Genomic DNA, 72,089 nt, shown 5'->3' on the forward strand with positions numbered 1-72,089 from the left:
CTACACAGGCCACACATTCGGGATGGTATCTAGTATTGGACTAATGCTGGAGTCAACATTCCATGCATGCGTGCATGTTGTATTGTAGAACCACACCATTTGAGATATTGACCGACCATAAGGATGTTTCCTTGTAGCAAAGAAACATGGTACTAGTACTATCAGGCTATGTTTTGAGATAATCTCATTGCACTTTCTTCTCTCAACTCTCCACCCTAAACACTTTCCCTGACTTTCTACATTGGTCCTTCGAATTGCCCAAAATGTGTCTTCCACCTTTCGCTCCACCACACTTTTCCCATCTTGTTCAGCATGAACTTGTTGACCTTCTGAGTCGGTTTTTGTTCTTTCATGTTCATTGCCTATCAATATCCTTCGAGGCCATCCTCTACTTTGCCTAGGTTGGTTGACATGATCATATTCTAGCCTGTGGCTGATACTCTCATCAAGTCTACTTACCTTTGTTGGTTTTCTTCTCTTTTGGATAGTCTCCCGATCACCTTCAAGGTGTGTTCTCTCATTGTATAGAGGGGATCTAGCTATCTCATCCCTTATGATGTGTACCACCTCTGAAGGCTTGCGTGTCTTGCCCTCTCTCACTCTATTGCAGGGCTACTACGGATGGACCATGTTCTATGTGTCTTCCCTCATCATATGCATTTTGCTTTGCACTTTGGATAATTGCATTGCATAGATCACTAACTGTAGCATCATATAGACATATCTTTGTTTTGAACCCTTCTCCTGCTAGCCAACTGTGGTGTTTTGCTTCTGAGAGATTCACAATCGGTATTGGGGTTGCTCCAAGGCTTTGGATTGTCTACAAATGATATCAATACACAATTATATCTCAAGTGTCACTTTTATTACAAAATTAAACAAAATCCTATTCTACTTGCATCCCTTATCGCTCCTTCAAAATTTCCCCAATGTTGAATTCTTACTCCCCATCAGTTGAGCCAACTCTCCATGTAACGTAGCTCGGCTACTAGAACAGTTCCTCACCTCCAAAGTGCATGTATCTCTTTAAATAGTTGGTCTTCCTCCTCTCTTGTTTGACTCAGACACCATAGCTCACATAACTCCTTGTGCTCCAAAATTAATTTTTTAAAGTATATTCCCTTTAATTCTTTTAAAGAAAGTTTTTATGTATATTAAATTCAATACATTTTAAATTTTCTTCATTATATAATAAATATAATATTTTTAAAAGTAAGTTATTTAAATTTATTATTTATTTTAAATTATTTTTAAAACTATAATTTAAACTATTATTTATAAAGAAATTAAGATAAAGTATTTTTAAAGATATATTTATTATTTAAAAAATAAGTTTTTATGAATTTCTTTTAACTTTAAAAGTTTTATTTTTTATTTTTTAAATTTATTTTTTATTTTGACTGGGTCTCGAGGGAGGGCAAGGAGGGAGATGAGAGGGAGGGTGAGAGGTGGGGAGGAAGCCGAGGGTCAGGAGGGAGGGCAGCAGAGGGCGCAAGCCGGGTCGTGGGCCATGAGGGAGGCAAGATGGAGAGTGAGAGGCCAAGAGGGAGGGAGGGCATGGTAGGTGACTCGGAGGGGGTGCAAGGGGCTAGCCTCCCCACACACACACACACACACACACGCAAAAGCTAGGGGGTGGGGTGGGGGGTTACCCCTCTCCTCCCTTCCTCCTCCTCCTCAGCCTCCTCTCCCTCCCCACCCACCCACTCCCTCTCCCCCCACTTCCATTCGGTGACAAACTCGCCCCTCCTCTCAGTCCCCCCCCCGGGTCAATATGAGAGAGAGAGAGAGAGAGAGAGAGAGAGAGAGAGAGAGAGAGAGAGGGCGGACGGGGGTGGGGGGGGAAGGAGGTGATGGCAGAAGAGCATGGGGCAATAGGAGGGAGAGAGAGAAGTGGGAGAGGGGCATGGAGCAGTGGGAGGGAGGGAGGGGGTGGGATGACAAGAAGAGGGGGGGCACTGGGAGGAGAGAGGGACGAGGGAGGGGGTGGGGCAGCGGGAGGGTGGGAGTGGGGTAGTGGGAGGGCCAGAGGAGAGGGGGGTGGGGCGGCAATGGGAGGGAGGGAGGGAGGGAGGGAGGGAGTGGGGCAGTGGGAGGGCCAGAGGAGAAGGGGGTGGGGTGGCAATGGGAGGGAGGGAGAAGGAAGTGAGGGGGTGGGGCAGTGGGAGGGAGGGAGGGGGTGGGGGAGTGGGTGGGAGAGGGGAGAGGTGAAGAGAGGGGGGAAGGGAGGCCATTGGGAGAGGGGGAGAGGGGGGGAGGAGGTCGCGGGAGAGGAGAGAAGATATGGATGGGGAGAGGAGAGGAGGACGGGACGAGAGGAGAGGAGAGAGGGGAAGGAGAGGGTAGGAGGGAGTACCTAGGAGGAGGAGGAGCAACCCATGAGACAGAATTGATATTTGAGTAGGGATTTTATGAGAGGCAAGGAAATAATTAGATTTAGAGCAGATTTTAAGTATAAGTAGCATTACCTCCACTCCCTCTTTCATTCCACTCTTCATTCTTCAAACACCGTGGTTCTCTCCTCATCTCAACCTGTTGCACGAATTGGCAAAATTTTTTAAAATGTTGCAACAGGTGAATTACTTTCCAATCTATTGCGTATGCAACAACTTCAATTTATAAACCTTTCTAAAATTTCTTTGAATTCTGCCTCCCAACCTATTATGTATATACCAACTTCTAAGTTTTCAAGATTTCTCAAAAAACTCTCATGACCTATCAACCTATTACATATGCAACAACTTCTAAAAACTTGCTTTTCTATGTGCTTCTAAAAATTTTCAATATTTTCCAAACCTGTTACGTAGGTAATGACTTCAAATTGAAAATTTTGAAACTTTTTAATATTTTTCAAACCTATTACTTGGGTAACAACTTCAAATTGAGACTTTTCAAGATTTCTCAAACCTATTGTACATGTGACAAGTTGGTGGGACTCCCCAACTCGTTGTGTATGCAATAGGTTGGGGAGATATTTCTCTCAAACTCAACTCCTCCACAACATTAGCACATTACCTCTTTATTAATATGGAATATATATATATATAATAAATAATATAAAAATATATTAATTAACTATGTATATATATTAATACATTGTGTAACCTATAGATTATTTAAACATGATATATTTGTTTTTTTTTTAATTAAACGTTATTACTCTCATTTATATATTTAAATATATATGTGTATATATATATTCATTAAAAATATATATAGTATAACTTATAAAATTATATAAATAATATATATTAAAAACATCATTTTGAAAATTATAAATACGTATAACTTATAAAATTATATAAATAATATATATTAAAAAAATAATTTGTAAATATATATAACTAAAAATATATAATTATTATATTCATTAAAAGTATGTAAATATAATTACTTTAAAAATATTGATATAAATTTAAAAATATAATTATTCTATTAATTTAAGAATATATAAATGTTATAATTTTATAATTTATTGAATTATTCATATAAAATAAGAACCACAGCCCATGGATCTTTCATATTTGAACAATATGAAGTAAAAAATATGATTAGGAATAAGTAATATAAGTATTTAAGAGAATATAAATATAAGAGAATCATAAACTAAGGAAATTTATGTACAAAATCATAAACTATGGATTTGTAAGCTAGATATTTAAAAACATGCATCAGTGTGCTTTTAGCTTATGTGCCTATTTTCTATGAGTATGATACTTTGCAAAAGCCTTAAACTTTCTTAGTTTAAGACTTGTGAAAAGTATCATATCCATCGAATATCATTTGTGTAGTTTATGATGCATAATTCCTTGTTTCTTATAATGTATCATGCATGAGTGTTGAAAAATATATATGATCAGTGTATTTCTATCCTAGGTGCTTGACTCAAATGGGTATGATACTTTTTTAGGACTTAAACTAGGAAGTTTAAGGCTGCTTCAAAGTATCATACCCATCTGGTATCATTTGAATGGTTTGAAATAAATATGATTGAATCCTTGTATCTTACCATGCATCATCTTTGGGTGTACGCCTCGTTGTGCTTCTAGCATATATGCTTGCCTCCAATGGATATGATACTTTGTACAAAAACACTTTGTTTAAGGCATATGTCAAGTATAATTCCTTTCAGATATCATTTACATGGTTTGAAATGCATATTTCCTTGTTTCTTATCGTGCATCATGCATGAGTGTTCAAAAATATGCATCTACGTGCTTTTGGCCCACGTGCCTATTCGTGACTTTGCACAAGCCATAAACTTACTTAGTTTATAGCGTGTGCAAAGTATTGTACCCATTGGGTATAAATTGCATTGCTTTTAGAATGCATGTTTACGTATTTCTTACTAAACCCTAAACCCTAAGACCTAAATCCTAGACCCTAGACCCTACACTCTAAACTCATAACCTTATACACTAACCTATAAGCCCTACATCCTAAGCCTATAAGCCCAAAATCCTAAACCTTAGACCCTAGGCGCTAAACCCTAAATCCTAGACCTTAGACCCTAAACCATATAACTTAACCCCTAGGTTCTAGACTCTAAACTCTTAACCTTATACACTAACTTGTAAGCCCTAAACTCTAAACCCTAAACCCTAAACCCTAAACTTTAAATTCTAACCCTTGATTCTAGACCCTAAACCATAAATACTAAACCCTAGACCCTAGATTCTAAACTCTAAACTCTTAACCTTATACACTAACCTATAAGCCCTAAAGCCTAAACCCTAAAACCTAAATTCTAATCCCTGAACACTAAACCCTAGATTCTAGACTCTAAACTCACTATAGACTAACCTATAAGCCCTAAACCCTAGATCCTAAACCCTAAACCCTAAATCCTAAACCCTAGACCTTAGACCCTAGATCCTAGATTTTAGACTCTAAACTCTTAACCTTACACACTAACCTATAAACCCTAAACCCTAAATCATAAATCCTAAACCCTAGACTCTTGACCCTAGACCCTTGTCCCTACATCCTAAACCCTAGAACCTAGCTCTTAGACCCTAGAACTTAGATCCTACACCTTAGATACTAAACCTTGAACCCTATACGCTAAACCCTGAACCATATACCGTGGATCCTAAACCCTAGCTAAACTCTAAATTATAATAAAACATATTGATTTGCATAATAGGTTGGGTGTACCCCCAACCTGTTGCACGTGCAATAGGTTGGGGGTGCATAACATGCAACAAGTTGGGGGTGCACCCAATTTATTGCACAAATCAAGAAATTTTCTTCATTTGTGCAATAGTTTGTATGCACCCCCAACCTGTTGCACAAATCAAGATATATTACAAATTACTGATTGTAATTTCAAGTTTAAGATCTATGGGTTTAGGGTTTAGGGTTTAAGCTCTAGGATCTAAGATCTAGGTTTTAGGGTCTAGATGTAGCAGCAAGGGTCTAGGGTCAAGGGTCCGAAGTTTAGGGTCTAGGCTTTAGGGTTTAGACCTAGGATTTGGGTCTAAGGTTTAGGATCCATAGTATAATGTTTTATTTGCTTGATTTGTTATAAAAATGAAGTGTTCTAATGTTAATGATTACAAGTGTGAGATTTTGAGGATCTATAGTATAATGTTTTATTTGCTTGATTTGTTATAAAAATTAAGTGTTCTAATGTTAATGATTACAAGTGTGAGATTTTTGGTATAATGTCCTCTTTATGTATATTTATTCACAATTCCATCTTCATTTTGTAGCACATGAGAATTGTTTTTCCTTTATGTCAATTACTCAATATCCAAATGCCAATAATGCATATGTTGTTATTCATCATGCGATGTTAATCTATTTAGGTGATCCCTCCTTTCCCCAACAAAGTTACACAATAGATGTGTGGCTCATTTGTTTTTGAATTTGATGTTAGGCTTCTTTCAATTCCAAGCAAATCATCAATGGCGACCTCCTCACAACCACCATCTACACAAGTTGCATATTAGGCCCAAGACCAAGAATCTCGTGCCAAAGGGGCAATGAAGTTCTTGATGGAGGTGGCTGATGCTACCTTGACGGAGGATAGGAAGGTTGAGGCAACCACAAATGTACAAGCAAGCCGATCCTCAAGGGTGGAAGTGGGATTGGATTAGGTCCATTGTCATCGACTAGCGGGTAGCATCAGTGTGGGGCAATTATGTGGCAAACCACGGACGATGTCCCATAAAAGGTTGCACACAACATGCCATGCATGAGAATGCAAACTTTCTTTACAAGAGTGTGATCGCAAAAGCATTGCACAATGTACTTTGCATTCTTTTGCAAAGACATTGTATACAAGAGTCATGTTGGGCCACTCCATGGACTTTGCCAATTCACCTCAAACACATCAGTCTAGACCGGCAGTAGCTCCAGATATACTGGTAATTGCATTACCACCATTAGACCTTGGGAGTCCTTGTTCACGTGAAAAGAACTACTCGCGTCCATAATTTCATTTATCAAATTGTTTTTGTTTGCCATTCGAGTTTTGTAAGTATATAGAGCCATTGCTCATGCTTTTTTATGATTTGTATATTAGTCACTTATTAAGACATCTTCATGAACATGGGAGCATGACGAGCACAAGCACAACCTTCTCCTGGACCTCTTAAGGAAGACTTTAGGTTCCAAGAAGCGATGTATGAGCACCGACTTGTGGAGTTTCCAACAAGAGGTTGATAGCTTGAGACAAGGGGTATGCAAGATGTGAAGAACGTGCTCCAAGAACAGACATGTTTCACCACCGCCTACCACCAACAAGCCTTGGATGGGCAACAAGCTCTCTAGCATATCAACGTGGGTAGAGAAAACTAAGATATGGATCCAAATTTCTAATGGTCTTGCAGTGCCCAAGCCATCTACACTACCTATGTCCACCATTACATATGTGCACAATGGACCATTGTACCATGTATGCTAGGAACACTTTGATATATCCATTGGATATTATGCTTTGCCATGCCATCATCAATATCAATTAGTTTGCCTTGTAAACACCCTGAAGGTTAGAAGTGCATGTGCATCTTATAACACACCGGTGGCACGTGATATGACACCCTTGGCATAGGCGCAGCTTACTTTGCATAGCAAGGGTTGCAAAGAGCTAGATAGACATGTACTCAGGCAATCCACATTTTTTGGATATGTACTGAAGACTTGTGAGAGAATATTTTTTTGGAAATGTATAAAAGACTTGAAGTCTCTGAGCATCTAGTCCCTTAGAGGGTTTTTTCTCATTGCCCAATAAATATTTTGTCATACTTATGGCAAATCTCGTGAACACTTTATTACAAATGTTGCATCCCTGTTTAACACATTAACAAAATCCCGCGGCTTCGCAAGATTTTGCTAGCGTCCACAAATTGCAACTTAGGATTGCTGACAACCCACCCTATTCTTCATAAGGGCAGGAGATTCTTCACATGAGGTATGTTCTTCCAATCTATCTGCCATGATTGGTGTCCATGTAAGAGAAACAATTTGATGTCATTAATATTTGTTAGCATTTTCAAGGAGCTTTGCTTTCCTTATTAGTATCTATATCTAGCATGTGACATTTGGTGTTAAGCCAATTATATCTTTAGAGAGAGAAACCATCCGATTGTTTTGCCCCCTTTCGACATAAGTAGATGCCTTTTCTCATGTCCTACTCTTTCTCAAGTAAGCATCTATCTGCACTTTCATCATTTGTAACATCAAGCTTTGTTAACTAATGTCGATATTTCACGCATTATGAAGGTATATAGGTATACATACTATTTCTACATCTTTTTATAACAATCACATGTCAACTAGATTGGGCATTAATCTATACTCTTTTGAGTCTTTGACAACAATTATTTTCCCATCTTCATTGTGTTATGTTTTAATATCCACTTCTAAACTCCTAGCTAATTGTATTATGTTTTAATATCCAATTCTAAACTCTTAGGTAATCGAGATTCATGGCATGTATAATTTGCAAGTTGATTAAGGCTAGCATGAGTAAGCCACACAAACAGCTAGACTATAAACAAGCTTATCAAGGCCAGCATAGCAAGCGTCACAACCAATTCAAGTCATATATCATACAATATCATCTACATTACAAATATATTTATGTTTCAAGATTCTTATCTTCAGATATTAAAAAAGTAGATATTTTGTAGAGTGCAAACCAACTTATCAAAGCCAACATAGCGAGCCTCGTAATCAGTTCGCATCGAATATAATACAATATCTTTTCCATTAAAAATATATGTATATTATATTCATTGAATTATCTTCTTGCATATACTGGATTGATATAGTTTGTAATAAACATTAAAATATTTTTAAAATGGTACTATAGTAATGTATTAACATATAGTTTGTTAATTATCAAAAGATATAATCTTTCAAAATAACAACAATTTCCTTCTATCAAGCATCCACTCTCTAATCTACTAACCAAAATGAAGACCTTATACATCTACCAATTACTAAGAAAAGATGAAACACTATTTGCCTTCGTAATTACTACTATAAACTTATACAACATTTTCCATCTTAAAAGTTAATACAAACTTATTTTTTTCCTAACTAGAAACTTAAAACATTATGATAACATAATAAAAATCACTTGTATCCAGGCAAAAACGAGCTGCACATCCAACACAAAATACTTTTCACAAGGATACATTAGAACTCACATTTTTTTGTAAAGCCTCATTCAATCCTCTTGCCTTGGAGATCCTTGTTCTTTTGTCCTTTGTGTTTATGAGAATCAAGCAACCTCAACAGTCGCACAAGATTCTCAAAAATAATAAATAATAGTATGGTGGCAAAAGACATCTAAATATTTACCGCACAATAAAATAACAATACCAGATGGTGTTTAAATTACCATGCAGTATGTTTGGTACTAATACCGCATGGTTTGTTTCAACCGCACGATAACCGATCTTAGTTGGCTGGCGAGAAAAATATGCTACGTGGATGATTTAAAATGCCAAATTTTTTCTAAGAAAACGTTCAAAACGTTTTAAATCGCCGATCGAACGATTTAAAACAACCGCAAATCTTTGACTAGCTAGGTTAGAGTTACTATTCTGAATCCCACTTCAACAAGCCCATATCAAAACGCTCCCCTAAAGATATGATACTCATACGATTCAAAGCACAATCCCTACACACAGATATTTCATTTTAGATTGTCACCTATGTAGAGATGGTCAAAGAGACATACTATCATGATGGGACTCTCTCATAACTTCCAATGGATGGAAACCAGTATTCACAGGCTACTAGACGCTTCCATCCTCAAGGCATGTCCCTTCGCCATCTTCCCCCATACCATCACTCTCTTGATGTGCTGATCATACATTTGAAGCGAAGGGATGCCCATCGAGTAATTTTAAGATGGACATTCAACAAATTCCAATATCCCCGATGCAACCACATGCCACCAAGACAATATTGTATAGAGCATGTTTGACTCGTGCGGGCCTGCGTGTGTCTTTTTTTTTGGGGGGGGGGGGGGGGGGGGGGGGGGCTTAGGATGGAATATTCTTAGGAATTTTAGCTAAGATTCCTACCCCTTGGGACATACAGTGGTTGCCTAAAAAGCGATCAATATAGGGGTTTGGGAACTAGGTCATTCCCAGGGGACCTAGTTCCCAAACCACTACAATATATGTATTCTCTTTATAGAAATGGGGAAACATCCGTCGAAAAGGCCAATATTTGGCTGAAGATCTTGCTTGAAAGGGTGGACAGATATAAATTCCAAGAGGGGTCCCCCCAAAAAAAAACTGCTTTTCACAATTGATCGAGGGCAGTTTCATTACATGTGTCCATCCGAGCTGTGTGAGTTGAGGATTTGCACTTTTATGAGCGTCCACTCACTAGAAGCCCTTAATACTACGAGACACCTGGAAGATATCACTCCCTTTGAGCAGCGGCCACATTGAGCAGCAATGTCTCCCAATTTTTTTTCAGAGGTCAACGGCTCTCATGCATCATCACCTGACCAGCAGCAGACAATGGCAGCTCCTAGATTTCTTCTAGAGAGAAGACTGCTTCTCGAATGCCGTCGGACACCAGCCTAGTGCACCAGAGACCAAACTAGCACGAGGATCAAAACAAGACCATCGAGTGCCCTCCCATCTGCGGTACCCTCATTGCAAAATCATAACACTAAGCTGCCTCATGATCCCTACAACCATTAGCCCCTGGATTAGGACCCATGTGCCTTTAGCATTGACCTCTGAGTGATAGAACTTTGAATGGCGAGTAACACTCCCCTTCAGACTAGAGTAAAACCCAAACCATAGATCCTGAAAGGATTGACATATCAAGATAAGCACATACCTGGAATGTTGGATTACGACACTCTAAACAAAAACATCCTTGACGACCAGTATGTGGAACTTTACTATGTCCTTTTTCTTCTTCAAACTGTTGAAGTAATACTCGAGACTCCCAAAACCCTATGGCAACGAAAACAAGAAACAATAACAAAAACTCAAATTAAAGTGATGATTAAGTTGATATGACGTGAGCAATTACAAAAAATCACCACTCCCTAGATCTTATGTCTAATCAACCTAAACAACGTATTATTCATCTTCTGCCTTCTCTTATAACTGCAAAGACAGACAAAAAGGCTCACCAACTGAGCCAAACTTGTTAGGAACAGAATGTGACCAATAGTAAATGGGCAGATAACATAAAAATAATTTACAGCAAGCTGCTCACACGTTGACCTTCGGTGAAATTGGGAAGAAAGCATTGAAGGGAAGTCGCTTTCAAATTGACTAATACCTTCAGATATGAAAGTTGTGTAAACATCTCAAATAATCATGGAATGCACCAATAATCAAAGATCTCTAAACCCCCCAAAAGAAGGAACTGATAGAAATGGCATCAGCACCTTACAGGGAGAATTTGTGGAGACCTATATTCAGATCTGAAGAGATTGAGATTAATAGGGGTAAGGTATGATGCCAAGCAGCTTTGAAGACCCGCTTTTGATGTGCCTTGACACTTTGTGATGGTGCAATGCTATTGTATCGAATGTCAAAAATGTGAAATTTTGGATCAGCGGATCCAGACGCAATGTAAAATCCATCAGGGGACCAGCTCTGATCTATTAGTGCTGACTGAGATTCGCTGCTCTCTTGTCTCCAGCCAAATGCATGAAGCTCAGATGGGTGAAGACGAACGTCAAACAAGCGGACCTGTCGTCCTGGAGTCCTGAAAATTTCCCACCCCAAAAGATTGTAGTTATCCTCCAGACAATGTAGCCCAGAGATCTGAGCAATAATCTATTATCCATACATAAAATAGTAAATTACGCATAAGAAAGAAGATTCTACAGCAGGACCACCTTTCTCTCTGCATCGTAGCATAGTTTAAAAGTCAATATTTACCCTGTCTGAACCATATAAAGATTTAGGTCCATTGGATTTGGTAACATTCCTAAAGCTTTGGTGTCGAGCTGGTGACGGAAGTCTGTCCTGCCATATTCTGTATCGAATCCAATAACTCGCTTGTCTACTCCAACAGACAGCATTAGCGGCTTGTGCTGCAAACCAGCAACACCCATAACTGCAGAAGAATGCAGTACCTTGTGCAAAATGGAAGGTTTCCAATTACAAATTTCCTTCTTTTTCCACAAAACAACTGCATGATCACTACCTCCAGTTGCAAAGAAAGCGGTGTCATTCCAAGGCATGAATACAAGACTGTTTATAATCCCTTTTTCATGAGGCTTCTCCTCCAGGAAATGTGCTTTTGCCTGAAACAGTAAGTAATAGATCAAGGATCTAAAAAATCATGCCTTCCAGAAAATCTCAGTCCGGAAAAGCTAGCTGAGGAGGTGGACACACTTACCTTGGGTAAGGAGCTGATAATAGCTACTTGATTATCATTTCCATCAGCACTATAACACGCAAATAGAGACTCTCCAGATGGGTGCCAAGCAAGCTCTTCAGGCCACCTCCTTTGACCAGGTGACACACAACCTACTGAGCTAACTAACGACAAGCCATCCCTGCAGAGAAACCAAAATAATAACAATTAAAAAACATCATAATAGCTCTAATGTTATATTGACTCCCCTAGGAGATAACAAAAAATATAATCTATCATGAAAGCCCCAAATGATCATGTCACAAAGCCCTAGATACACTTCACCTTGGCATTTGACTACAAAACTTTTACAGACATTTGACACCTCTGACAATCTTTAAAACCTCATATGCACACATGTACATATGAGGTTATACTGACTCCCCTAGGAGATAGCAAAATATATTATCTAGCATGAAAGACCCCAAATGATCATGTCACAAAGCCCTAGATACACTTCACCTTGGTATTTGACTACAAAAATTTTACAGACATTTGGCACCTCTGAAAGTCTTTAAACCTTATATGCACGTGCATGCCTGCGTGCACATAGGTAGTGTTTATATGTGTGTGCACACACCTGTGGCGTATTCCTTTCCTAAAACCTTATAATTGGATGAATGGACGGTAAGGGATTTTCAATGGGACGATTTCCATGAGGCACAACCCTTCACAAGAGCTACAAACAAGAGCCCGACTCTTCCACAGAGCCATACTCTTATGAACAGGTCACTTCTATCCATTACTATTGTACCCTCTCATTAAGGATTGCACCCTTCACAAGAGGTACACACCTCTTTATGCACAGACCCTTTGGAGCACACTCCTTTGGTGGTTCTTCACTCTCTACATAAAAGAGGCCTCATTGTATAATTCATAATCTTCAGACATTCTATGCAATACAGATATTCCTATTCTCTTCTTTCATTGCAGTCCCTTTGTGCTCCTTAGCTCTCTAACGGTATTTGAGAGCTAATACTACGATTTTGTATGGTATCAGAGAAACTTGTTCCTGCCTGTAGTAAATGCCCCTCACCTTCTAGCCTCCACCTGATACCAACCCACTGCCGCACTCATTTGCGCATGGAAGAGATGGAAAGAGGAAGTTGAACATTTTCCACCCACTGGCCCATATGATTCCATTGTGGCCTCTAAAAACCCTCACATCACCAGATGACGTGAATGGGCACAACAATATTCGTGCCCCTTCAGGTGCTTGGGCTGTCCTAGACCATGGGACAGACCTTTTCGTCGAACAGACATTCCTTCATGAAGAGACACATCTCTTCAACCAAGGGACACCTCACACCCTTTCACCTAAGGGACACACTTTTCGTTAAAGGTTACACCCCTTCATTTTAGGGATTCATTCTATGAGAAGGGACACACCCCTTCATATCAAGGGTCACACCCGTTCACAAAAAGACACAACCCTACAAAGGGACACACCCCTTCCAATGGATGCAGCCTTTCACGTCATGCACACAAATTGGTCCTTACACATGCCCTTTCACAATAAGGCACACCCTTCCACGAAGTGACACACCCTTTCCGCAATGGGTCACATGACAAGCACCCACCTTGTATGAAGGGACATGTGGGCAGTCCAAAGGACACCACCCCTTCACCAAAGGGCATAAGACCCTTCACCAAAGGTCACCCCCTTCATCAGGGCACCCCTTGGGGGCAATATTGGCCTACCCCACCCACACATGGTCGTGCATGTGCAAGCCGCCCCCCCACCTTGCCATGCAACAGCAGCCTCTCCCCCCCTTCCTTGCCATACAGCAGTCCACCTTGCCTGCCATGACAGGACCACTGCCTAAGCTCTGATACCAATGTAAACTACTCGGTGCTTTCTATCAATTCAGACAACGGATTTTGCAGAGGCATTTGAATGAGATGATTGCGAGTTGCCAAACACATATACTTGAACTTAAGAGTTTGCAATTAAGCTGGAAATAAGACTTATACAGCTTAAACACAAAGTGACATCATTGGAAAATGCAATATGATTAAGGGGCCAAGACGGCCCCCCCCCCTTATCCAGGCTCACTTTATTCTTGAAAATGGAGATACAAGACCAAGGTGCAATGCACCTTCCAAACTGATGAACTCAGTGAAAACCTAGGACCTAGATACAAGACTCAAGAGCATATGTACAAGGAAGACAACAAAAAGGAGGACTCCAAGCTCAGGTTTCAACTCTTGGCTTGCCCAATCCACAAGGAAGAAGCCTGCAACAATCACCACTTACATCCATCATTAGAGACAAGCACTAGTTTCTAGAAAGATAGTAGAAACAACATGAAATAGTGCTGTAAATGAGATAAACTTGACAATACAGGCTCCCTTCGTGACTTGACCCTTTTGTAGATGAAGTCCTTGATGCCTCTGAAGCTACCTTGGGTGAGGAGAGTGTGGAAATGGGGCTGGAATGAGAACAGCTTAGAAAAATAGCGTGTAGGCTAGAGAGAGAAAGCTTTTATGGAGTGATAGCTGTAGAGAGAGAGTGCCAATGCTGATCCCAAGGGAGGAGATGTAAGAGAGGAGCTGCTGCTGTTCCAGAAGTGCACAGAAAGGCAGATTTCTGCAAGGGAAATGGGCTGGAACAGTAGAGAGAGAAATTCTGCAGTAGAGAGAGAAAGACTGCAGCAGGAGAGAGAAAGGGGCTGTGGCTGCTCCAGGCTAGGTGAAGGAGAGAGGATGCTGCTGCTGTTCCAGAAGAGCTGAGAGGGGGCAGATTTCTGGAGAGGAGGGGCTGGAACTGTAGAGAGAGAATGTGCTGTTGTAGAGAGAGAAAGTGCCGCTGAGGTGAGAGAATGGCCTGGGGAGAAGCTGGCTGCACCCAAGGAGCTGGAGAGGTTCTGCTGCATCATCCAAAAGGAGGGAGAAGAAAAGTGACGAAATTTTCATGTGTGGAATGAAGGGGAGAGGCCTTCTTTTATAGGCTCAGCCCCCCCCTTAGGCCTAGAGTGGAAGGTGGACACTTGTCCCAGATTTTTGGTGGGCTGCAGTCCCAAAGAGGACAGCCCACAACCTGCCCCAAATCTACCAGATTTGGGACCAAACACTTGGCCTGCATGCCCTGCCACTTGCCATGCATGCTGCCACATGTGTGGGACAGGTGGACTGACCTGCCAGCTCAGATTCCATGTGGCAGTCTGCCACGTGTCAGCTGCCACGTCACTCCCAAAACCCTAAAATTTCAAAGTTATGAGAATTTAATTCTGATAGTACCCACGGGTTCCTAACAGGTTAGACTATCTATTGACGTACTCTAAGGTCATAATTAAGCCATACTGAGCTTATTTGTTTGTCGTCTTATCTTGTATCTCCATTTACTCTTGGCCTGCTACCAAGCCCACACCCAAAGCTCAGGGAACATTCTCTTGAATGGTTCCTAGGTCGGTATGCAATCTGTGCATTTGATTGGTCCCATGTTTGGGTACTCAGGTGGGGTGTGGTTTCCAAATGTCCCTCTCAAAGAGAGGCCATCACTCTTGTGGGTCACTAATGCCCATAACCCCAAGCAAGGGGGTCCACCCTCAAATGCTAGACCTAGTCCCCATTGTCCGTAACTGAACAGTAGGAAAACATTTCATTTCTTAATAAGCATACTATTGAAAAACAAAAAGGAAATAGTACCAAGCAAGTGATAACCCACGTATAGAATTACCTTCATCTCTCCTTCAAGAATCTCTTGATAGGGAGTTTTCCTTCAGAAATGAAGGGAGAAACGAGTTCATCCAAGAGCAAGGTGCTGAGTTTACACCTTTAACTCAAAATCCCATACACATGGATTATAATCCGAGTGCAAAAGGGAGAGAGGAGTCTCCCGTTGATAAGCTGGTTTCTCAGTTAGCCATATGATTGAACAGTCCATTATGACAAAATTAGGGACTAAGAGAGTGCTGAATTTTGGGGATGACGATTTAAGTACCTAGGAGCAAAGCGGGAGGGGGGAGACAGCTGTGGAAAAAAAAAAAAGGGAGAGAGAGACACAGCTGGGCGGGGGGGGAAGTTTGGAGGGGGGGGGGGGGGGGACGGGGGCTGAGCGAGGGGGTGGTGAGGGTGGCGGAGGGGTAGCAGGGGGGCTGAGCGAGGGTGGCGGAGGGGTAGCGAGGGGGTAGTGGAGGGGGTAGCGAGGGGGTAGCGAAGGGGTAGCGGGGGGGTAGCAGACAGAGCGGAGGGGTAGCGGACAGAGTGGAGGGGGTAGCGAGGGGGTAGCCCGGGGGGGGGGGTAGCGAGGGGGTAAGCGGAGGGGGTAGCGGGGGGGTAGCAAACAAAGCGAAGGGGATAGCAGACAGGGCGGAGGAGGTAGCGAGGGGAGTAGCGGGGGGGTAGCTAGGGCGGCAGAGGGGTAGCCGGGGGGCTGAGCGAGGGTGGCAGACGACTGAGCGAAGGAGGCAGTGGATTGGTCCAAGGAGGAGTCACAGCCGCTGGCCGTCCTTCTCTTGGATTTTAAGAAGGCCTACGACAAGGTGGAGTGGTCTTTCCTGGAGGGCACTATGAGGAGATTGGGTTTCTCGGACAGATGGGTCAGAGGAGTTTCAGCGCTATATGCAGGGAGCTCTAGTCAGATGCTCATCAGAGGACACACAGGCGAGGCCTTTCCTCTCTCTTGCTCGGTCCGCCAGGGCTGCCCACTCGCTCCCTTCCTCTTCTTGTTTGTGGCGGAGGCTTTGGGCTACTGTTTGAGATCACACATGGCGGGTCTCACAGGGTTGAGGCTCCCAATCAGACAGGAGGAGGAGCTACTTGACTCAGAGTTTGCAGAGGACACGGCCTTGTATGTTGAGGGCACCACAGCGAGTCTGGAGAGAGTCAGAGGCACCCTCGCTATTTATTGTGAGGCCTCGGGAGCACGGATCAACTGGACGAAATCCATAGGCTTCTTCACAGGCTTTGAGGAGGAGATCCGTGAGTGGGGGAGTGACTTTGGCTTCAAATGGATACTGCGGGGCCAGACAACGAGATACCTTGGATGCTAGGTGGATATTGACAACACAGCAAAGCAGTAGATTGCCCCGGTCCTGAAGAGTGTTCGGCGCAAGCTTCTCTATTGGAGCACGGCCAAACTCTCCCTAGCAGGTCGCACCCTAGTAGCAAACCAGGTCCTTCTTGCCACGGCCTAGTATATCACCTCTTATTGGTGCTTTCACAGAGGATGCATTGGGCAGCTACGACGGTTAGTACAGAACTTCCTTTGGGTAGGCTCAGATGGCACGAGGAACACTAGGGCCCGAGTAGCTTGGCAGATGGTGACCATGCTGCTGCAGGCACTAGGAGGCTTGGGTATCATTGACCCAGAGATGCAAAGCAGGGCCCTCTGGGCAAGTTGGTGGGCTAGCAACGCCATCAGCAACAACGCCGGCTAGGCTCAGATCCGCCTTTTTTTTTTTCTTTTTCTTCATCTTTTCTGTCGAAATCTATCGCACAAGTGTACTTGCAGGTACATGTGCATATCTTGAGCTCATACCTGAGCATTGTGGGTCAGATGTATTGTCAGTGAGGTAGATCTGCAGATCTATGCCTCCTATGTGAGAGGAATTCTCACTTTTGAATTGCGGAATCAAGGGGCTTTTGTAGCCACAGCCAAGCATTGGCTTATACACGCACTTGTTTGCGTATATCCGCCTGATTGGAGTTGATTTGTGCAAGGATTTGATGCATTTTATGACTTACGGGACAGTGGCAGATGCATATGATACAGTGTGTACCACATTGTTACATTGAGCATTGAATGTGCAATTAAAATTGGGGCTTTTGACATTGTTATGCATATCAGTGTTGGGGGAAACACCTAGATGCTTTATGTGATCAGTGGAGCTTTGGGAAAGCGGTGTATGCACTAAAATCTTCAAAAATTGGCTTCCAGTCAAGGGGCTTTTGCCTCATTCAAGTTCTAAACTATGTAACACAGTTATAGAGGCAAGAGAAAGTCTAATTCTGACAGTTTTGGACAGTTTTACAGTCAATTTCTGTTGCTGTACTAAAAAGTACAGTCAGGTACTGTCCGGAGTCAACTTTTGGACTGTAAACAGTCACTTTACTGAAGTTTAAAGTGCATAAAATAGTGCTGTTTTCACTGTTACAGCAGGGACATACATTGTGTCAAATAAAGGTACTGCTGTACTGTACTACAGAGCATCAATTAATGCATTAAGTATTGCTGTTCTGGATCTGCAGCAGGCAGGAAACAGACAGTATTTACTGTTAAGTGGGAGAAAGTTGCAGGTCCTGTGTTCCATTGTAGGAATTAACTTTTGAGCACTACTACAAGTGCATCTGTGCACTTAGTTTGCAGGGAGTCAGGCACCCAAGTGTGGGTTATATTTCTTGCTGATTGTAATGGCTTCATCCTCGGAATCTTCTCTTCAAAAAGTTGCAGGGTGCTGCTAACTACCCAATGTGGAAAAAGATGGTCCTGAATGTGCTAATTCTCAGGCAGTTTCATGCTCCTATTATACACAAAGGTGTGAAGCCCACTGGCACAACTGATGATGCTTGGGCACTAGCTGATCTGTCAGCAAAGTCCATAATTGAATTGTCACTCCATGAGAGTGTTGTTTGGAATGTGGATGGTGAAAAAACAGCCTGGGGTGTGTGGAAAAAGCTACAGGACACATATGAGCAGCAAAGTGTAGCCACAAAGATATATTGGTTGCGCAAGTTCTTCAATCTGAAGATGAAGGAAGGGACCTCCATGGATGCACATCTCAATGAGTTTAATTCAATTGTCACTCAACTTGCAAATCAAAAGTATGTGGTGGATGAGGAAACCAAGGGTATGGCACTCTTGATCTCTCTTCCTGAAAGTTGGGATACATTCACCACAGCTGTAACAAATGCAAACACTTTCATAAGTTTTTCAGATATCACAGGGCTGATTTTGCAAGAAGAGCAGAAGCTGAAAGCTCAAGATGCAGTAAAGCCTAACAAAAGGGGAAAAGGAAGGAGCAAGTCCCGCTCCAACAAAGATGTTGAGTGCTACTACTGTGGCAAAAAGGGACATACCAAAAAGCAGTGCTTTAAACTGAAAAATGATAAGAGAGACAAAGCCAAAAACACTGATGCGTCAGATGCAAAAGCAATTGTACCAGTAAGCAATGGCAAGAGCAGTGTGAAGATTGAAGAGCTTCATTCTACACACGGTTATGACAGTGAGGGAGAGGTTCTATTTCTCTCTACTTTGGATGCTCATTCTCTCCATGCAGGAGATTTTGCAGACATGCACTCTTGGATCATTGACTCAGGTGCCTCATTCCATGTTACACCTTACAAAGAATTGTTTGTAAGGTATGCAGCAGGCAGTAATGGAGTCGTTTTTCTAGGGGATAATCATGCATGCAGTATTGTCGGTGTTGGAGATGTCAGGCTTGTATTTGCTGATGGTACTCAGCTTATGCTTCACAATGTCAGGCAAGTACCCGAAGTCAAGAAAAATCTGATTTCTACTGGCATGTTGGATGACGAAGGTTTTGTGACCAGCTTTGGTCATGGTTTCTGGAAGGTCACCAAAGGTGCCCTGGTTGTTGCCAGAGGCTCTAAGGTTGACACAATGTATACTCTTCATGCTAAAGTATGTAATCATGCTGATATTCATGCCACCGAGCTGCCGAATATTTCTATGTGGCATAGCTGGATGGGACATATGAGCATAAGTGGAATGGAGCAATTGGCTCGCCTTGGCTACTTACCGTCTCTTAAATTTTCTGATTTAAAGTTTTGTGAGCACTACATATATGGTAGACAGTTACAGTGTCCTCATAAAAGGAGATTAGGACATAAAGATGCTCAACTTGAGCCTGTGCATACAGACGTGTGTGAGATGCCTAGTCCTTCACTTGGAGGTGCACGGTACTTTGTCACATTTATAGATGATTCCACAAGGAAGGTGTGGGTGTATCCTCTAGGTGGTAGCCAGCATCACGACTTGGAACATTTGGGTGGCTCGCTGTAGTCTTGTGATGGCAGTTCCACCCGCGGCTACCCTAGTTGCCATATGGCAAGATATCATTTACACTCTACGGTCCACCTGGGAGCGCGGGACTCTAGGCTCCAGGGCGACTATCGAGAGGCGTGCTCGTTTCTGCAAGGCTTGGCCTGTAGTTGTTTTCTACATCTTCACTCCGTGAGGGATTTGCTGGCTGTATAGTCCCCCCACTTGGCTGTTAGCCCTAGTTCCAGAGATCCCCTAGGCAGTGAGCTGGGTTTCTCTGGAACATGCCGGTTTCTTTCTTTCAGCCTTTTCCGGTTTTTTCCATACTCAACACCTGCGGGGCTGCTGTTTTGTATGAAATCTTTCGAGCATTAATAGAAGGTTCCTTTCTTTGAAAGAATCTTTTGCCTTCACTTAAGGCTGGAAGGCTTGAGGTGGGATCAGAAATGAAGGCCAAGGGGCTGCCTTTTATAGGCCCCCTTGGGCCTCAAAACTGACCAACCAGCAGGGCCGACCCTACTGCTGCCCACCGATTAGGCTGACATGACCAACTAGCTGCTGATGTGGCACCAACCAGTCCACGTGGCAGCCAACTGGCTGTTGATGTGGCGTTGCTGAGCTGGCGCCTCTGCTGCGACTGTTGCTGCATCCTGTCCTTGGTGGCTGACTGTGTGGCAGTCCCACATGGCGTGGCTGCTTGTGTGGGCTGCTGCTGAGCTGGCTGCCTGCATGGGCAGTCCAGCATGGCCACAAGCTGTGGATGCCCATGACAGAGGAGGTAGGTAAATTAGTAATAACCCAAAGGCTTTAATGATTAATGGGTTAGAACACTAGCAATTGGCTAACTTTGGCAAGGAACTGTCTAGGGAGTAGAAGCACCTTGTGTCCATGCTCAAAAGAATTATGCATGTTACCATTATGTGCGAGTAGACCTCTATTGAAGCTGACTCGCGAATGTGGGTCATGTTGGGTGGTTTTGCTAGAAGGAGACTATTTGCTCGGACGCCTATGGGTCCTTGGAAGAGAGGAAAGACTAGAGTGTCACAACAACTAGCTGATGCAATCCCTTGCCACAATGTGAACACCTTTGCTGATCATGAACAAAAATGGGAGTCTCCTCCCTCTAGCTATTCGTGTTTATCAGGAACAAGTTGTGAGCCGTATGCAAATATCGAGTACTGTGAACATGCCCTAAAAGATCAGCTGGGTGAAAGGTGAAGAGAGGCCCGAGGAAAATGGCTCCAATACCAATATCCAAGAGGGGCAGGGGCAAATGTGGAGATGGGGGTAAGATATGGAGGAGAAAAGGAAGATGGAGGTGGGAAAGAGATGGGAGGGGGCAGAGAATATAAGAGTGACAAGGGCAAGAGATAGAGAGAGTATGTGCAAAGTAGAGACAGTAAGTATGCAGCTCGGAGTAAAGAAATAGGTGGAGAAGCTTGACTATATTAGAGAGTAGGGATCACACAAAATGTGAGTGCTAAGAGTGGGAGTATTAGCTCCCCCATCCTGACATCTGCTACCATTTTCAAATATTAATCCCAGTACCTTAGCTAGGCTTTCCCTGCTATTACCAAACTTGTGTTTATTCAGAAAACAATAAACCAAAAAAAGAGAGGAAAGAAGTATACCCTTTGCCTTGAATCTGCCAAACATTGATAAGACCGTCCAAAGCACTGTAAGAACCAAAACATAATTTAGACTAAGATCCAAAAGACTGGAAACATTAACTATCCATTTAAAAAAGCACATGACAAAAGTCTCCCTTTTCTTATTTTTCCCGCTTTCCACATATGATCTGAAAGGATAATACACGTAAAGATTACTGGCAGATTGGCTTGGTAGCATTGATTAGAAGAGGGAATTGCCAAAGAACAAAAAAATAATGGCTGGATCCTCTTCTCCCTCTCCCTCAGCCTGCTTCTTGGGGGTGGAGTGTGTTTCAAAGAAAAAGCACCACAAAAGAAAATCTAATCTACTGCAAATGCATCTAGAAAATACCACTCCAAGTAAGGCATCACTTTCACATATTACTTTATCTCATTCATGCAGTCGTAAATTCATTAACTTGAATAAAAGTGACATCATAGTCAAGACATATGGAACACAACAAGTAAGTTTACAGTTTATGGCAAGATACTCGACATATCATATGTATTGTTAAAAAAATCATTTATATTAGGTCAAGTCTATGAAGATCTTCACTTCATAAGGGTCCGACTCCCAAGCTTTCAAACCATGATCAGGCACAGTATGGACCATATGTAATGGCATCCACATCAGTGTACAACCAGCTGAAATTTTATGTGCTGGAGTGTTATGTTATTTCAGCTTCCATAGAAAGGGATGTCACGAGCATACTTCAGGCTTATGGACATCTGTCTGGCTATTCAGGCCAAGGCAACACAGCGAACCAGCTGCCATTGCAGTCGTACAGCAGCACAGGGCAACGTGGCTGCAGCAGCCAGCCTAGTGGACTGCCACATTAGTGACAACAAGCAAGCCAGCAGGCGGGCCTATGTAGGCAGCCAAATTGGCATGCTGTTACACGGCAAGTGTTGTCTACAACAGGCGGGACAACAGATGGGCTGGAACAATACTAGATTATTCCATGTTGGGTTCAGGCCATCAACGCAGTTCACCTTGAGATTCGGATTTTTAACTAGGGAAATTGCAAAACCATTTATTACTCTTTTAATCAAAGAGAATTTCATATCAGCATTTCAAACTTAGCACCATACAAATGGTGCCTCTATGTTTTCAGAGCATAACTGATAATATAGAGTTCTTTTTCATATGACGAATAGCCTTGTTTTGGGCAATCGAACTTTTTAATTTAAAAAGCCACTGGTCATAGATCTTCGATCAACACAGCTTCAACAACTCAAGTACATCTATTTCAAGTACAAAATGTTCATTTTGATCAATTACCTTTAGTACGAGGGCTGTATCGATTGTTGATTATATTAAAACATTTTCTAGCCTCCTCTGTCCAAGTAAAGGTACTCTCCTTTTCCATAAGCTGATCTAGCGTAGACACTGCGACTTTTGCATAATCCCTGACATAATATCCCCGAACTTTGCAACTCTTCTAGAGTGGTTGTACTTCGCCATTCTAGAATGACTTTAATTTTCTCTCAATCCATATGTATTCCCTCCTCAGAGATTATATGGCCCAAGTACTTGGCTTCCTTAACAAAAGTCATAGTTTGACATTGTGGCTAATAGCTTACGTTGTCAAATCAATTAAAATACTAACTTCAAATGCTCCAAATACACTTTCTTAGTCTTATAAAAGATGAGTATATCCCCCAAAAGACTACTCTATTCAAAGTCTTAGAGGAAATGCTACAAAAATAGCTTTCGAACCCACAGCTCACCTCACACTTGATGGACTTGAACCCCAATATAAAAGCCAACCATCAATGCAAATCATCATGGTTCTTTTATAAGTGCCTTGCGGGCTTAGATCTGCCCACATACTAATGATACACACCCATCTACAATGCTTGTTGCAATTGATGAACTTCTTCACCAGTACACAATGGTTCATTGAAGCTTGTTGGATCTCCTGCTCAAAAACAATACTAATGCAATCCACCAAACAAAAATCCAAGCTATACCCGAACCAACCACAAAACAATCCAAGCTATGGGCAAAACACACGAACAACACATCACACCATCGGTGCGGCAAATTGCTCTACACCTAGCCTACGTAGGACATAGCTTGTGTCCATCTACTCAAGACATCTAAAGACTTCTAGAGACATTTCTCTGCCACACCTTAGCCCAATAGTCAATAACTTGGGTGTCTAATACATAAATCCCTCTTATGGATCCTAGTCTAGGATCCTAGTCTAGGGCTAACTATATTAACTTTCCTAAAGCTACAGGAGAAATGTGGGTCATGAGGACTATGATCATTGATCCAAAGATGCATAGCTTGGCCTTATTAGGCAAGCCCATTGTTCAAATCCTAACCCTAGGCATTGAATCTTGGAAGAAGCTCTTACAATGTGACCTTTGCCACAATAATTTGAGGCACGGGGAGATTTGTCAATCCTCAAGTCTATGCCGAGGCCTCTAATTTACCCCTAATGCAAAGAGGAGATGGAGAGGTAGTATCTCCTAGGGCATTGTAAGTCCGATATCACACTTACAGCCCGTAAGTATATCAATTTAGCCCAATCGGATGAAAGACCACCGTGCTCCTTCAAGGCATGAAGCCACATTGCACATATGCCCCTTTCTAGAGAAGCCTCATGTCTATTCCACTTGCGAGGAGCTAGCAGATGGATCATTGAGATTGATGCTGCCATCCAAACAAATGATGACATCTCCCTTCCAAGGCTATTAGAGCAAGAGCTCCTTCTCTTCTAGGACTTTCCGAGCATTGATGAGCCTTCGACAAGCTTCCTCAGTAATAGGAGTGGCAACTTTGGCTTTAGGAGGACATGCCTCTTCAAGAGATGCACTAGAATCTAGAACAACCCTTGTCTCAACCACCCTTGTCACAACCAGTTCCCTTCTTTGATATAGTAAATATATTGGCAGGTGTCTACAGCTGACCTCTTTGGATGCCCTCTCAAGAGAAACATTAGCCTTGGGAGCAAATCCCTCAATAAATCCTCTACACCTTTTGGACACATATGTGGACTAGCCATCAACTGTGAGAATTTTTCTAAAGCTTGCAAGACAACAAATTTGATATCACACTAAGGACCCGTGCTTGCTTACCAAGAGTGGCCCCCAATCATTTAATTTATCCATTTTACTTCATTAAGGGAGACTCTCTACAAATTACTAATAGTTCTATTTTCAAGAATTGCAAAAGTACTTGAAATGTATTATACAAGTAATTACTTGATAAAAAAATTCCAAGCCGATGGGATTTAAACCATCCAAATTAAAGTCCAATCTCCAAACAATATCAATGTCAAGCATATAATTTCACGATGACAATTTGATGTGATGGCACAAGAAGATAGTCATGCCTACCTTACAACTCTAAAAGCTCATGTAGTAGTAAAGATCCACCTAGTGGGGTCCAACTACTCACCACCTGAGAAAGGAGTACAAGACGCAGTGCATTGTAAGAAAAAATCCTCTGACCTGGCACAAGTCCCCTATAGAACAAGCTTTGCAACTTTGCACTAAATATCAGGAGCAAGATATTAATCCCTCTCATGGGTCAAGAGAAACCAGGCCACTATGGACCCATCAAGTCCGCTCCAAAGAAAATTCCTAATAGACCCCTTGAGCTCTGTAATGCAATCCCTAGAGTAACACCAACATGCAAACAAACCACGCAATGGCCAACAACGCCTTATTAACGACTGTCGCCTTAGGGACAAGATCCAACCTAGCTCAACGCCAAATAGATGTTTCCTCCAAGCTTGAGCAAATTGCTACAAAGAAGAAATGCCAAGGCCAACACAACAACCCAATTACCTGACAAATAAGCCTCAATGAACCCAAGTGAAACCAAAATCTGAACCCAAATCTAGGGAATCTAGCTCCTTTTGCAAGGCTGTCCTAGAAGCAATCAAGGCCTGAGGGGAGGAATCCCAAAAAATTGATGGTCATCTGCAAGCTCCTTATCTAGCAACTCCTCATCTTGTTTGAGGAAGAGTCTCAAGCCAAGGATGTCAAACTACAATCTAAGATAGAGGCTCATGGCCTCTTCCACAAATAAGCACAATAGAGGAGCAAGTGGGCATCTTTGCCAAATTGATCTGGAAATCTGAAATCTATCTCCCTTAGCACCCCAGATAGGAACTTGACTATTTGGCTTGCCTAATCCATGAGTCTAAAAACCAAATGCAATAGCATACCCTACAAACATCCCCAGTCTACTCTATCATAAGCTCTCTCAAGAGGAGAATAGCCGAGTCCTAAGGAGTATGCTAGTCCAATCCGAGGCCTCCAAAGTGAAAAAATATTATCAAAAATGATGTTCGAGAGGCAATCTTTGAAAAGCACGTCTACATCAAGTTGTGGTTTTTTAAAATCAGATTTATTTTCAAGCATGCTCTAGGTGAAAAACTATGTTACAATACACTTGTGAGCATTTTGCAATCACATGTGTGTTGGAATTTATGGCCATTGGGGCCTGTGTGTGGTCCAATCCTCCTCATGGTACCTTGGATTAATTGGATATTGGAGGGGTGAAAAGAGTCTCCTTAGCACGTGATGGTATGTGGACGATTGGGGGATGAATCCCATAAGCACAAGTGACATCAAGGGTTCCTTGGATATATTGAGGCGATGAGCCTCTCTCCCAATGTTCTACTGTTTGGACAAGGGAGACTGTGAGGTGGCTAGGAAGCGAGGGCTTGGGACCCCCCATAGTTGACGCCCACCTGTGACACGTGGCAGCCATGCGGCGGCTGCCAACAGTGGTATCAGAGCAGGGAAAGAAGAAGCCCTCACATGCGAGATCCAGGTGCTTTTTGGCAAATTTTGTGGCAAACAGTGGCGCGGTTTTTGAGGCGGATAACGCAAGGGTGATGGCCTATGCAATCCGTGTATTTGTTGGCTCTGTGTGTTGGGCCAGGTGTGTGGCGTCTCTTGCAACCCTACGATGGGTTTGACTTGTGTGGGGAGTCGCATTAATGGCGCCAAGTTGTCAAGTTGTTGTTTCGGATGTTTGGCCCATGGGGGGAGGGGGTAGAATTTATTGCCATTGGGTCTGTGTGTGGTTCAAACCTCCTCATGGTACCTTGGATTAATTGGATATTGGAGGGGTGAAAAAAGGCTCCTTAGCACGTGAGGACACATGGACAATTGGGGGATGAATCTCATAAGCACAAGTGACAGCAAGGGTTCCTTGGATATATTGAGGCAATGAGCCCCTCTCTCAATGTCCTGCCAGCTTTTTGGACAAGGGAGAGGCTGTGGCGTGGCTAGGAGGCGGGGGCTTGGGACCCCCCGTACTCGGCGCCCATCTGTGACACGTGGCAATGTGATGGTTTTTTATGAGTCTACCTTTATCTCAAGAGAGGAAATCGTCAAAAGGCAAGTCTTCATCAAGTTGTGAGTTTTTTGCCAAAACAACAAAAGGACACTTTTATGCCTTCTTGTGCTTGGGATCACTTGCTACAGCAAACCTCTGCACAATGGAATGAAACAACGTCTCGAGATCTCACAACGAAGACTTCAAATGCCAACTCACTCCATGTGCTTGTATATAGAGAGAGAGAGAACACTTCAAATAGAGAGAGAGATTACACATAGATGTACAGCCAAACAATTTTATATAAAGATAACTGATCCAAGTACAAAAACTTGTCATCTGTAGCATCACCTGCAGCAAACAATTGCTGAGGTAGGGCACCAGGCTCAGACTCTGTTTCCTGCTCCTACTGTGGTAGAACTCTCCTAAATCAGCGTATGTCTCCTTCAGACTTCATTGGCTGGTCTAGGTGAGTCTGCTGCTGAGCTTCCTGTGGATCCTCAGTGCACCAAACTGATGGCTCTTCTACAGCATGTAGATCTGTGTGTCTATGCGCACCTGCATCGTGTGTGTCTATGTAGATCTGCGTGTCTGTGTGCACCTGCATCGTGCAAAGCTACTGCAAACAGACTACAGGATGTGCCCACAATGACCAAATGCTGCAAAGTGTCATGGATCTTTGGTCTATTTCAAACCGACATCAAACCATCCGAATCCTGGCCCTTGGTTTCCTTCATAGTGAGATCCTTGTGGCTGCTCCACGTTGATCCCCACGGGTAGTAATCCCTCTAGCTGTCTCTGGAATATTATAGTCAACCATTGGTCCTCCACGGGTAGATCATCCTCCTTTGATGATTTCCACTTGTAAGGCTTTCACAAGATCACCACATGAAGCTGCTCAGGTAATTCCTCCAGGCCTACAACTTGAACACCAACTTGGAAATCCTAGCATCATGCAGATTGGTTTGCTTGAAGAAGCCTTGTGATTGCATCCACAGCAACTCGAACTTGGCGAAGTCTTTGTCACTAATCTCAAGAGTAATCATGCAGCGAGTGTCAAAAGCCTCAGCAACAAGAAGTCCCACTCTGTCCGTACAGAAGGCTTTCACCCTCCACTCTCCATCCAGCTCAGAATTCCTATACCAAAAACCATCACAAAGCAATCTATAATGTCCAAAGAAGTATATCGAGGATACATACCATGGAAACTCAGTTTGATGTTGCTTGCCTTTGGAGCAAGCCAGCTACTTCCCACACCTTTTGCGCCTTTGTGTAAGCTTGTATTCATGCTCCCCCTGGTCACTTCAAGCTCATCAAGTTCCATCTCTATGTGAGCTCCTCTATCTCTGCAGGCAGTATTGGACTGGTCCTCACAGCCCAACACCTCAAACCTCCACCACAAAGTCTAACTATGTGCTCCACTCTTCAATGTCTCTCATAAACACCGTCACACCTAGGTCTGTAAGCTCTTGCTCAACGGGACATGGAGTTGACACTAAGAAAAGTTCCTCTCTTACCACATTGGCCAATGCCGTGTCATATTGATCCTCCTCCTTTGCTTGGTCAACCTTTTTCTTTTTCCAGTCTTTAGCAAAATGTGCAGGCATGTCACAAAAGAAACACTTTTTCTTATTCTTTCCCTTTTGCTTGTTCTCCCTGTCATTGTAATTTGATTTCTTGGCATCCTTCTTTCTCTATGGCTCCCTTTTGCCATTCTTGCATTTGGCCATAAAAGTCTTTTCGCCGCCATCATCACTTCCTTCTTATAGCTTTATCTGGGCTTCTTCACAGCAAGGCCAATCCCTCAAACCTGACTAGCCTTGCCCATCCTCCTCCAGCGGTGAGAGCCGTCACCAGCCCTCGGTAGCTCTTTGGAAGGTTGTTGACTAGACGCATAGCCAACTCATTGCTGTCCACCTCCTTGTGACTGACGGCGGAGAGTTGATCCCTGAAATCTTTACCTTCACAAGGATGTCATGGGCTGACGTATTTGCCAACTAGATATGAGATATCACAACATCTATAGTCATCTCGATAATCATGGAAAGAGCAATTGCACCTTCAAGTTCCATTCCTTTGTGCTATCAATATCTACCGAAACTGAGATCTTCCCTAAAGCATCCAACATGCCGAGGCAGGTTTCGAGTCCGTACCTTCTATAACCCCCCAGAATTCCCCCACCACTAGATGACTATAAACGTTCATTTGCCATGTGGGATAGTTGGTCCCGTCCAGCTTCCGAGACTCATGGAAATTCGGAATAAGTAGTAAACTAGATCCCATGGCAAGATGTAGATGACTTCAAGACCTTTGACCCATTTCTACACCCATTGCAAGTCAATAAAACACACCAAAATGTGGTTGCTCCTACCTCCTCGGCAAGGTCAATACTCTTTAGTTTGGAGAAGGCCTTCTTGTTGTTGATCTTTAAGACACCAAAGTTTGTCAAAAGCTTGGATTTGATACCATGTTAGAGAAAAGGAATCGCTTGCTCCAACCAACCCTTGAAACAACCTCTCAAGATCTCAAAACGAAGACTTCAAATGCCAACTCAATGTTCACTCTGTCTACTTGTATGTATAGAGAGAGTACACTTCCAATAGGGAAAGATTGCGTGCTAATGTACAGCCAAACAATTCATATAGATAGTTGATCCAAGTACAAAACCTTATCGAATATTTACGATCACCTTCAACAAACTGTTGCTAAGGTAGGGCATCAAGCTCAAACTTTGTTTTCTACTCTCCTAGATCACCATGCGTCTCCATTAGACTTCAGTGGCTGCTCTAGGTGAGTCAAATGTTGATCTTCCTATGGATCATCTTGTGTTCCACAGTATGGCCCTTTAGATCTGCCTCTCTATGTGCACCTCTTATGCTCAAGTTGAGATAAGATGACCTTGTCACGGTCAGTCAGGAGACCCTTTAGGACCAACAATTGTTAGTATATGTGTTGCGCTTTGTATATGGTCAGAAGGGTTTTAATGCCAAGGTAATCGATGAAGATGCTTAGTATGGACTAGATGAGTCTAAGGACAAAAGGCCTAGGTATCACCTATTTGTGAATTGTGCCTAAGGGGCCCAAGAAGGGATAAAAGCCGTTGGACTAAAGGAAAACTAAGGGAGGCTAGGGGTAGGTGAGGAAGAGTGAAGGGAGGGTGCGCACGAGTGGAAAGGAGTGGAGGGAGGTGAAGGTAGCACGGGGGCAAAAAGAGTAGGGGCAACTTTGAGCCACATGTGTCCGCAGAACTGGGTCGGGCCAGTCTACAAACTGGTAGGGCTATTTCAAGAGGCCTTCAGCCTGGTTTCTGGGCATACGTTTCTACAATCTTTCACTACGGGGAGTGTTGGCTGTAGCAAGCACCCTCCATCTCTGTTTTCTAGCATGATATGAGAGACCTAAGAGTCACAAGTGCTGGAAGCTCAAGGATGCGAACCTTTGGCAGGAGATCTCCGTTCTAACTTCTACATCTAAAGGAAAGGTACCCCTGCGAGGGGGGTGATCAAGATTCGGCCAGGTGTACTCCTAAGCCCTTCATTTTGTCAGCATGGCTACTAAACTGTGCATTCCAAGCTTTGGGGAATCGGGTAAGCTCAACGGAAGCAACTACCCTCTCTAGAAGATGAAGATCCGAAGGCACTTGGTGGTTTGGATGATCTGGGAGATGACGACAAGAGTGGAGCTAATGCCAAAGCATATCAAAAATGCAGCTAGGGTAATAGTGACACCAACAGATCCAAACACAATCAAACATTGGGTACTGCGAGATACAAAGCCCTCGTGTCACATGCACCCCTGGACTTGGATGTATTGTGACACACTAGAGTTTGGTATCATCATCAAGTGATTTGTTGATCCCTTTATACAACATCTTGAGCCCTAGTCCAGGGACAATTAGGCATGACCTACGACCCGTCTCTCAGCCTATAGTTCAGTCCTTGTTCACTAGTACCCACTAGAGGACTCAGTAGTATTAGTGTTTCCTTCCTAGGATTAGTTAGGCTAGGTGCCAGCCCATGTTAGGAGCCCCAACAAGGCCCCCAAAGGCAGCACAATTGAGTGCAGTAGAGGCTGGTAGAGGTGCCTTTCATAGGCAGCCTAGGCCCGCCTCTAGGTCAGCCAATAGGGCTGGCCCTTGCTTGCCCTACCAGCCAGCAACCAGGTCAGCCATTTCACTGGCCAAATTTGGGCTGGCTGGAGCCCTATATACGGGCTCTTGGCCCCCTTTCAGCTCCATTCAGTTCTGCAGCCTGCAACCAGGTCGTCCAACCGACCTGGCAGGTCGGCCATTTCGCTGGCCCAGTTGGGCTGGCTGGATCCCTATATAAGAGCTCTTGGCCCCCCTTCAGCTCCATTTAGTCCTGCTCCAGCCCTTGCGCGCCACACCCATCTCTCCTCCATAAGCCGCCACACAACAGCCATACCAGCAGCCAATACAAATCGTGATTGAAAGCAGGGACTGCACCAGCACTCAGCACGGGTTCGGACATCAAACATGGTGGAGGTTTGAGCATTCTGTTTCGGCAGCTCCTTTTAGCTTATTTTTGCAGCTCTTTCAGTTCAACTCTCAGCTTCTCTCTCAAATTCTTAGCTCCATCTCTCAGCTCTCTCATTCCTCACATCTCGCAGTTCATCTCTCTCACTCATGCAGTTAACCTGAATGGCTGTGGACATCCCTAGCCTCATCGCAAGTGATCTACAACGTCAGCGTGGGCAACATTGAGGCCCTGGGGCTGTTTCTTAGGTCTTCGGGTCAGCTCTATATGTTCATAGGTTTTCTCTCCAGAGTTTCTTTCCGTGAACTCTTAGAAGAGTATCTTTTGTATATCAAGTTCTCCAAGTTTAAAGCAAAGTCTCCCTATCTTGGAGGAGGGGGCCCTCAATGGGTACCAAGACCCAATCGGTTGTCAACTCTATATTTCCAACCCTTATCTCTCTCCACCCTCTCTATGGTGCATATGCAAAGATGCCTTGCCATAAGGTTTAAAGAAGGTCTCCCTTGCGATATCACAATCGTTGACCGTTGCTTTTTACATTGGTATTAGAGCTTCGGACTGTGAACCAGCTTGACTACCGTGAGTGCATGGTTGTGTTGAGATTCAAAAGGGTCACACATCGAAGTGCCATGCATCAGGAAAGGAGAAAAGAATTCGACGAGTCCAATTTTCAAGAAGATAAAGATAGCAAAAAGTTACGCTTCTGCTAAGCACGTCAAGAAATGATGGAGAAGCTTATAGAGTAAAATCGACTTCTCTTGTCTTAGCTGGTAAAAAACTCATGGCAACTGGAAGAAAAAAGACAAGAGTTGGATGAAACAAGAATCAACTTAAAGAAACGAATGAGAGGATCGCAAGCATGAAGAGGCCATCCGATATGCAGAGAGGGACCAAGCCGAGAAGCAGTACAGACTGACCGAGGCAATGCTGCTTCAGCACCAACAGATGTTGACCACTATCTAGGCTAGCATGAGGGCATCAGTTTCCACAACCACACTAGCCTCTACATCAACTAAGTTCACTTCCCTCACTAGGACTAGAGGCTGCGGAACTGAATGGAGCTAAAGGAGGGCGAAGAGCCCCTTATATAGGGCTCTAGCAAGCCCAACTTGGCCAGCCAAATGGCCGACCTGGTTGGCTAGATAGTAGGGACAACAAAGGCCATCCTACTTGCCGACCTAGCAACGGCTAAGGCTGCCTATAAAAGGCACCTCTACAAGCCTCTACTGCACACAATTGTGCCGCCCCTGCCCTTTGGGGCTCCTAACATGGGTTGGCACCTACCCTAACTAATCTTAACGGGGAAACAACTAATCCTACTGAGTTCTCTAGTGGCCACCAGTGAACAAGGACTGAAACTATAGGCTGAGAGACTAAACCAGTGAGCATGGGATGGCACCTACCCTAACTAATCCTAAGAAGGAAACACTAATCCTTCTAAGTTCTCCAGTAGGCTGAGAGACTGACCCACGTAGCTCATGCTTGACTCGCACTAGTACACATTAAGGAAAGAAGTGTGATTTGAATTAGCACTGTGTGGTTTCTGGGCATACATTTTTACAATCTTCCACTGGAAGGAGTGTTGACTGTAGCAAGCAACCTCCACCTCTGTTTTCTAATACAGCCTGTACGAGCTAAAAGAAGGGAGGGCGGGAGGCCTAGGGAGAGGTGACCAGGAAAGGAGCGGGAAAGGGAAGAAGCAGCAGCAGCATGAAGTGATGTTCGCTTATCCCTCTTTCTCTCATTCTAAACATCAAAAAGCACATCAATGTGGTAAACAGAACAAGTATTGCTTGTGATAGAAAAAAATGTTAAGCACCAAATGAGCATGCATTTTTAAAGAGATTACAGGACTGAAACTGCCAGATCTTATCTGTGGGGAAAAAACCTCACTATTATAAAAACAACAATTCAAATACCTTGTGACACACATTTGAGCCGATGAGGGATCCACAACTAGACTTCTAAGCCGGCGCTTGTGCTGACTTGCAAAAAAGAATGATCGTAGCACGTTCACGTAGGAAGGTGCAGTACTACCACGAACATGTGAGACTAGATCCATGTGTCCCCTCCTATCTAAACCTGCCTTCAACAACTCGTTCATTAATGCGTTGTCACAGAATGATACACACAGAATTATATGCAATAAATATTATACATACTTTTTGCACAAATTGGTGATATTCGTGGCTGCAGCCAAAATAGCAATCCTGATCATATTTATAAGACAGCATTGGTTGTTTCTCTTCCAAGCAACCCTAAACAAGATTTATAACATGTGAAAAAGACCTTTTTCACATAACCAACAATACATTTTAAGTATTGTTTGTGCGGATTTGAAATTCAATATGTTAATTAAGAGCACCTTCTTTTGGAAAACTTAGGAGGTTCAGACCTGAACAAATCCAAAACTCAACAATGCTTGGGTACAAACAACCAGCCAGCTCCCACAGGCCTCTTTCAACAACTCAGCTGTGATCAAACACTCTACATCATGTATGTGACACATACCTACATGTAATTGGGGGCCCCATCAACAATTTAGAAAACAAAGGGATTGTCCACAAGCATGGACAATGTAGCATTAATAAGAAGCATGGTAACACAAAATTACAAATTATATTGCACTAAATCTTTTCCCTCTCTTAGTAAGGACATCAAAACTGAAAGTATTAGACAATCTATTTGCAATAGGTTGGCTTACCTGAGTCACCAACATAGGTTTACAGATATAATAACAATAGTGAAAAGATTCACATTTAGTTTAGTGGATTAGACAAAAAACATAAGCTTTTTTTATTACCAAGCATTCTACCATTTAATTTGTGTGTGTGTGTGTGTGTGTGTGTGTGTACGCCTGGATGTAAATGAATGTTTATAATATAAGTATCTTGGTTTTACAAAAAAAAAAAGTGTGTACGCGCACGCTTACAAACATACATATATGTATGTATGTATGCATGTCTGTGTGTGTCCTTGCAATCACTGATTGAGTGAGCAAGACATTTGAAGCGGAAGATTTGCCAGAGTACAAACACTCAGTGAACTTGTGTATACTCTTGTGCAGATAGAAGAAGAGAGAGAACACATTCAGAACTGGAGAGAGAATGAATACTCAGATGTACAGCCAATATTAGATCTCATAAAGATGTAGAAATCTGTACACAACAAGCTCCAACCGTGAACTTTTCTGAGGTAAGACACGACCGCAAGCTTCATGTGCTGCACTCTCTCCTGCAGATCTCCTCCACAAACTGCCCCGTGCCTCTCTGACAGGGTTCAGTGACTGAATCTGATTGAGCTCTGCATACTGCTCCCTCCTGACAGTCTTGCGCTCTCCTTCTTGCTCAAGGTGAGAGGGGGAAGAGTGAAGGAAGGGAGCAAGAGAGTGAGAGTGAGAGAGACACAATTATTGCGGGTGTGAAGTGATGAGTGAGCCACACCACAAACTCACTTAAGTTTTATTAGGATTAGGTTTACCCTATGACTGTCTTAAGACAGTCATAGGTGTCCTAACTTTAATTCTTTAATATAAGGGTAGGCAATGTGCCTTTACCCCAACAACCTCCCACCTAAAGGCCAATGTGCCTAAAGGGGAGAAAAGAATAAAAATACAGCAATATACAGTTACTGTATACAAGACCATAAAGTAAGAATGGTCTCATCCTAATCCCATGATGTGGCGGCAATGTGCAAACCGCTCTGTAGGCAAGCTCTTAGTGAGCAAATCTGCAGGATTATCATCAGTATGTACTTTCACAAGCTCAAGACGCTTGTCTTCCAGTACCTCCCTGATGAAATGATATTTCACTTCTATGTGCTTGGTCTTCTGATGAAAGACCGGATTCTTTGCCAACATGATAGCACTCTGACTATCACAATGCAGAACTGGCATATCTCCTGTAATGCCCAAATCTTCCACCAGCCGAGTAAGCCATATTGCTTCCTTGCAAGCCTCAGTGGCTGCAACATATTCAGCTTCTGTGGTTGATAGTGCAACGCATTTCTGCAACCGAGACACCCATGATATAGCACCTCCTGCAAATGTAAAAATATAACCGGTAGTAGACTTCCGGTTATCTGCATTCCCTGCATAGTCTGAATCTGTAAAACCATGCACCAATGCATCCTGCCTACCATAGCATATGCACAAGTCTTTGGTACCTTTGAGATACCTCAAGACACCTTTCACTGCTTCCCAATGCCGCTTGCCTGGATTTGCCATATACCTGCTGATGACTCCCACCGCAAAAGCAATATCCGGACGAGTGGCAACCATGGCATACATCAAAGATCCAACTGCAGATGCATACGGAACCTTGGCCATTTCAGCCTTATCATCATCTGATCTGGGGCTGTCCTTACTGCTGAGTTTTAAATGTAGAGGCAACGGGGTACTAATGGACTTCCCCCCCTCCATTTTAAACCTCTGCAGTACTTTGTCAATATACTCTTTCTGTGACAGAAACAAAAGTCCCTTGGACCTGTCACGAGTAATACGCATGCCAAGAATATGATTTGCATCACCCAAGTCTTTCATGTCAAAAGACTTATGCAGTTGTTTCTTCAAAGCACTAATCTCATGCTGAGATTTACTGGCAATAAGCATGTCATCCACATATAGAATGAGTAGCATCAAACTGCCATCCTTTGCCCGTTTGGTGTACAAGCAATGATCGGTCTCACACCTATGATACCCTTGGGACTGCATGAATGCATCAAACTTCTTGTACCATTCTCTTGGCGCCTGTTTGAGTCCATACAAGCTCCTTTTGAGCTTACACACAAGCTGCTCTTTCCCTTTAACAGCATATCCCTCTGGCTGACTCATATAGATCTCATCATGGAGATCTCCGTGAAGAAAAGCTGTCTTCACATCCATCTGACATAAATCCATGTCAGCATGAGCAACAAGAGCCAACACTGCTCTCAAAGTAGTCATCTTGACTACAGGGGAAAAGATCTCATCAAAGTCAATGCCCTTCTCCTGCTTGAATCCCTTGGCAACCAATCTGGCCTTATACCTCGGTAAAGCATTTGAATCCACTTTGACTTTGTAAACCCACTTACATGGCAAAACTTTTCTGCCTGCAGGTAACTGCACCAAGTCCCATGTATCATTCTGAAGTAGAGAATCCATTTCTGACTGCATGGCTTTCTCCCACTTCTTTTTCTCTGTTCTTCCCATAGCTTCCTTGAAGCTGGAAGGCTCACCACAATCTGTCAGCATGACAAAATCAGCCACATTATTGGCTCCGGGAACAAACCTGGCAGGAGGCCGTTGTGCACGGGTGCTCCTCCTAACAAACTGTTCCGGATTAGGCTGCTGTCCAGCCTGTTCTTCATGCATAACAGGTGGCTGTACCACCGTACCTGGCTGTTCTACAGCCCCATCTGTTGGCACATCCAGTGGTGCATTATTGGCAAAATTTTCTGGCTGAATATCAGCCTGTATACCCTCTTGAACAGGGTGATCTGCAGCAGGCTGCTGCTGCATATAAATAGGCATTCTTTGCTGTCCAACATCATCATAAATAACCCGCCTGTATTCCACAGGTTGCACGGGTTCCTTGTGTACACAATCTTCTTTAAAGATGACATCATTGCTGCGTATAATCTTCCGTTTAACGGGATCCCATAATCTGTACCCCATTTCACCTTCATCACCATATCCCATAAAGATGCATCTGATAGACTTTGGATCCAGTTTGGTGCGTAGATCTTTGCGTACATGAGCAAAGCACTCGCAGCCAAATACCCGTAAGTGCTTATATGAGGGTGGCTTGCCAGACCACACCTCCTCTGGCACTTTCAACTCCAAAGCCTTATTTGGTGACCTGTTAATAATGTGAATTGCTGTTTGCACGGCTTCTGCCCAAAAGCCATGGGGTAATGCAGCATAAGACAACATACATCGAACCTTCTCCTGAACAGTTCGATTCATCCGCTCACTTGCACCATTTTGAGATGCATTATGAGGGGCTGTGAGTTCCTGTTTGATGCCCTTAGCTTGGCAAAACTGCACAAAAGCATGTGACACATACTCACCCCCATTATCGGATCTGAGGCATTTCAGCCTACGACCTGTCCGATTTTCAACCTGAGCGACAAACCTCTTGAAAGCATTTAGGGCATCTCCCTTATGCTTCAAGAAATAGACCCACACCTTACGTGTAGCATCATCAATGAAAGTAATAAAATATTTGGCACCCCCTAGTGATAACTGTGGCATCTCACACAAATCAGTGTGCACTAGATCAAGTGGTGCTCTATTCTGGGGAGTTCTCCTTTTATGAGGAGTCACAGAATGCTTGCCAAAAATACAATGATCACAAGTAGGCAAATCTGAAAAAGAGAGAGGCGGCAGATAACCCAAACGTGACAGTTCTTGCATTCCCTTAACAGACATGTGTCCCAACCGGCTATGCCACAATGAAACCTTTGGCAGCTCGGTTATGGCAACAACATGATTACCCACACTGGAAACATAAAGAGGGTACAAGGTATCACTCTTAAAACCCTCAGCCACTACAGTATGGCCATCAGTAATCACCCATTTGGAATCTCCAAATGTGGTGTGGTAACCACTGTCATCTAATAAGCCAGTGCTAATCAGATTTTTCTTGATTTCCGGCACATGGCGAACACCATCAAGCATAAATGACTGTCCATCAGGAAATACTATCTGTATACTGCCAATCCCTGCAATCTGACATGCATAGTTGTTCCCAAGATGAACAACTCCATGAGTACCTGTGTAGGAAGTAAACCACTCCCTGCGAGGTGTAACATGAAAAGAGGCACCTGAATCCAAGAGCCAGGTGTGCATGTCATGGCCATCAATAACCAAAGCATGTGCTATTACAGCAGAAGAGCATAAAACATCATGTATGTCACTGTCACTGTCCTCTGCTGCAACATTCACTGCATCCAATTCAACTAGCGTGGCCTTGCCTTTGCCTTTGCTTGCATTTCCTGCATCCTGTGATTCAGCCTTCTTGGCTTTCTGATCCCGTATGAACTTGAAGCACTTCGACTTCACATGTCCCTTCTTGCCACAATAAAAGCATTCAATGTCCTTTTTGCCACGGGACTGACTGCGGGATTTGGACTTACTAGCAGATCTCCCCTTCTGCTGAGTCCTGCCTCTATCCTGTACCTGCAAAGCATTTGAAGACTTGCTGCCCGCATTATTCTTCCTGCTCATCTCCTCCATAAGGAGAGAGCTCTCTACATCAGCATAAATAAGAGTGGCATTTGAGTTTGACAGGGTGGTCTTGAAAGTGTCCCAACTCTCAGGAAGAGTACACAACAAGAAAGTAGCCTTGAACTCCTCATCAAGGTTCAACCCCTGTGCAATCAGCTGTGTAAAGATAGCATTGAACTCACTCAAGTGTGAGGTCATAGCTGTACCTTCCTTCATGCGAAGATCGACCAGCTTCTTCAGCCAATAAACCTTACTGGCTGAGCTCTTTTGGGCATACAGTTCTTCTAGTCTTTGCCATAGACCATAAGAGGTCTTTTCAGCCTGTACATTGAACACAAGAGTGTCTGAAATAGTGAGCATGATAGCTGCCCTCGCAGACAGATCAAGCTCTTCCCAATCATCAGCTGCCATATCAGATGGCTTGACACCCTTTACCCTTATGGGCTTAGCAATCTTCTTTAACAGAAGAACATTCAAGCACTGTTCTGCCCATAATGCATAGTTATGTGCTCCTTCCAGTTTCTTTATGTTCAGAATTGAAGAATCACCTCCTCCTGATGCCATATCAGATGAGGAAAGTACCTGACTCCCTGGAAGTAAAAAGACTGAATAAAAAAGTTCTGATTTCTCAGAAAAAGCCTGCTCTATTCAAGAGCCAGAAGCACTCTCAAAGGTGCTGTTTTTACTGTCAGTAAAATCTGCAGCAAAACAGTAAATGTCCCTGCAAATACTGTACCTTCTGACAAAATGTTCTGAGCTCAAAAAAGGCATAAAAAACAGTGATTTCAGACTGCTGCTGCTGCTCAACAAGAGCTTAACAGTGCATACTTATCTGACAAAACCACTCAGACTGCTGTAAACACTGCTGTACTGACTGTACTGATCACTTCTCCCACCTCAGATGAGGTATGTCACTGTCTCAAATTGCAGAAGACACTCCAAAAACAGTAAATGACTCTTCAGCCTGTCACACAAAACCTGCAACAGTAAATGGGATAAATCCCAAGCAATCACCCTTATACCAAGGGGAGAAAACGCATCTGAAGATCTCTGTAGGTAACCCAAGTGCAATCAAACAAAGTCTGGGCAAAAGCCCCTTGATCTGACACCGGAATCAAGTGGAGAACACCTCAACAATGAGGTAGCAAGCAATATGAAAATCTCTCTGACTCTTGTACCTGACAATGTGCAATGCATAGACTGCCTCTGTGTACTCAGTAACAACACAACTCACAACGTACAAACACCCAGAAGAAAATCTTTTGAGCACTGTCAACGATGGGCAGTTAGGGACCGAGTAAACTCGATGCGCCCTGACCAAGCGTGGCTCAACTGAGATTTTCAGAGTGTGTACAAAGAATGTGACCTGCAACAAATGTCACCAAATGCACTGCGGAAATAAAGCAAATGTGTGCTCCCTGGCTACACACTGCCTCAAGGCATAGACTGCAAACACATCTAGGCAAAAGCCCTTTGATAAGTTCACCCAAAACTGAGAATTTCACTCAGTAAAAGCATAGAAGCTCCGGCTGTCCTGCTGTACTTCTGTCCTTGCAGCAAGTACACTTCCCCCTTAAAAAAAATCTTTGGACACAGATCCCAAGAAAATGTACTTCCCTGCTGCACACAGATCGAGAAAAAAGACTGTGTAGCTTCCTGTGGGTGAGGTGGCGTCGTCGTCCGTACAGCTGTACGGAAATCCGTACGACTGTACGGCAGTCCGTACGACTGTCGTCCGTACAGCTGCGCGACGCTGCAGATTCGCTGGGTAGCTGCCTGATGCAGCTCCGCCCTGGCTAGCTGCAAAATGCGCCGCCCTATTCAAAAGCAAAAAGCCCTAGCTGACTGCGCCGCCGCCCTGGTCTGCTCCCGCGCCGCTGACTGCTGCGCCGCCCTGCGAGCCCTAGCTGCGAAAAAACGCCTTGGAGCTGCCCTAGCTGCTCGACGCAGCCGCTCAGCTCCCGCGCCGTCGACTGGTCTGCACCCGGATCTGCTCGAGCTCCGTCTTGGAGCTGCCCTTGCTGCTCGACGCCGCCGCCTTGGAGCTGCCCTTGCTGCTCGACGCCGCCGCCTTGGAGCTGCCCTTGCTGCTCGACGCCGCCGCCTTGGAGCTGCCCTTGATGCTCGACGCCGCCGTCTTGCACCACAGCTCGCTGCTCGAGCTCCGTTGACTGCTGCACAGTCCGTCCGTACGACTGTACGGACGACGTACGGTCGTACGGCGCTGTCCGTACGTCCGTACGGTAAGGGTAGTAGGCGAAGGAGAGGAAGCTTGGGAGGGGAGGCTCTGATACCAGTTGAGAGGGGGAAGAGTGAAGGAAGGGAGCAAGAGAGTGAGAGTGAGAGAGACACAATTATTGCGGGTGTGAAGTGATGAGTGAGCCACACCACAAACTCACTTAAGTTTTATTAGGATTAGGTTTACCCTATGACTGTCTTAAGACAGTCATAGGTGTCCTAACTTTAATTCTTTAATATAAGGGTAGGCAATGTGCCTTTACCCCAACACAAGGTATGCACCAAGGTCTGCCCCAGTACAGGCTCAAGGATGCTCATGCATAAACTAAATGCTGCTCCATCAGCCAGACTGACTGCCAACAAGCAGACAGGCCTGCTGATCAGCTGCTTCCTCCTCCTGCTGACCTATATAAGGTCTTCTGCAGGCACATTATACTGGCTGTCCGCCAGTCCACCTGCCCTGTTCAACGCCTAGCCAGGCCTGTCCAGCAGCCCACTGCTGCATAAGCCATGTGAGCTGACCAAGGGTGGCCCACTGGGCTGCCCTAAAATAACATCAAGAAGGATCTCCCTGAGCTTCCCATGTGGCAGCTATCTTACTGCCCACATGGCAGCCTCAGTCCATCTCCTTACTGATGCATCTACCTCTGAGTTTTGTTTGTGGGCAATGTCAATGTTTCAAGTTGGCTGTATTTCAGATTTGTGAGATAATAGAGTCAGTTACACTGCCCTTTGTCGATCAAAGGCCAGTTACATACACTGTCTAAGAATGCGCCTTCACAGTCAAGATCTTGTGAAACTTGCTGTAGGTTACTTGGTTTGTGGCCTCTCGCTTTGTTATGATCTTCAACGGCTTCCAGGGAATCAAAAGCACATTGTTTATTTGTTGGTCTATTGCTGGATGGAAGCCTTCTCTCCTTAGTTTTGATTTTGTGCCAACTTACAACCTACAATTCCCCTACTCAAAAGCATGACGAGTGACACCTGTTGGCCCCAACACTTGGCGCCCCTTGCGGTATTTATTTAATTACTGGTTAGCTCAAATACAAAAGGACTCCCTTCAAGAGCTCACCCACAGGTGCAACCTAGTACAATGCCAACCCATGGCTGTGCTAGTGACCAACTCCCAGTGCTATTCTCTTGGTTCCTTTCAATAGTCATGCATAACACAAGTAGAACAACCTGACAGCATGCCAAGCAATGCATTCACATATATCCAAGCCATTACTGAGCCCAAGGCTTGCCACTGCACCCCCCGGAAGAGAGTATCAGAACCTGTGCCCCAATCCTCTTCCGGGCCAATGGCAAGGTATCCAACCTTGCAGAATCTCAGTAAGAAAGAGAGTAGCATAGAGCAGAAGAAAAAGATAAGAATCCAGCTACAGAAAGAGCCTGTTTCAGCTCAGAACAGCCCCAGAAGTTGGTTGAACAGAAGACAACAGTCTCTGGTAGGAGGGAGCTGCCTATGAGTGACTTCCAGCACCAGAAGAGATCAAGAAAGAGAGGGTTTAGCAAGCTGAAACAGATTCGCCTGATTGCGACCACTAGAATGGTGATTCCAACCCACCAACACCTCCGTTTTCAATGCGCCTTGTACCAGGCAAGAGCAGGAAGAGAGATGTCCAAAAATATGAGATCAAACTCAAGAAAGGAAGACTTCTGTCGCGAAGAAAGTCGAGAAAAACTACAGAAATGGCCCAGAATGGAGGCGTCCAGGTCGAAGAAGCATGCCAGCAGCAGAGAGCACGAAGGAGAGGAGAACTGTCACGAAGAAAGCTCGAAAAATGAGTTCAGCCAGCAAGAGAGATATACCTTGTAAGACTAGAATAAGTCCAATCATACAACTTTAGATTTTTTGTTGTTCTAAAGAGGCTGCAAAAATCCGCCATCTTCAGAATGAGGCTGCTCTAGTAGGGGAGAAGACTCAAAACAGCAAGGAAAGGAAAGGAAGGGCTCTAGGGGCTTCCAGGGGTGACACCTAGGTGCCACAAGGCAAGCAGAGAGGCCACACACAGACTTATGGCAAAAAGAGGCGTGGGATTTTAATGCCCCTAGGGGAGTCAGATGGCACACCATGACCCTAATGCTTGGGAACCAATGACCCTAGTTTGTAGGATCTCTAGGGGGTCAATTTTTAAAGGATGACCCCATTGAACCAAACCAATGACCTTCGAAATTGAAACCACTCTAATAGCACTAAGAGTTGCACTTATTGCACATGAAATCATAAGTACCTTTTGGGCATCAACTAAGGCCCCTAGCCAGGTACCCTAGGCTAAATTCAGTGACAGTTAGTTTGGACACTTCACATAACCACCACGTCCCCGTGACATACCCCCCTCTTGAAACAGCAAACTATCTTGTTTCCTGTCCCAAAATTACAGCAAATAGAAAAGGGTGTCACAATAGGCGTAAACAACCCATAATCAATAGTACAACATCACATGAAGTACCAAAAATACAATGTACATACAGCAAGACTGCAGATCCATCCATATGGCAGTGTATCAACCAACTGGAGTGTCATGATCACTCATCATAGAAGTCTCACGGCCAAAAACACTGTCAGCATCAGTGCCTTGGGTGAAACCGCAGTGTCACCAAGCGACCTCTAGATATCCTGTGAGCATGTCTGCACTGTGGGTGCGGAAGTGCTATCCCCCCCATGAGCATTCGATAATGCTCCAGACCTATGCTCTACTGAATTGGAATGAGCTGCTACCGCAGTAGGCTTGAGACCAAATGCCTCAAGGTAGAGCTGTAAAACATGTGGTGAATCTGCCAATTCACTTTCTTCCATCCAGATCGCATCATTCGCAAGATAATTCTTGCACTTCACTCGATAGCGTCTGGCAACTCAACCATTAACCTTCCGATCCTTATGTGCCACAATCTGCTCAGAAATCAAGACCTCATCTTACTCATCAACTTCAGGTTGCTCTTCAACTGGCATATCATGTGGCACGTCTCCATGAAAAGGCTTCAACAAGCTAACATGGAAAGCATTGTGGATGGTCCACTACTCAAGTAACTTCAACCTGTAAGCTACCTCATTGATCTGCTCAAGAACTTGAAAGGGGCCGTAGTACCTCATATTCAGCTTGTACAACTTTACTTTCCCTTTCTTGCTCTTGAGCGTGCCTTAAGAAAACGCAGCAATACCCAATCACCTTTTGTGAAGACCAGGTTCCTACGATGCTTGTCCGCAGCTCTTTTCTGCTTGTCCTGGCTACGTTGGAGGGCATACTTAACCTTTTCATAGGCTGTCCACAAGTCCTCCACATACTCATCTGCCACAAAAATCTTCTCTTTTGTATGCAAAATAGGAGGAACCTTTCTCGCTCCTTCCACTATTTCGAACGGTGCCTTACCCATGGAAGAGTGCACTGTATTGTTGTATGCATACTCAATCAGCGGAAAATATTGTTCCCACTTTGCTTTTTGCTCAAACACATAACAACGCAACAAATCCAAAGCTGTAGAATTTGCCTCTTCTGATTGACCATCAAACTGTGGATGATAAGAAGATGAAAACAGCAGTGAGGTACCCATGTTATCAAACAAACCTCTCCAGAACATGCTAGTCATCCGTGGATCTCTGTCGCTCATGGTAGACTTAGGCATCCCATGATACTTGAAAACAGATTTCAAGAATTCCTTTGCCATCTGCTCAACTGTAATCTTCTTCCTTACTAGAATGAAGCGAGCCATCTTCCTAAATCTGCAAATTATGCATAGTCCATATGCCATCATGACTAGAAGGAGTGCGAGGGAGATCAAAAACAAAATCCATAGCGATGCTCTGCCATGGTCTATCTGGTATAGGCAAAGGCTGAAGTAAACCGGGCTGTTTCTGCCTGTCATACTTCACCTTTTGACAAGTGATGCATGTCCTGAGATAAGCCTCAATATCTTTGCGTAGAGAAGGCCAATAAAAGTAGTGCTCTACTACTTTGATTGTAGCCTCAATACCCCTATGCCCTGCATACGATGGGGCATGACTTTCAGAGGCCTCAATGGCTCATTACACACAGCTTTCCATGCATCATCATAAATCCCTCCTTAGGTGTATAATGATCATGCCGATTGCCCTCCATAAGCTAATCATAAATACGTGCAAAAGCATCATCTGTAGCATACTGCTCCTTCAAGACATCAAGCTCATTGTGATAAGCAATAGTAACCACAGATCCCTGTGATTTCTTGGACATAGCTTCTATACGTGGCCTTCTGGAAAGTGCAACAGCCACAACATTTTTCTTTCCAGCCACATGTACAATCTGAAAATGAAAAATGGAGAGGAAGTTTGCCCATCTCATGTGCTTCTCTGACAACTTTCTCTGAGTGAGAAAGTATCGCAGCGATTGATGATCAGTTTGCACATAAAAATCAGCACCTAAAAGATAGTGCTTCCACACAGTAAGAGCATGAATTACAGTTACCAATTCTTGCTCATACACATTCATGTTGTGTTCAGCATCTCGGAGCAACCTGCTCTCATATGCAACCACTCTGCCTTCTTACATAAGCACTCCACCCACACTGTTGCCGCTTGCATCACATTGAAGAACAAAAGGCTTTCGCAAGTTTGGCAAAACGATGACAGGATCAGAGCATAGCTTTTCTTTCAACTCATTGAATGCTGCAATTTCTTTCTTCCCCTAACGGAAAGGCACTGCCTTCTTCTGCAAAGCATGTAAGGGTGAAGCTATTATTGGAAACATGGTGAAGGAAGAGAGAGAGAGAGAAAGAGAGAGACATAATGAAAGGCTCTCATTCATTCATCAAGTGTGTCAAGACAAGTGAAGTACAAGCCTTATGTAGGCTACTCACTCACACACTAGCACCTAGTGCATATGGGATAAGTCCCATGATGACACATGGCACTCACACAAGACTCACTCACATAGACTAGTACTAGATCACCTAGTACTTCACACTAACACATCACATCACCACTCTTTGGCTATGATATCTCCAACACCCCCCTTCAGAGCAAAGAGTGTGAGACCCAACGCGCAAAGAATAGACCAATCCCCCCTCCACCGCAATACTGCAAAGAGCAAGTCCAACTATCCAACACCTCCCGTGTGATAGTGACTTCTCAGTCAGCTTGCGACCGGCAAGGGCAAACCATCACTCGTCATCCCCCCTTACTCTGAACTGGGTGGTCAATACCATCAACCAAAGTAAAAGACTACATTCATTTTTGGGAGACAACCCATGGCAGAGTACCTCTTATTGACTCCAAATACATTTAATTTAGAGGGACAACTCAAGGCCGAGAACCTTTATGTGACTCAACACAAACACAAAGCATAGGGGCCTAGAAAGCCCAACCTTGGTCAAATGGATCCTCGTCGTCAAGAGAGAGGCCATGAACCTCTGCTGTAGCTGCATGTATCTCCTCTAGGAGCTCTTCATGTTCAACTCCGTCTTCAGCCAGAAGATTGGCATGATGCTTCTCTTGTTCATCCATTTGCTTGTGGAAGTAAATGCATGATCGATAGGAGAGGCAAGAGTGGCTTCCTTATTGCGACGATCCTTCTCAATGAGGAGGGCCACCATATCATCAAACGTGGTAGTGACAAGATGAAGGATCTCAAGAGTGTGCTCAAAGCGAGAAATGCCATGCATACTCTTCAAAAGGACGGCCATCTTATCTTCATCATCAGGAACACTCTTCAAACTTGAGAGTTGTTGAACAAGAGATTGAAACTGGGCTAGATGACCTAGTGCGGGACATCCAGGCATACATCGAACTCTGTCTCTTGTGAAACATACCTTTTATTGGCCAAAGATGCATGCATTTATTGAAAGCTATGTGGTAGGTTGCCAAGTTTATCAGGTTACTAAGGCAAAACACCTTAGAAGCCCAAGTTTATTATAGCCATTGCAAAACCCTGGTAATAAATGGGAAAGTATTTCCATGGACTTTATTACTGGTTTGCCTAGAACGCGCAAGGGTCATGACTCCATTTGGGTCATAGTTGACCATCTGACAAAGATGGCTACATTCTTACCTACTAGATCGACCATATCAGCTATTCAATTGGCTCATGAGTTTGTGGACCAATTGTTTAAGCTATATGGTTTGCCTTCAGACATAGGCAGTGACAACAGGGACAGTTGCATCATAACACTCCCCCAATTGTTTAAGCTATATGGTTTGCCTTCAGACATAGGCAGTGACAACAGGGACAGCTGCATCATGACACTCCCAGAGAATCTTGGATCGAAGATCCAAAACATCTGGCACACATCTTTCCATTCCAGAACAGCAAGCTGTTCCTAATCGTCCACTAACCTCCCGCCGCCTATACCATAGGTGGCACAATCCCTGAGTCCTCGTCAACCATGAAACTCCCATCCTAGAGATTCTGCCAAAAAGAACTGAAATGACTCAGTTGTGCAAAGGCCTCTCAAGGATTGAAATAGGTCTGAGGATATTTCCGTAAATGACATAGCATTTACAAACTTGACTCGACTTAAGGCATCCACCACACTATTCATGGAACCCTTTCGATAACATATTTCAAAATCAAAATCTTGCATTAGCTTTAGGGTGCGTAGGAAGCAAGTATACTTCCAGTTTCACCCTTATCCTAATGAGAAGAAGATGCAACTTGAAGCAGGGTATTTATCAGGGAAGGCATTACTTTGGTGGAAGGAACTACGACCAAAGCCCTCCACCTGGATCGAAATTTGGAGAGGTCTTCAGGAAAGAATTTCTGAAGAAAGAGGAGGATTATGATATCATAGGCAAGCTCTCAAGGCCCTCGATATGTCCAAACTGAATTTGACTTTTAAAGTTTATCTTTAGATTTTTCGTGAATTGCAAACCACAGCTACAAAGATGGGCCCTGTCACTTTATTGGGCTTCTTTGTGAATGGTTTGCCTGATTCGTATAAGCTTTAGATCAAGAACAACAAGTGTACCACTTTGCAAGAGGCCATGAACTATGTGCGCATCTATGATGATACCATGGCCAGCGCAAAGAGAACCACTGCTACCGACACGAGTGGAAAGAACAAGAGGAAGTTTTGCCAGTCACCAACTGATACAAGGGAGTCGAAGTCAGTTGACAATGCCTCTAAGAAGAATTCAACTCAGATGAAGAATAGTCGAGCCTGTTTCCTACAAACCCTTAAGCTTTTCAAAAAGGACAACGTTTTATTTGCGATGATCAAGGCCACACACAGAACGATTGTCCCAAGCGCAAGAACCAGATGCAAGCGCCAGGACCAAAGCTCCATGCAGGCCAAGGAACCAAAGCTAGGGAGCTAACCAAGCATCGATGACAGGTATTTCTTTAAATGTCATTCCCTGCCCACTTTCTTGTAATTGCACTTTTAATAATTCGTTATTTGGCCCCCATGACCTTTTCCAAGCCTATGGAGAAGTTAGGGACCAAAGAGTTCACATTCTCTTTAACCCGGACAGCTCTCACAATTTTGTGAACTATAAACTTATGCAGAGGCTGGGACTGTCCACGACACCTAGCGATCACACCCACGAGGTGAAGCTTCCAGCTGGGTAGCAGATTTGGGATCGTAAGGTCGACGAACTTTCTATCCGGATTCCAAACTACACAACCACTCTTACGTGCTATGTTATGCACTTGGAACATGTAGACTTGTTGATCGGAATAGAGTGGTTTAAAACCCACGATTTTCGGATTGGATGGAAAGACCATACACACTCTTTTTTGGACAAGGACACCTAATTTTGTATTCACTGTGATGATATTCTCTCTTCTTAGGGACCTATTGTATCTACGATGCAGCTTCAGAATATATTAAACACTTCTCGTTATGATGTGTATCAATGTGTTTTAATTCCGCTTTCCTCATTTGTTGTCTCACTTAATAACAAAAATGATTTAAGCGTGTTTGAACACCAAGAATTGAGAACATTGTTGGATTATCTCACTGATGTATTCCCTGCACAACTGCCGGAAGGTTTACTCCAGAACCGGCAGTAGATCATCGCATAGATTTAGTACCTGGGGCTCAACCTATTAGTATTCCACCCTATCGGATGAGCCAACTCGAGGAGGACGAGTTAGCTTCACAGCTTCAAGACTATCTAAACATGGGTTATATTCGCCCAAGTAAATCACCCTGGGGTGCACCTGTCCTTTTAAGAAAGAAGAAAGATGGTTCGTGGAGGACGTGTGTAGATTACAAACAATTAAATAAAGTGACAATTAACAATAAATACCCACTTCCTTATCACATGTACAATGATTATGGAGATCTTAATAAGGCCAATATTAAAAAACAGGTTTCCAATCCCCACGAATAATGACTTGTCGAATAAACTCAAGGGTACTCGGAGATTCACTATGCTAGACTGATGACACAGAAAGCTGACTTCAAAGTGATCACTGCTGTGATTCAGTTTGACTAATGCACCAGCCATCTTTCAGATACTAATGAACAAGATATTACAGCCACTTTTATTCCAATACATGCTGGCTTTTTTTTTCAACATCCTCATTTACAACAAACACAAACAAGAGCACATTGAACATGTCCATTTTCAAACAGCTGCTGGAAATCTTGACGTTGCATCACCTCTACGCTAAGGCCAGCAATTGCACTTTTAAGGCAAAGGGGTTGAATATCTCAGGCATACTGTGGGCAGGAACAGGATTCGAGTGGACCCTTCAAAGGTAAGATGTGTAAGGGAGTGGCTGCAGCCATGCAATCCCACTCAGTTGAGAATTTTTGGGCCTTGCATCCTTATACAGGCGCTTCGCGTCTCTGCCAAAAGAGCAGCCCTTCTCACGGATATCCTTAAGAAAGATGCTTTCTTGTGATCAAAGCAAAGATCAGTTTTAAAGATCCACCCATACCCCTACAATTACAGCAACAAATGGCTAATTTTAGACAAAATGGCAAAACAAATGCACTGAATCAGATGTCACCCCATGCAAGTGAATCCCAATATATCTTAAATCAGCTGTTTTTCAGGTTTCTTCTGATGGAGGAAATGTGACAATTTCTGCAATACTTGCCCAGATTTGATGAGATTTGCATGGAAGCGTACCCAATCTGCCAATAAAACTAGAAGAGTGCCCAATCTGCCAAAGTCATCTGCTTCTGCTGTCCCCACCTGCTCTAGATACCTGTATGGGAAAATATGCTTTTTTTTTACAGTGGTGTGGACAGGGGCAACGTCTGCACTTTTTCCCATAAAGTAACAAGTATTCTGAATATTTGCCTCAGGATGTGTGCCATGCCCAAAATATCCTATTTTCATTGCCGTAGCTGTTGCAGCCACATGGCTACCACTTGGTTGGAGCAGTTCTGGACAAATCTCTGGAAGTTTCGATCTTTGGTTTTCAATTTACATGGACTGGAAATGCAAGCAAATGCAAACAACACAGCTGAGAGTGTACTACGCCAGACGGTGGAGTCATTGTACCCATCGCTAAACTTAATGATGGCACCCAAAGATTGTAGGCAATAATGATTCCATATCGGACTGGCAAAGTAATTCAACCTTGCCAAGGTTCCCTTGCACGGCAGATTGGGAATCCCCATTGAAATTTCAGAAAATATATAAGATGGCATGGATCCGTAATAACAGAAGGGCCAACGCATAAAGAAGCCCTAAGATTAATTCGGAAATGCATTAAAGGGTGTACATAAGTTGAGAAAAGACCAAATGGATTTCTTCCTAAAGTGGATATTTTATGAGAAAGAAAATAATGTTAAGGGAAGCTTGACAAAAAACACTGTAAATTTGAACGTTACCTCTTTGAGAGTCAAATTTGTAGTCAGAACTTTTATAGCTTAGAAAGGATTGGTACTTAGATTAGTGTCCAGTTGTTTTGGTCTTCGCTATCTGTCGACTGAACTTCACTTAGAATGACCTTGATAATTTTACTTGTATCATTTAATCTTGGGTAGGTACTAAAGTTGCAAACAGTATTTATTGCCATTCTTACTCATAATGCCACGCTGGGACATTGCTGTATGGTGCCAGTAGAATGATGCATATAAGATGGGCCATGCAGTTCTCTAGCCAAAAGGGTTGCCATGGGTGGTAAAATATTATTTATTTTTACCCTTTTGATGAGTCATGCATGATGAGTCATGCATGATATGACGGTCATAATGCATTATACTTATCCAGAAGTTCCTAAATCATTAACTTAATTGAAAGTAAGTCCCGCCGTCTGTTATAATAGTTCCAAGTTATACTAAACCAACTATTTATGAGCAATGACATATATGAATGTAATTCCATATTTGAGCTTATACACTGGACAAACTGGAAGAAAAAAAGTTTTAACTAAAATAAAACTATAATTCTAACGTTGAAGGTCATGTAATTCTGTTAAACTAGTGCTATCAATGCATATCACCTCAGATACAACAGATGCTGAACAAGCAGATTTTTGCTTCTGCATGCAAAGCTGACCTGACAAAACTCACTATGGCTGTTCAACAGGGTTCATGTAAAACATTGAGCACATACAATATTTTGAAATTAATCATACCTGAAGCCGTAGTTGTCAATTTTATCTCCGATGAGCTTTCAGTCTCTGACTTCATGTGAATTGCGTCACTGCTTATTGGCTCTCTGGAAAAAGATCCCAACATGTCAACATCACTGTCAGTTGTACTTGTTACAGTAGGATGTGATCTTGAGGCACTTGCAGCTCTGATGTTGGGTCCAGATTTGGCACCTTGTCTAGAACCTAGTGTACCTGACATTGTTTCACAAGGACGAGTGTTTCTTTCCCCCTTTTTTTTTTCCAAGGTATGGTCACCATCTGTCTGAACTTGGATTTTAACAGTTTCATTTACAAAATGCTGCCTATTTAAGCCTCCAAAAGAATGCTTTGTTGACACTGGTTCCCGAGGAGGGGGTACCCCACCCCCAATTTTGTTTCCCAATGAATAGTCGCCATCTTGCCGAAATTTAACGGGTTCATTTTTCCCATTTGACATTCCAGAATAAAGCTTTGGTAGCACTGGTTTCCGAGCAAGAGGAGCACCGTGCATACTTTTATAATCCAAAGAATGATCACCATCTGTCTCAGTTTTAACGTTCACAGATTTGTTTCCCACAATATGCACATTTGAGCACCTTGTTAACAAAGGTTTCCAAGGAACAGCAGTCCCATCAATACTGTTGTTTTCCAACGGATGGTCACCATCTGGCTCAAGTTTGGCTTTAACAAGTTCATGTTGCCCGTTTGAACCTCGAGAATAAAGCTGAGTCCGACCCACAATTTTGTTTTCCAATGTATGGTCACCTTCTGTCTCAGTTTTGACTTTAACTCGTCCATTTTTTGATGTATGCCCATTTGAGTCTCCTGAAGCAAGCTTTGATAACACCGATTTTCTGTGAACAGCAATCCCATCCGCACTTTTGTTTTCCAATAGACGGTCGCCATCTCCCTCACGTTTGATCGTGCCATTTTCAAGAGGATGCGCATTTGAGCATCCAGAGAAAAGCACTGGTAAGGTCTGATTGCGCAGGCATGCCAGTTGAGCCTCTGCTTCCGCAAGCTTCTTCTGAGCTTCACCCAACTGCAGCAGTTACTAAATTAGACATTAAAAGATCAGGATTCTTAGAGGCTTGCTATGAATGAATGCGTTTCCTTGTGAGAAGCATACCCAAAAGCCCCCTCGGCTATAACTCTTTGCCTACATTCTGTGTTTGTCTGGAATATACTAACAGTTGAGAACATACGTACGTACATGAAACATGCAGTTTGGCTCAACAAATGCAAGCACTAATCCGATTTCGTTTCTCCCGCTTCCACATCAAATAACAAGCATAAAACAAGCTGAGACTATAATCGAGCTCCATTGGAGTTAAAGGTTTCCGATGCTTCCACACTACAACTGCACAGAATGATGCCTAGGCAGAAGAATATATTCAGTATTAATGAATGGAGGCAAGACGTAAGCTAACTAGCTCGTTTCATGAAGAAACATGGTCACTGTTCACAATTCGAAGAGGACCGCTGGCCTGAATTGAACAAAAACAGAGGAAACGAGCTATCCATTGTGGTCTGGGTCGAGTCTCGCTTAACCAAGGTCGTGACCGCATTCAATGCAAACTCCAAACCACGAACGCTTAGAACGATCAAGTTCAGCCACAGCAAGGTCTGTTCGTAAATTTAAACAAACGCGAGATGATACGCCTAATAAGGATAGGGACAATGAAGCGAAGTTTGAGATCCTCTTTAACATTGATGGAAATCCGTTAACGCAGACCTGTGCCTCAAGATTTCGAGTTTGTTCCTCAATGCACCTCACGACAGAGCGCCGCTCTTCAATAAGCCGAACAAGTGCCCGCTCCTGCTCCAGTTGAGCCTGCTTCGACTTATTTTCGCCTCCCCCTGGGGCTTCACCAAGCCGAGCCCGCTTCAACGGCGGGTCAGATTCAGTGATCCGGCCCCTCATTGTACCGAAATATGGGTTTCTCAGGAATGCACTAAAGCGGACAAAAACTCAACTGGGTACTTTCCCAACTGCAATGAATTGCTTCCAGGCAAGGCAAGATGCTGCGCGGCCAACAATGCTGGGGTGAGGGACTGTCCATTTGCGAAAGGAAAAGCCAGAGAGGATTGGTGTGCGGGAGATGGGAGAAGCATCAAAAAAGAGCTGAAATAGTCGTTTGCAGGGACGAAGCTTGGGGAAATGGCGATGAAGTTTTGAGACATAAACCTTTCCTGCTTCTTCACGCGTCCTTCACCATCTCAGGCGATGGAAGTCATGGAAGTCATGGAGGTTCTCTTCCCATTGAGGCACGCAGAAAATTCGAGATATCATCCCATTGAGGTTACATTCTTTCTTTTGCCTCTGTCGCCTTGCTCTTTATCAAAACTCCGATTCTCTGCCAACCAACCAAAAATCATGCGTGCAGATTGCCCTACTGTTTACACTGTCTAAAATACGACATTAGTTAGTTACACCGCAACCAGTCGTCATGACAGAAATCGACCCTCCGCTCCTCAGTTTCGAGAATTCCCATGTTTGAATCATCGCTCCTCCACCACCACTTGGATGTTGGAGTTCAAAGGGAATTGTGCCTATCTGAACTTACTAAAATTAAATTCAATTAATTAGTCCCTTTTAAGCGCTTGCCCCAAGCATTCTCATAGGTTATGTAATTTGGAACATTACACCTCATGGCGCCCTTCTCGTCTCTCTTTTTGGCCTCCCATAGCCATAGGTAAGAAGCCTCTTCTCTCTTTTTGGCCTCCCATAGCCATAGGTAAGAAGCGAAAATCACCATTTTTTATTTTCAAAAAATCTCGAGTTTTTATTGATCTACTTGCTATTTTTTCCTCAAAAAATCCTCCACATTTTTAGCGCCTCTCTCTCTCTCTCTCTCTCTCTCTCTCTCTCTCACCACTTTCAATTCATCATCTCCGTCCTCTTTAGCTATTTGGATCTCGTGCATGCCTTATGAATGATTCATTATCATTCACCTTGTTTGGAGTGTTGGAGTTCAAAGGGAATTGTGCCTATTGGAGCTTACTAATTGGAAATTACTAATCACTTGGGAAAATTAAATTCAATTAATTAGTTGCTTCTACACCCTTGCCCCAAGCATTATCATAGGTTAATTTGGAACATTACACCTCGTGCTCCCTGCGCCTCTCATCCTTGCCTCCCACCCTTGCAGCTCCCCTCTCCTCCTCCCCTTGCCCTCTTTGCCCTCCTGCTCTTTGGGTGGTTGTTCTCTATATATTGGCGCAGAGAAGCTTCTAGAGAAGCTGTTGGCGGCAGAAGGATCGAGAAGCAGAGGCTGACAGAAGGATCGAGAAGCTACGAGCGCACTAAATTCGCAATCGCATTAATTCGAGAGTTCAACCTTACCTTAATACCTTCATTTGAAGTGCGCCGCAACAAATTAACTGAATTTTCCATTTTTTCACATTGGGGGGACCTATTCGAGAAGCTACGAGCGCACTAATTCGTAATTGCATATATCGAGACTTCAACCTTATCTTAATACCTTTATTCAATGTGCGCTGCAACTAATTAATTGAATTTCCCATTTTTGCACGTTGGGGGGACCTATTTGGTCCACTTTGAACTTACTATTTCACTCTAGCTTCTTTTTCTCTACTTTCTCAATCTCACCTTGTGTGCACATGGAGAGCTTTTGGCATAGTTCAAGTACAGCACGCAATCGAATGCCTGACAAATGCAATCGGACGTCCGTCCAACAAAGGAGGAAATCCAATACGAATGAAGAACCTTGCTTCTCCGAATTTCTATTCTAACCTATGTCTATAACCCCGATAGGTTTCTATGAGCTTCAGTCTCACATGTGCCCCAATAACATCTGGTAGGAAATTTCTTGATAGAATACAATCGAAACCACCACATGTGCCCAACCTATCTCTCTATGCCTCCGATCTCCCTATCTCTCAACCTTCCCTCCAGTCCCAATCTCCATGCCTACTGTTAGAATTATTGGCATTTTCTAGGCACTGACCAATGTAATCCATAAGTGAGTTAGGGGCACTTTTCCCTCACTAGAGGTTTTTCCCCCTAACCACAGTTAGTGGGTTAGTGTGGTTTTGTCACTTGGACATAACCCCGATAGGTTTCTATGAGCTTCAGTCTCACATGTGCCCCAATAACATCTGGTAGGAAATTTCTTGATAGAATACAATCGAAACCACCACATGTGCCCAACCTATCTCTCTATGCCTCCGGTCTCCCTATCTCTCTCTCAACCTTCCCTCCAGTCCCAATCTCCATGCCTACTGTTAGAATTATTGGCATTTTCTAGGCAATGACCAATGTAATCCATAAGTGAGTTAGGGGCACTTTTCCCTCACTAGAGGTTTTTCCCCCTAACCACAGTTAGTGGGTTAGTGTGGTTTTGTCACTTGGACAAAACCACCTCCTCACTTGTACTCACTCTATCTTATCTATTCTAGTTCAATGTTTTGCTCTCAGCTCACTCTTACTTCTTGGTCTCACCTTTCAACATTTGGTATTAGAGCCTTGTTGAGCTCTAGCCTCCAGCCCAAGCTCTTGACTTCCTGCCTGCTCCTCCTGTTGCATATCGTCCGTACACTTCCTGCTCCAATGATGTACAACAGCTCGTCCGTACAGATTTCATTTGTACAACCGTACGTTCGCTGATAGTCCGTACGTCCATACATCGTTGACTATCCGTGATGGAGAGGAGGTCTTATTGAAGAGCAACAAAGAAAGGGAGAACACCAAAATTTGTGGGTGCTAACTCACCCAGATCAAGGTAAGCTCTTATTATGTATGTATGGTACAAAGGGGTATAGACTGGGCCATTGGCCTTTACCCCAACAACCTCCCATGTAAAGGCCAATGCGCCTTTAAGGGAGAAGATGGGCATCCTAATGTCATCCGACACCCATCAATACTCTGCAATGTGCAAACCGCTCTGAGGAAAGACTCTTTGTAAGAAGATCTACAGGGTTCTCATCTGTGTGAACCTTGACAAGCTGGATGCGCTTGTCCTTAATCACCTCTCTGATGAAGTGATACTTCACATCAATATGCTTTTTCTTCGCATGGAAGATAGGATTTCGTGCCAACAGGATGGCACTCTCACTATCACAGTGCAAAACTGGAACCTCTCCTGTAATGCTCAAGTCTCCCACTAGACGAGTAAGCCATATAGCTTCCTTGCATGCCTCAGTGGCTGTAACATACTCTACCTCAGTGGTAGACAAAGCCGTACATGGCTGCAAATGAGAGACCCATGAAACTACACCTCCAATGAATGAGAAAACATATCCTGTAGTAGACCTCCTAGTGTCTACATTCCCTACAAAATCAGCATCTGCATATCCAACAACAGATCTGTCCTTCCTCCCAAAGAAAATGCACATGTTCTTTGTACCATTCAAGTATCTCATGATACCTTTCATTGCCTCCCAATGCTTCTTGCCAGGATTTGCCATATACCTGCTAACCGCTCCCACTGCAAAAGCAATATCTGGACGTGTAGCAACCATGGCATACATCAAGCTTCCTACTGCGGATGCATAAGGTATCTTTACCATTTCAGCCCACTCCTCATCTGACTTAGGGCTGTCTGCTTGCCTGAGTTTCACATATGGAGGCAACGGAGTACTTATGGACTTCCCTCTCTCCATATTGAAACACTCAAGTACCTTGCTAATGTACTCTTTCTGTGACAAATGAAGGAGTTTCTTGTTCCTATCCCGAACAATCCTCATGCCAAGTATGTGACTGGCATCACCCAAATCCTTCATGTCAAAGGTCTCATGCAACCTTTTCTTCAAGGCATCCACATCCAAAGTAGATTTCCAAGCAATAAGCATGTCATCAACATATAAAATCAAAATAAGAAGGCTACCATTTGATGCCTTCTTTGTGTAGAGGCAATGATCTGTCTCACTCCATGTGTACCCTTGGGATCGAATAAATGCATCAAACTTATGGTACCACTCCCTAGGAGCCTGCTTCAGCCCATAAAGACTTTTCTAAAGCTTGCATACCATATGTTCTTTGCCCTGCACAACAAACCCCTCTGGCTACTGCATATAGATATTCTCATGAAGATCTCCATGTAGAAAAGCTGTTTTTACATCCATTTGGACAAGCTCCATGTCCTCTCTGGCAACCAATGCAAGCACTATATGAAGGGTGGTCATCTTCACCACTGGGGAAAAGATCTCATCAAAGTCAGTACCCTTCTCCTGCTTAAAACCCTTGGCTACCAACCTTGCCTTATACTTAGGCAATGCATCTGCTAGAGACATCTTCAGCTTGTAAACCCATTTGCATTGCAATGCATGCTTTCCTTTGGGCAAATAAACCGAATCCCAAGTAGCATTCTTCATCAAAGAATCCATCTCTGGCTGCATAGCCTTCTCCCACTTATGCTTGTCATTCCTAGACATAGCATCCTCAAAGCATGAAGGCTCACCACAATCTGTCAACATGACATAATCTAGAGATGGAGCATATCTCTGTGGAGGTCGTGAGGCTCTAGTGGAATGTCTCAATACTTGCTCACCATGAGCATCTTGCTATCTCAATTGATTTTCCTGCATAACCTGAGGTTTGTCCACATAGATGTGGCTCTCCTACCTCACGATCTATGGGTTGTCCATGCCCTGCATCATGTGGAGCAAGTTGTGCATGCCTCTCATATGGTGGTTGTCCATTTTCTTGAAACACCACTCTGCATATCTCAACAGCCTTTTCTGGCTTCTTGTGCATCTTGTCCTCATTAAAGATAATATCATGGCTGCGTACTATCTTTCTGGCCTCTGGATCCCACAATCGGTATCCAATCTCGCCTGAATCACCATATCCAAGAAAAATGCACATCCTTGACTTTGGATCAAGCTTGTTGTGTTTTTCCTTAGGGATATGAACATAAGCTTCACAGCCAAGTACACGAAGATGCCCATAAGATGGTGGCTTGCCTGACCAAACCTCTTCTGGCACTTTCTCATCTAGTGCCTTGCTAGGCAATCTATTGATAAGATGTACTGTTGTCTTGATAGACTCAGCCCAAAATCCATGAGGTAGACTGGCATTAGAAAGCATGCTTATATTCCTTTCTTGAATAGTTCTATTCATCTTCTCAGCAACCCCATTCTAAGAAAGATTCTGAGGAGTAGTCAACTCCTGCTTGATGCCACGTAGCTCACAAAAATTCTTAAATGCATGAGAGGTATACTCTCCTCCGTTATTAATGCACAAGCATTTGAGCTTCTTGCCCGACTGATTTTCAGCAAATGCTAAGAACTTTTAAAATGCATCAAAGACATCACTCTTCTTTCGGAGAGGATACACCCACACTTTCCGTGTAGCATCATCAGTGAAAGTAGCAAAGTAAGAAGCACCACCCAATGAGATAGTAGGCATAGGTCCACACATATCACTGTGAACCAACTCCAATGGTTCAAGCCTCTTCTTGCCCAAAGATGAAGATTGTGTTTGCTTCCCATACATGCAATGCTCACACATGCTAAAATCTGAAAATTAAAAAACAGGAACATACTGCAAACTAGAAAGTATCTTCATTCATGTCATGCTCATGTGTCCCAACCGACGATGCCACAAAGAGACGGATGGCTGCTCGGTCACATTGATTACATTATCTCTTATGCCTGACACATGCATTGAGTACAACGTTCCATACTTGGAACCTCTAACAATCACAAGTGACCCTTTTTCAGATTTGGAACATGCTTAACATTCCTGAGTACAAATGTAGAACCATAGGAAGAGACAAGTGGATATCTCCCACTACAACAATGTCACATGGATAATCATTTCCAAGTCTCACGGTTCCTTTCCTTCCTGCATCATAAATGGTAAACCACTCCCTGTGTGGAGTGACATGGAAAGATGCTCCTGAGTCTAGTATCCAATTCTATGACAATGCATCATCACTAGTCACAAGAAAAGCATGCTCAAACATAGAGGCATAAAGAATGTCACCCTCATTACTATTGTTACTTATGGCATTCACTTCCTCTATATTGACCGTGGATTTCTCGTCCTTCTTGGGCTGCACATTAGCTTTGCCTTTGCCTTTATCATTCTTCCATTTGTAACAATCCTTTTTGAAATGGCCTTTCTTCCCACAATAGGAGCATTCCAAATCCTTTTTGGCATGGGATTTTCCTCTAGATTTGCTTCTACACTTGCTTGTATTTCTGTCATGGTATTTTCCCCTGGAATATGACCTCCCTCTCACAAGCCCAAAATCCTTACAGACTTCCTTATATCTGTTGTTGGAAACCACCACCTGCAAACTTTTATTACTGTAATAACAATCTGCAACAGTTTTGGCCTGCTTTGAACTGTCAATATCTTCCCAACCGTAACTCGGTTGCCTTTGCTATAAACACTAAAGTTGTAGACAATAAATAGATTTACAAACTTCTAGTTTACTGCAAGTCAAAATTCATTATGGATTTTTTGATATTCACTGCTGAATGGAGGTCCCTGCTCACTTTTTCTAGCTGCTGTCATAAACTGTCAACTGTAAATCATGGGCATACTGGGCATCATAACTTTTTCACTAAATCTCGAATTGAAACACTTTCAAAAACAAGATTGTAGATTGTCCAAAAAACTAAAACTTCTTAGTTTAACTCAAAAGACAATTCCTCATGGATTCTCTGATATTCACTTATGAAAATAGCCACCTGCTCACTTTTTACTGCTGTCACAAGACTACAAACTGCCAATCACCAACTTTTCCTGAAGCATTTGAGGCATAAACTCCAATGAAATAGCCCAACAATTCTGAAAATTGTTGTTCGAAAAATTCCTTTAGTGGGAAGAGTATTGCACTCACAAAAAAAAAAAATCCCTTCCTGAGATACAAGACAACTTCAGAAAAGCATTGCTCACTTATGCTCACTTTCTCAGCTAAACAAAGGCTCAAAATGCATCAATTGTAAGTAATCACTTTCAGCCAACCTTTGGCTTGATATGCATCAACTTGAAGGCATAAACTCAATTGAAATCTGAATGTACCAGCTGCCTTTGATCAACTGGATTCCGCCACAAGCAAAAGACGTTTTTGCTTTCGGGGCCCTAAAAAAAGCAAGTTCCAGTGGCTGGAATTGCAGAGCAACAGGTCTTTTTTGACAGCATATGGATAATATTCCTTCTCACCCACTTAAATAAGGCAATAGATTGCTGGAATAGTCAAGGAAACCTGATATATAAGGCTGAAACAGTAAGAACGAGCTAGTATATGTCAAAATACAGCTCCCAGGGGCAACCCAGGGGTAGTAGGAGACTCCACACAACAAGTTCGGGCTCTTGGCATAGCAACACAGCAATGCTATAGTCTCCTTGTTGGCTTCACTCAACCAAGCTCTGATACCAGTTGATGGAGAGGAGGTCTTATCGGAGAGCAACAAAGAAAGGGAGAACACCGAAAATTGTGGGTGCTAATTCACCCAGATCAAGGTAAGCTCTTATTATGTATGTATGGTACAAAGGGGTATAGACTGGGCCATTGGCCTTTACCCCAATAGTCCGTATGCTGATTGCCCATACAATCCCACTATCCTCGTCCATACTACACGTGGAAGCTATACTGCATGTGGGAGCCATACCTGCACCGTATTGTGCAGCTGCTGTCTGTACGCCGTACAAGCCTTACACATTGCATCTCGTCAGTTTGTGCATTCATCGTACAAGTTGTACATCTGTACATTTGCAGTAAATCTACCGTGCACTTGCTATACACTTCGTATGGTTAGTTTTGTACATTGTGCAGGCGTCCGTACATAGTGTCAATTTTTCTTTACAAGATTACTTTGCAGGTTCTTCTCTTTGGGGGCTTCTGAGTTTTTTGCAAGCACATTGCATTTTGTGGAGTGCCTTTGTGCAATGTGTGGTCAGACATTGCAAACAGATTGCAGTTTGTCCAAAAATTTGGGGCTTTTGCAAGCAAAGTGCAATTTTGGCAACATTTAGGGCTTTTGGTCAATTTGCCCTCTTTGAGTTGCAATTTCTTGCAAGAATTTGGGGCTTTTGCATTTTGGATGCAATTTGGTAATGGACAGATTATTTGGGAGCTTTGCAAGCAGTTTTGGACTCAGGTTGAGTCACATTGCAGACTTTTGCCATTTTTTGCATATAGATTTTGCAGATTTTGGGCATTTGCAGAGCATTTTGGTGCATTTTAAGCCTTTGATAGGCTGTGACAGCAATTGTCATTTTGGGTAGAATTTTTCAGACTTTGGTTGTGCATCTTATATCCTAGGAAGGGATTTCACTTGTCTAGTTTGCTGCATTTTTGAGTTCCCAAGCTACCTTCGAGGTCTTGCATGACCGAATGTGAGGAATGATAAACCTTTTGATAGAAAGGGAAATGACTGAAAGAGCTTGTGCATCCCGTGAATCCCACCTTTTCTATTCTGCTATGGGAGCCATCAAAGTAGCTATTGTTGCTCCTACCACTTGTCCTACACCTTGACCTCTACCCTTGCCTCCACCTGTAGGAGTGATAGGTGTAGCCACAATTTCTGGCCTTGTCTTATCTCCATTGACATAATCCTAGGGATGTCTGCCAACAACTAGAATGTTGTGCACCATAAAGCTCCATAAGGAGTAGTTGGTGCCATCTAACTTATCCTCCTATGTGAGGACTCCAAAGACTACCTCATTGGGATTGTTATGAGCCATATCTTCCTAGTAGAGAGCATGTTTGTAGCAAGAAATGATGCCCGAGTTTTATTCCTGAAGAGAGAGCTATCTCATACACATGGATGAGGGTGATTCCATGAATGCTCACTTGACTAAGCTTCAGCATTTGAGGGAACAATTGCTGAATATAGATGAGATCATTCCTGATTTAGAGATGATTACCACCACTCTAAATTCACTTCCTGAGTCCTATCTCGATTTTCATACCTCGCTGAATTTGTCATTGAGGGGGGCTAGCAATCCTCTTTCTTTTCATGAGTTGGTAGGACTCTTGTTGCAGGAAGAGCAAACAAGAAATAACATGGCCACATAGGTTGGTGAGCATGCCATGCTTTCAAAGTTCAGGCCCAAAGGGAAAGGGCAGCAAAAGCAACATGGAAATCAGCCCACACATTAGCATAAAGGTGATTCTGGATAGCCCTCTCATAAGGCTAGAGATGATGCAAAGAAGCCAAAGAGGAAGGGCATTTGTCACTACTACAAGAGGCCGGGTCACTACATTGGTGAACACAAGAAGTGAATAGCAAAGGAGAGAAAAATGATACGGGTTTGGTTGCCTCAGATGCATCAACTCCTAATGCACATGAAGGAGGGCCAACTTTGTGGAAGAGGATTATGCCTTTTTGTTTTGCATTTCAGATTTTCTAGTGGTGGCTGGTCCAGATACTACAGCCACTCTTGAGGATGACTCGTATGCTTTCCTGACTTGCAGCTATGACCCTTCGAAGGATGCATGCTCTTTCAGTGTTAATGAGACACTGAACACATGGTATTTTGATAGTGGTGCATCCACGCACATCACTTCAAGGAAGAGTTTTTTGCATCTCTGCATGCACCACCTGCTAAAAAGAAGGTGACATGTGCAAACAATTCTTCTTATTCAGTGTGTGGAGTGGGTGACATCATACTTACCTCCACGGATGGCATAGATTTCAGAATTACTAATGTTCTCTATGTGCCAAGTATAAAGAAGAATTTACTTTCAGTGTCCTCTCTCAATCAAGGAGAATTTCAGGTCATATTTGGTGATGTAAGTGTGCAGTCCGAGACAAAGAGAATGATTATGCTTTGATGTTGTCTGGCACTTTGCATCGGGGTCTTTTTCAGCTTGATATTTATGAGAAAAGATCCGATCTTGCATTTGGAGTAAGCACTCCCACTACTGCCATATAGAATACAGAGTTATGGAATGCCAGATATGGGCACATGAGCTATGGCAACTTGATGACACTTCAAAAGCATGCTATGGTTGATGCTTGACTCCTTTGGAGTCACCTCCTCCTCATGCTTGTGAGGGTTGCATCCTTGGTAAGATGCATAGATTTCCTTTTAAAAAGAATTACAGCTCATACATAGTGATGTCTATGGTCCCCTACTTTTGGTGGTTATCTATATTATGTTACATTTATGGATGACTACACAAATTATACTTGGGTCTATGGCTTGAAGAAAAAATCATATGAGTTTATGCATTTCAAACACTTTGTGGCCATGGTTGAAAATGAGACAGGACTCAAGGTGCAGACACTTCGCACTGACAGAGGGGGGAAGTATATGTATCATGAATTTGAGGAATTTTTGAAGGAGAAAGGCATCACACATCAGCTTATAGTGAGGCTTACCCCTTAGAAAAATGGCAAAGCTGAGCGAAAAAATCGCACTCTCATAGAGAGGGATAGATGCATGCTTACTAGCAAGAAGTTGCCCCATAGATTTTGGCTAGAAGGCCTCATGTGTGCCAATAATGTTTTGAATCGGGCTTCCACAAAGGTTTTGAAGACAATCACTCCCTATGAGGCTTGGCATGGGAGAAAGCCTTCAGTCAATCACTTTTGTGTTTTTGGATGTGTTGATAGTGCACAAAGCAAAGGCTATCGTCTCTACAATCCTACCACACAAGATTTTTGTGAGCAGAAATGTTATTTTTCAGAGAATTTAGCTCCCCCAGCTGAGGCTCATGTTGAAAATCAGAATTTACAGCAATCAAAATTTTCAAGAAGGATGAGGGGGATATTTTGATGATCATTCTTTATGTAGACGACATGCTGCTCACAAGGTCAAATGAGGAAATAATTTCAGATTTCAAGGCTGAATTGAAAGCTAAATTTGACATGATCGATTTGGGCATGTTAAATTTCTATTTGGGGATCCAGTTCATACAAGACAAGCGTGACATTGTTATGTCTCAATCCAAGTATGTGCAAAAGCTCTTGGATAGGTTCAACATGCAGGATTGTAAGCCTATAGCCACTCCCATGGAGCCAGGGCTGAAGCTTACTATGTGTGATGCAAGTGAATCAATGGATGCCACACTTTATAGCCAGGCTATAGGATGCCTCATTTATTTGTGCAATACACAGCCCCATATTTAGTATGTAGTATCTCAGGTGAGCAGTTACATGCATAGTCCAAAGAAAACACATTGGCAAGCTATAAAATGCATCTTTCGTTACTTGCAAGGCAAAAAGTCTTATGGCTTGATGTTTCCCAGGGGGAGTGACTTCCAGATGCATGCTTACAGTGACTCAGATTGGGCTGGAGACAATGACACCAAGCAGTCCACTAGTGGTAATTGTTTCTTTTTGGGTAAAGCTTGCATTTCTTGACTGAGCAAGAAACAATCTACTGTGGCTACTTCCTCATGTGAAGCTGAGTACAAGGCAGCTTTTACAATGACAGTTGAATGTGTTTGGCTGTGTCGTTTGTTTGCTAATCTTCATCTCTTATTGGAGGGTCCTTCTCCAATTCTCACTGATAGTCAGAGTGCTATAGTAGTGGCAAAGAATCATATGTTTCATGCTCGCACGAAGCACATTGAGGTTCATTATTATTATTTTAGAGAGAACTTGCATGCAGGGGAGATCAGTATGATCTATGTGTCAATACATGAGAATGTTGTAGACATCTTCACCAAAGCACTCCCATGTGAGAAGTTTGAGGCATTTCGCAATGCCTTGAACTTATCTCCTTTTGGTGATTGATCACTTCCTTGTACATCACATTGGCACTACAGGGGGCTGTTAGAATTATTGGCATATTCTAGGCAGTGACCGATGTAATCCATAAGTGAGTTAGGGGCACTTTTCCCTCACTAGAGGCTTTTTCCCCTAACCACAATTAGTGGTTTAGTGTGGTTTTGTCACTTGGACAAAACCACCTCCTCACTTGTACTCACTCTATCTTATCTATTCTAGTTCAATGTTTTGCTCTCAGCTCACTCTTGCTTTTTGCTTTCACCTTTCAACAGCTACATCACTTGTAATCCTTCTCCTTCCTCTCTTCTACTAGGACTATTTTTTGTTGCTGCTTCTCCTTTTGGTTTTGCCAACCCTTTGGGCAAGCCGTATGAATGACAAAAGTCATTCATTTATTTCAGTTATTTTTGCTCTCTCACACACACAACCAACTATAAGGGGCACATCTGGTAGGCTACCACGCACTAGGGAGCATCCTGTAATATTCAAACATGGGCAACTAGGTCCTAACCCCTTGAGCTACCACTGCTCCACAATGGTGGCCTTAGATGTCGATGAGATGAAGATCACTTAGGCTAGTTGCTATTATAGAACCCGTGATAGACATTGCCCACTTGTTAGTGAGAAATTTGGGAGGCTATGGCTTGTCAAAGGCAATATAGCCTCCATTCAAATGCAAGAATGAATCTCAACTCCAGATCTTGCAAGGAGATTAATGTAAATGGACTTCTTACAAAACCTTGTCAAGTTTCTTGGTACGATGTCACAAAGTAGTGAAAAGTTTAACTCAAAAGTCATCACACTAAGGAACACAAACTTAGGTCATATTCACATAGCTTGAGTGGCATGAGAGCTCGCTTCAAAGGGCATTTAACCAATAGTGTTTGGCAAATATGGTGCTCCAATCTCGAGTTTTCTGCAATAAAGTAGTGACAAGTTTAGTGTTCAACATTTTTGGGACTACCGACTCAAAAGTTCATCACTTCAAGAACCAAACTCTCTCTCTCTCTCTCTCTCTCTCTCTCTTTCGCTCTCTCTCTCTCTCTCTCTCTCTCTCTCTCTCTCTGTGCCCCCTTTTTGAATTATTCTCCTTTCGTGGTATGTTGTCACCACCCACTTTGCATTCACTTGACCCCCTTTGGTCATCTAGGAAAGGCAATTGCCCCACCACTTAAACAAACAAAGGGCTTACAAGACAACCACCAACCAACATGATAGCATGCATTGAACAGTAGGAGTTTGAGCTAGCACTTTTCATGTTAATGTTTGGTGATCCTACTAGGGATTATAAGTGAAGTGCATTGGAGAAGTTAGTGGGGAGCAAGTAGGGAAACTCAGGTAAATGATGAAGACATAGAATGAAAGAGCAAGAAGGCTGTTGAAGTACTGGCAACAGTGAGAGTGACTATTCACTTCCCTTGCAAAAAATAAGGCTATGGCGAGCACGCAAAACCTATGGGGGTTAAAGGTCACTGTGCCTTAACCCCAGTTATGTACAATACTCAAACACATATATAAATGAATGAAAAAGAAGATTAGGGTGGTTCTGCACCCACCAAAAACTTGTGTGGCTCTCTGTCTCTCTCTCTCGCTCTCTCTCCCTCTTCCGTTCTTGCTTCCGTTGAGAGCACTCTCAACTGGTATCAGAGCCCGGGTGATCTAGCTGAGCGTGCGTTTCGCTTTGAAGCTCAGCAGCTCTGTGGGAGGAAGGAGAAGCTTTGTGGGAAGCTTTGTGGGTGACTTTACTTGCATCCGAGTGTGCAGAGACCTTGGAGGAACCTTTGGAAAAGTCACTTTGGCTTTACGAAGTGGTTTTGAGAGCCTGTTAAGAGCTTTCAAAGAAAAAGTCGTTTTTTGAGCTTTTCCCTGTTCCGTTCGATGACAGAGACTCCGTATTGACTTGTGGAGGCAACTATTGCTTGCTTTTGGTGTCCACATTACTTCAGGAGCTTGGAAACACCTTCATTCTTGAATCTGAGATCATTTCAGTGGATTTCTGACTCACTGTGTCAATTCCTGCGTTTTTTGCCCGGGTGTTGGAACTCAAGTTTGGAGCAACCATTTGCAGATCTGTCAGTTCCGGTGGACTCAGGAGGTCCTAAAACTTCTATGTTGCTCATCATTCGCACTCCGGTGGAGTTTACAGATAGCTCTGTTTCCAAAAACGTTTTTCAGTCCGTGTGTTGGACCCAGTGATTGAGACCACGGTTTCCAAAACCGTCTGTCCCATTGCGTTCCGGATGCCCAAAAACCCCTACCTATCAGTTCTTGCGTGATTCGGTGGAGGATTTTCAGAGTTATAAATCTCTGTGTATACGATTTCGTCTCTCTGTTATGCATTTTTCATACTAAGGTTTTGAAACCTTAGATTTATGCCACATGGCAGTGGATAAGTGTTGACTCCCATTTCTCACTCATCGGTTGGGATTTTGGAGTTCTGGCAGAAGAGAGATATTTGCAGATTTTCTTGCTGAGTCCGATTATGCAATGGCGCCCATGTTTTGAAGCATCTCAGGTTCTATTTTCAGTAGCGCTCATTACCGTGGGACTATGATTTCTTGAGCATACCTTATGCAGATCACTCTAGTTGCAGTTTGAGCAGTGTGCGCTCATTCGTGGTGTGCATTTGGTTGCAGTGGATGATTTATAGGCCATTTGGATGCATTGCGGTCCTTGTTGGATGCGCTGATAGGCCCAAATTGCCTTGTGGGATGCTATTTTTTATGGACGCTTTGCACATGGATGCTATTTTAAGCTGAGGGACAGCTTTGAAACATTGCAGGTGATGCATTGATAGTGCTATGCTCTCTTGGATGAGACATTATTGATGCATATGCCAGTTGACAGTGTTTATGCTTGAGTCATTTGGCACTTATTGGCATTTTCTTTTGGGCCAGATTTGCTCATATGGATGCATAGTATATGCACATGAGTCAGATGCATCTTTTGATGCTTTGAGCTTTGAGCTTTGGTGATATTTCAGTCTATTGTGGCATACACATTTGGTGCACCTAGTATTTGGTGTGATTCTCTCTTGCAGGTACTAGCATTTGGGATTTTGCTTTATTTGCATCATGGCATCCTCTTCCACGTCTGAAAAGGAGTTTTTCAGCATTAGAAAGTTTGATGGGACAAACTTTTCTTTGTGGAAAGAACAAATAAGGGATGTGCTTATTCAAAAGAAGCAGATTAAACCCTTGGCAGGTATTGAAGCTAAGCCTGCGGATACGTCTGAGGATGATTGGAATGAGTTGGATGCATTAGCAAAGTCTACTATTAGACTTCATCTTGCAGAGTCAGTTTATTTCACAGTAGTAAATGAGCAGACTACGGAAGATTTGTGGAAGAAACTATGTGCCACTTATGAGAAGGAAACTGCCTCTAATAAAGTTTACCTCATGAAGAGGTTGTTTGAGCTGCAGATGAAGGAAGGGGTCTCCATTGCTTCTCACTTGAATGAATTCAATATCATTTTCAGCCAGCTTCAGGCTCAGAAAATGAATTTTGATGCGGAGACTAAGGCAATATTTCTCTTATGTTCATTGCCATCCTCATGGGATACCTTCCGTACAGCTGTCAGTAACTCTGCACCTGGTGGAGTACTAAAATTTGATGATGTTGTGGGTAGCTTGTTAGCCGAGGAGATTATACGAAAGTCTATGGATGGCAACAAGCAGGATGCAGCCTTAAATGTGCAAAGGGGCAGATCACAGTTCAGGGGGAAGTCCCAAGAAAGAGGGAAGTCTCGTAGCAAATCCAGGGCACGGAACATTGAGTGTTACCATTGTGGCAAGAAGGGCCATATGAAAAAGGATTGCTACAAGCTGAAAAGAGAGCAAAAGGATAAGAAAAAGAATGCAAATTGGGGTGCAAATCAAAAGGAAGAGAGTCCAAGGGAGGACAAAGGAAAAGTGAAGATCGAGGAGATCAATGCAGTCACACGTGATAGTGACAATGATGTTCTCTTCATGTCTAGTTTATCTGCAGAGTTGCTTACCACTTCAGATGATGCATATTCCCAGAATTGGATTTTGGATTCTGGTGCTTCATTCCATGTTACTCCCCATAGGGAATGGTTCTCCACTTATGATAGTGGAAAGACAGGTTGTGTGCATCTTGGAAATGACTATGCATGTGACATAGTGGGAGCAGGTGACATAAAGTTTTCTTTTGCAAATGGGTCTGCATTTGTTTTGAAACATGTGAGACATGTGCCTAAGCTGACCAAGAGTCTTATTTCAGTGGGTCAGCTAGATGATGCTGGTTTTCACACCACTTTTGGCTTTCAGAGTTGGAAAATTCAAAAGGGCTCTATGCTTTTGGCTAGGGGTGCCAAGTGTGGGACTTTGTATCCCTTACATGTATTAGGGGTATTTGATCATGTTGTTGCAATAACCGAGCAGCCAAGCACTTCTTTGTGGCATTGCAGGTTGGGGCACATGAGCCAGAATGGAATGAAACTCTTATGCCGTTTGGGTTATGTACCGCATTTGAGTTTCTCTAATTTTGAATTTTGTGAGCATTGTCTCTATGGGAAGCAGACTAAATCAGCCCATAAAAGAAGGGGAAAGAAAGAGTTTGAAATGCTTGATTTGGTGCATTCAGACGTATGTGGTCCCATGCCTACACGGTCATTAGGCGGGGCCGAATACTATGTGACATTCATTGATGATGCAACTAGGAAAGTGTGGGCTTATGCTATAGCTCGGAAGAGTGATGTATTCCAGGTATTTTAGAAATGGCTGGCCTTGGTTGAGAATCAGTCAGGTAGAATGCTTAAATGCCTACGGACTGACAATGGTGGAGAGTATCTCTCTCATGACTTTCAGCATTTCTGTGATACACGTGGGATTAAGAGGGAGCTCACATCCCCTCGTACTCCAGAGCAAAATCCAGTTGCAGAAAAGATGAATCGTACCATTCAAGAAAGGTTGCAATGCATGATTTCCAATGCAAGTCTTTCTGGTGGTTTTTGGGCTGAGGCAATGAAGACTGCAGTGCATGTGATCAATAGATCACCTAGTAAGAGTTTGGATGGTGGTATTCCTGAAGAGGCATGGAGTGGCAAGAAGCCCTCTTACTCTCATTTGCATATATTTGGGTGTGAGGCATATGCACATGTGCCAAAAGAGCTTCGAAAGAAGCTAGATCCTAAGTCTAGGAAATGCATCTTTCTAGGTTATGGTGAAAGTGGAGAGATGGGCTATCGTCTCTGGGATCCAGAAGCAAAGAAGATCATACGCAGCCATGATGTGGTCTTCAATGAGAAGAAGATGCATAAGGCACCCATGAGGGATGTGGAAATGAGGAGAATCACTTTCCAGGATGTGAATCCACCTGCATATGTTGATAGGCAGCAAGCTGTCCATGCACCAAATGTGCAAGAAATGGTACAACCAAGTACTCCCACAGGTATACAATCAAGGGTAGATGATGGATCATCTATTGGTGGAAATGATGAGCCAAATGTGGCTGATATGCAAGTGGGACAGCAAGCTGAAATGCCCTTGAGAAGATCATCTAGAGTGTCTAGACCGCCTGATAGGTTTGTTCCAGGGGTAGACTATGTGATGCTTACTGATTGCGGGGAGCCTTCTTGCTACAAAGAGGCTATGATGCGTGAGGATCAGCGCAAGTGGGAGTATGCTATGCAATCAGAGATGAGTTCACTTATGAAGAATAAGACTTGGGACTTGGTTTCTTTGCCACATGGAAAGAAAGCATTGCCATGTAAATGGGTCTACAAAATGAAGGTCACAGGTGATGATGTGCCTAGGTACAAGGCCCAATTGGTTGCTAAAGGGTTCAAGCAAGAGAAGGGTGTGGACTTTGATGAGATATTCTCTCCGGTTGTGAAGATGACCACACTTAGATGCATGCTTGGACTAGTGGCAGTAGAGGATATGGAGCTTATGCAAATGGATGTCAAGACAGCTTTCTTGCATGGGGATTTGCATGAGGAAATTTACATGGTGCAGCCGGAAGGCTTTGAAGAAAAGGGCAAAGAGCATTTAGTTTGCAAGCTGAAGAAGAGTCTCTATGGTCTTAAGCAAGCGCCTAGAGAATGGTATCAGAAGTTTGATGCTTTCATTCGGTCCCAGGGTTTCAGAAGGAGTGAAATTGATCACTGCCTCTACACTAAAAGGGCTAAGGATAGTAGCCTGATAATCCTGGCACTATATGTGGATGATATGCTATTGGCTAGCAAGAATACTTATGAGCTAGATGCATTAAAGGCCAAGTTGCATGAGGCCTTTGATATGAAGGATTTGGGATTTGCAGGTCATATTCTTGGTATGCGCATCACGCGTGATCGGAGTAGGAAACTCCTTTGGCTTTCACAAAAAGAGTATGTTACAAAAGTATTACAGCGTTTCAATATGGAGGGGGGGAAGGCAGTGAGTACTCCATTGCCTCCATATGTGAAACTGAGTCATATAGATAGTCCCAAATCAGATGAGGAGAGGGCCATGATGGCCAAGGTTCCTTATGCATCAGCAGTTGGGAGTCTTATGTATGCTATGATAGCTACTAGACCAGACATTGCATTTGTAGTGGGAGTTGTTAGCCGGTATATGGCTAATCTAGGAAAGAGGCATTGGGAGGCAGTTAAGTGCATCGTGAGGTACATGAAGGGTACCAAGGAGATGTGCATTTGCTTTGGTAAAGGAGACATGCGTGTACTTGGGTACACAGATTCAGACTATGCAGGGCATGTGGATAGTAGGAGATCCACTTCTGGTTATGTGTTCACCTTTGCAGGTGGTGCAGTGTCGTGGATGTCTCGTGCACAGAAGTGCGTGGCTTTGTCTACCACAGAGACTGAGTATGTTGCAGCCACAGAGGGTTGCAAGGAGGCTATATGGCTTGATCGGCTAGTGGGAGATTTGGGGATTCATACAGGTGTACCAACATTGCATAGTGATTCCATGAGTGCTATTCAGCTAGCACGGAATCCAGTCTTTCATGCAAAGACCAAACACATTGAGGTCAGGTACCATTTCATCAGGGAGGTACTTGAGGACAAGCGCATAGAGCTTGTCAAGGTTCATACAGATGATAACCCTGTAGATATGCTGACGAAGAGTCTACCTAGTCAGCGGTTTGAGTATTGTCGTGTATTGATGGGCATTGGATAGTATGCTCACTGGTTGTTCTCCCTTAAAGGCACATTGTCCTTTAAGTGGGAGGTTGTGGGGGTTAAAGGTCACTGT

The 72,089-nt window shown here is 43.4% G+C and overlaps 1 protein-coding gene across 3 annotated transcripts; it reads right to left on the reverse strand.

Moving 5' to 3' along the window:
- Positions 1-9,850: 9,850 nt before the first annotated feature.
- Positions 9,851-53,696, reverse strand: LOC147899094 (uncharacterized). Of its 3 annotated transcripts, none has more exons than XM_087378644.1 (9): positions 52,952-53,696; positions 51,220-52,258; positions 33,180-33,342; positions 21,439-21,483; positions 11,845-12,004; positions 11,382-11,749; positions 10,888-11,205; positions 10,321-10,439; positions 9,851-10,165 (listed from the first exon to the last, which is right to left on the reverse strand). In XM_087378644.1, exons 1-8 carry the CDS (start codon positions 53,138-53,140, stop codon positions 10,403-10,405), a joined length of 2,319 nt encoding a protein of 772 aa, XP_087234770.1. In that variant the 5' UTR covers positions 53,141-53,696; the 3' UTR covers positions 9,851-10,165; positions 10,321-10,402. The 3 variants fall into 3 exon arrangements, with proteins under 3 accessions (XP_087234770.1, XP_087234772.1, XP_087234771.1); XM_087378646.1 differs by having other exon boundaries at positions 10,883-11,205; XM_087378645.1 differs by lacking the exons at positions 9,851-10,165; positions 10,321-10,439 and having other exon boundaries at positions 10,607-11,205.
- Between the last annotated feature and the right edge of the window lie 18,393 nt (positions 53,697-72,089).

This window comes from Dipteris shenzhenensis, chromosome 8 (genome assembly GCF_047967505.1).
Source record: "Dipteris shenzhenensis isolate YYH24624 ecotype China chromosome 8, Dip_SZ_1.0, whole genome shotgun sequence".
Taxonomy (NCBI): Eukaryota; Viridiplantae; Streptophyta; class Polypodiopsida; order Gleicheniales; family Dipteridaceae; genus Dipteris; species Dipteris shenzhenensis.

What these genes read in the sequence shown, in the direction of transcription:
- LOC147899094 (XM_087378644.1), bottom strand. Translation starts at nt 53,140, where the DNA reads ATGAGGGGCCGGATCACTGAATCTGACCCGCCGTTGAAGCGGGCTCGG. An exon ending in TTATCAGCTCCTTACCCAAG is followed by an intron (nt 11,750 to 11,844) that starts GTAAGTGTGTCC and finishes TTACTGTTTCAG; the next exon opens with GCAAAAGCACATTTCCTGGA. An exon ending in GGTCTCCACAAATTCTCCCT is followed by an intron (nt 10,440 to 10,887) that starts GTAAGGTGCTGA and finishes TCGTTGCCATAG; the next exon opens with GGTTTTGGGAGTCTCGAGTA.